Here is a 70,950-nt window from a genome sequence, read left to right on the forward strand (position 1 = left end):
GGCTATGCATAACCAAAATTGCTCCAAAAAAGTGTAGAATCGAAGCTTGATTGTACAGAACTAACTCATTGAAAAGTCAGCGCCTTAAAGTTTCACTTTTTTTCATTCCACAGATGCTATCTGACTTGCTGATGTTCTCCAGCATTTTCTGTTTTTTTTTAATTTCAGGTTTCCAGCATCTGCGTTTTTCCCCCAGTGTTTCAATGTTAGCATTGCAGAAGCGAGACTACTACAATCTGATATTTTCGGCTGTTCTTGTGCAGAACACATTTTATGCAGTGTTTTCCTGTGCAGTACAGAATTCTTGGGAAAGCTGGCGGGCCTTTTAGAGTAACGTTAAAAAAAAACTCATTGCATTGCCGCAATATAATTTATTGGCGCACTGTAAAACTACCAGCAAAACTGGGACAGACCATGCTGCCCGGTCTTCTGAACACGACTGCGTAAGAAGAGCTGTACATGTGCGAGCTTCATTTCCTGGACATGATAGAGCTGGATTAAGATTGTAGGCTGCGTATTTGCCAAGGTCAGACTCGATGGAAAAAAAAAGCCGTGAAGCTGATTGGGAATGAGTTGAGATGAAGAGACCAGCTGCAACGTGTTTCTTTTCGTATAGTCCGTCGCACAGAAACAAGTGGATCTTTATTTTTTTATAAATATACATCATCGGTGAGTCGCTTCTCTCAAATCTCTGCTGTGGTGGGGGAAGGGACTCAGATGCATTAGAACATCGAATGGTGATCTTGACTGCTGCACCAACCCGTTCCTCTGTGGACTGGATAAAAGGTTTGGATTTCCACTGCAAATTATTTTTTACTGCGCTCTTAATTCTTGCGTTTGCGGCTTCTTTGGATGATAAAAACAGGTATAAATCCTCCCTTTCCTTTCTCGTCGGCCTTTCCTTCGCGTTACGTTTGTTTTTTTTAAAAAAATGTAAAAGCTGGTTGTTGTTGTTCCTGGAAGCAAAAGACTACAACTCCCAGAAGGCACCGGCGCGGCAACGCATGCGCTCTGCGCCTTCTCCTGACGGTGACGTCTTTCTCCACAGGGTACACACTTGAAAGGTAAAAGGTCGTCGTTGGTCGCTCAAAGAAACCCCCATGATTCCTATATGCCCAGTTGTTTCTTTTACGTATGGTAAGTGAAATTGACAATTAAAAAAATAAACTTATTTAAAAAAAACTTTATAGAACAAAAAAATGGTTCTGGTTTCGGCTTGAGGAGAATATCAAAGCCTTGAATAAAGAGCGGCTGTTTTTTGTTGTTGCTGTTTGCTGAGGCTGGGCGATGTGATGTGTGGGCTCTGATGATGTTTTACTGGTCTCTCCCTTCTCCCTCTTGTTTGTTTGGGCGCTTCGCGTGGTGCTCAGTGCCTGGCCGGCTAGGCGAAGATGCCAAAATGGCTACCAGTAACTACTTTGGATTTGCCCATGGTGGTGCTGCGCAGTACAGGTACGTTATCGCATTCCGCGGCCTCTCGCACTTTCATTCAAATCAGCAGCCTCCCTTTCCTCCCCCCACCCACCGCTCCTTGCGATTCGCCAATCTTTTATTTATATAATTTCATTGCTGGGCGGCAGAAACCCCCACTTAAACACTGTATAATTCTCTCAAGAAACGACCGCATGGTCTCTCTTTGGTCAGAAGACTTGCTTTTCTTCCTTTGTTGTGCATAAATTAAAACTCCCCTTTCCATAGTCACAAAATGGCGACATGGTGTGCGGTTTCGAATAATGCGGTTGTTTTGAAGCTATTTATTTTGATTAAAATTAAACACAAATGCCCTGTCTTTTGAGTCTTATCAACCCGTGTATTCCAATTAGATTTTTGTTTTAAAGAAAATTCGCCTTGATTTATAACGGTAATTCGGTCCGTTGCATGAGGATCTTGTATCAGCAAACAGGTGCGACTAGGATCCGAGTTCGAGCCTTGGTGCAATATAGGATGCAGCGGCAGAAAGAGTTTTCATTGTCATGGGTTTGGGGGTGGGGAAGGGACGCAGCCCATGTTCAGCATTCCCCAGGTGCCATTGGCTAATTTGGTTATGCATTTAATAGTTCAATCTAATGTTTAATGTCGCATTTGGATCTTCTCCCAGTTCGAGTTTCACCAGAATTTTAACTGAACATGTTGTTGGCAGGCTTTTAAGTATTAATGTAGCATACTGCAATCTGATAGTGTCATAAATGGGAGTGCATTATTTATACCAAGTTTCCAGTACTTTAAATAAATTGCAATTCGCACATCTTCCCAGAAAAGAGTTAACACACAATGACAGGGGAAGGAAAATATGTTTGAAGTCAAGCCTGATGTCTCAGTTCAGAACCATGTCATTCACAGTACCAAATTCAGTAAAGCTCTCCTTTATTCCTACTGATCTGCTGTAGGATTTCTCCACTGGATGTTGCAACACTGCCTTTTGTCAGTAGGTGATTTGAATTTGTTATCATTGAAATGAGTTGGGAGGAAATAGCATCTGGGGAGTTTAGCCTCTCTAGAATTGGTATACCAAATTTGACCCTTATTCCCTACTGTTGGAAATATCATTAATTTGTCATTTCAATTCCTGAATGCTTTTAGAAATGGTTGATGCCAAAGGCACTCACATTTCATAATACTGTATATTAGTACAATTGCTACTTAAGTAAGCAACCTTGTACAACTCAAAAGTTAAATTGTTATGCATAAAAATTATTTGTTCTCATTACAGCAGCATCAAATTAGCAAATTTGATCACAACTGGTAAAGCAAATGATCCCAAATACCTTTATTTTTTCCACCCTCAGTATGTATCTTTAAATTTATGCAAGTCAAATAGTTCTGAAGTAGAAGGGTTTTTTTGGTCTGGAAATTAAGGTAGAGCTTTTGTGTGGTGTTGTGGAATTGAATGAATGGAAGGCGAAGAATGCAAGCCAAGGCTCCTATCAAGAGATGGTAGTGCAGAATGTGGGTGTGATTTGCCAATGTCTACTATCTATGTGAGAACAAAAATAACTTGGATTGACAGGAACAGTCTTGGGGATAAATGAGATGATGTTACCAGGGAACATCAGTACTGGTATTCTTATTTCAGTGGTTGATATAATTTGATGGGCAGTTGTATGTCTGTGAATGGGTCGATTGGCCCTTGAGTAAATTTGAATTATTTCTTAGGACGACCCGACTTCCAGGCAAAATGAGCATGTAGTGTGGTAAAGCATTCTTTGTGCTGGACTGCTTACGACACCTGGTTATGTTTTTTGCTACTTTTTTGATATTAAACCATTTGAACTCAAGCAACAGGCAAGTTTTTGAAAATTTGTGCAATATCTTCTATGAATGGGGAGAATTTTTAAAAAAATTCCTTTTGGGCAAAGCTTGTAAAAAGGATTGGTTAGATACAAATTTTCTAATTGGGGTACAAAGTACTCTTGGGAGAGTTTTGTTTGGAAGGGTGGTAGTTGTTTCCCTCCTGATGAGAATGACTCCTTGACCAGACCAGACCAGACCAGACCAGACCAGAAAGACACATTTTGTGAATGCAATGATGGAGCTTCTCATGATTCATAAAATTGGATCATGAATAATGTCATTCTGATCTGTTGATTTGAGCTTGTTCAATAAAGTCAGTTATACATAGAGGGAGTGAAGTCAAGGTTCACGAGATCGATTCCTGAGTTGGTGGGTTTATGATATGAGGAGAGATTGAGCAGACTGTGCCTGTACTTGAGGTGTGAAGTATTTAAGAAACAGACGAGGAGTTGAGCCTTTCATGCCTATTCTGCTATTCAGTAAAATTATGGCAAATCATTTACTTCAACATCACTTTTCTGCACTAACCCCATGTCCTTCGATTCCATTAAAATCCAAAAATCTTTTGCTCTTTCTTGAATATACTTAACAACTAACCTCCCAGAGTCCTCTTGGGCAAAGAATTATGAAGATTGAATACTCTTTTGTTGAAGAAATGTTTCCTCTTCTTTGTCCTTAATTTTCTGATCTTATTTCAGTTTTAGACACCCAAACTAGGGAAACGTTAATTCCAGTATCTGCTATCTCTTAGTGATTCTATGTCTTATCCTATTAAACCCTTTGGATATTTTGTGTCAATGAGGTCTTCAGTTCAGAAGAATGAGAAATGATCTCGATGCCAAGTACAAAATTCTCCAAGGTTTTTGACAATGTAGTTGCAGAGTTAATGTTTTCCCAGCTTGCAATATATAGAACAAGGCTCAAAGTAAAGGTCTCAAAGTAGACAGGTGAAGTTTCTTTACCAAGAGGGAAGTGAATTTTCGGAATTCTCTGCCCAAGAGGACTTGAGGTTAGTTGCTAGGGACAGGCAACCCCTGCATTACAGGGGTCGGTGGGGGGGGAGGGGAGAAGTGTTGAGTTCCTAGGAAACTGTCTGTATCACTATTCTCCATAATGCAAAGCTGCTTCATCTGCGCATGCATCAAGAAATGTGAGCTGGGGAAAAATATTTTATTTTTTCCACATTAATTCCATGAGAATGACTTTTATTCCATATCTCAAATTTTTGGGCAGTGATCGGCGGAGGCTGTGGGGAGACCTAATAGAGATTTATAAGATTATCAGAGACATTGAGTAGTCAGCCAATACTTTTTTTTACCAAGCTCAAAATGTCTAATACTAGAGGGCGTGCATTTAAGGTGAGGGGGGTAAGTTCAAAGGAGATGTGCGGGGCAGGTATTTTTACTCAGTGGTGGGTGCCTGGAATGCGCTGCCAGGGGTGGTGATAGGGGCAACTACAATAGAGGTGTTTAACAGGCTCTTAGATAGGCATATGAATGTGCAGAGAATGGAGTAATATGGACACTCTGTAGGCAGAAGGGACTAGTTTAATTAGGCACTTACTTGCTGGTTTAATTAATTTGGCACAGCATCATGGGCTGAAGGGTCTGTTCCTGTTCTGTGCTGTTCTATGTTCCATGGTTTATGAATTCTGTAAGGGTGAATTTCTGTTGCCTGAATGGCTGTTATGTGGGGGTCCCCTGTTTATTCAAGAAAGAGTGATTAAATTTTTTTTTGCTTGTTAAGGGATATGGAGTCAGTGCAGGAAAGTGGTGCTAAGGTGAAAGGTTAACCATGATCTTACCAAATGGTGGAGCAGCCACAAGAAGTCAAATGGCTTAGTATTTCCTGTATTCCTATGTAGCTTTTTAGTTTGGGAAGAATCATTGAATAGTTTTTAGTATCTGTTAAACTTTATAAAAAAAATTGTACGCTTCCTAGCTACAATTTCACACATTTCAAGAATGTTGTTGCACACTACACTCTGAATCCTAAAATAGATGACTATTCTAATGCTTTCATGACTGGCATCTCTCTTTGCATTCTCTAAACTAGAGCTCATCCAAACTGTGCTGCCTCTGTTCTAACCTGCATCAAGTTCTGTAGCTTGCTGACTTAGATTAGCTTCATTCTTTTTCTTGTTTCTAAATTTCTCCAGGACCTGATCCCCAGCCCCTTCTCTTCAATTTGATGTCATCAACCTCACTGATTTTTTTCATTGCTCAATAGTGGCCAAATCATATGGGTTTCTCTCCTGTAGATTTCTTTCATTTATAATGGTACTCTTGAAAATCCACCTTTTGCCAAACTTGTGTTTGGTAGCCATGACAATACTAGTTATATTTTGCTATATTCATGTGTGTATAAATGCAAATTTTAATCTTGAAATTGTTTGGTTTTGTGTGCTTAGAATTTAGAAGTCACTGAATCTTTTGGGCTTGGCAGCAAATTTAAGCCCCTAAATTCAAGAAAAGTTTGTGTCTGGGGAAAAATAACTAGCAGAAGTTTTTAATCTCAGCAGAATTGGCTTTTGATAAATAGGTTAAAACCAAATTTAAAATGTGGGGAAGCATGAAATAGGAATTTTAAAAAAGACTAAACATCAAACATAATTAAGTAAACAGAAAATGTAGTGGAAAGGTGGAAATAAGGAAGAGAGCATCCATGAGGAAATCCATGAAAAGGATAGCAGGTCGTGTAGAAGAAAACATGACAAACCATTTAAGAAAAAAATATTAGAGATAATGAAACTGCTCACAGATGGAGAAATTCTAATTGCAGACAATGATGGAAAACTATTCTTTTCACAAGTGGCAGTGACGATGAGGACGTTGGTGTTGAAGAGTTAGCAACAGAAATGGATTCTGTAAATTTTGAGCAGAGCTTGTTTGGTAATTCTCCAAACCCTGTTGAACGCAGAAAGGAAATACTGGTAATTTTCCAGTTCTAAAATAGGGTAAGTTGTTCTACAAGGCTGGAAAGTAGCTGGAGGCTCATCTTTGCCTAAGATGGAAGAGAAGGATTAACAATAACTTCATGAATTTCTTATCTTAAAATTAAAAATTATAGATTGGTACTAATTTATAAAGACAAATTTTGATTGATAAAATATAATAACTCTTAAAGTATTGAAAATAATCCAGTCATTATACATTTTCAGAAGGTATTTTAAAATTCATGCTTGGCACACATAACAGCATAAGCAAATTGTACAAGAAAGATAATTAAGGTAATTGAAGTGTAAATGGTGTTACTGAATTTGGATAATTGCAATTGGTGCTCTTCATGGTTTGCTTTTGGGTCTACTTTGATTCAATATATATGTAGTTGTTTAAACAGAAGAATTGAATCTTTTGGGCCCTACTACTAAGTTCAAGAATGGTCAATAATCAATTTTGGCACATCCATTTTCATGTTCACATTTTTTAAAATCCCAAAACAATGTTTATAGTTGTCATTTGTATTCTGATATGTTAGCAACAGGTGCTTGAGAGAACCAGATTTTCTTAGTTGAAGCACAGAGTGCCAAATAACACAAACAGCTCTTGTCATTTCTCCTCTTTCTCTGTATCTGATTAAAGGTAGTCAAGATATGGCTAATCTATGTTCTCATTTAGTTATTATAAATCAGGGCAGTAGTTGGAGTGTTTGGACAATATCGGCAAAACAATCTAGCCATGGGTCTTGTCATCTTTTAGTCCCTGCAGGAAATCCAATTTGGATATGATGTGCTCATTGTTAGAAGAATTTTTTTTTAATCATTGCTGAGGCTCACCGATGGAAAAATTACTCACTGACCAAAGAATCACTAGAATTGTTGTCCAGTCAAGTTGGCATCCAGGAGTTGAGTGGGAATTTTCATGAGGAACACCTAATGGTTGCTCACTAAACAGAAAGTAAGAGCTGGTTAGCAATAATTCGAAATAGATTTAGAAAAGATCAGGGCCAATGATCATTCATTTTTTTTCCAGTTAGACATTGGACTATCTAGTTTTCATACAGAAGATATACATGGTAGAAATGCACAGTGACTATGATACTCCATGAGTAAACCAGAAGCATGGATTAATATTCCAGAGAGATGAGTTTAAGATCAGGACCCAGTGTATTATGGTTAACTCTTTCCTTAGAAATGACCTTGCAAAACTTTCCATTCAAGGGGTATTAAGGATGGTCAATCAATTTTAACCTCCAACAGCACTCGAATTCCATGAATGAATTAAGGAATACAGAATCCTTAATTTAAGAAAAATGAATTGTCATGTTTGCTTTAATTAAAATTGCCAATAATCTCTCATGCTAAAGTCTGAATATTAAAATACAAAGGTCTGAATATTTTAAAAACTTAATCATAGTTGAGACTTGTTCACAGCTGAGGTAGCTAGCATTTTCCAGTAGTCATATTAAAGAAGCCTAATTTATAAACTGCAATCAATGTGCGCAGATAGGCCCAACTGATCCATGCCCCACATGAGCCTTCTCCCCCCCCCCCCCCCCCCCCACCCACTAATCTTATCAACATACCCTTCTATTCCTTTCTTTGTGCTTATTGGTATTATCCTTCAATATAGCTTTATTTTGCATCTCAGTTGTGGTTAGGTAACTATTCATTTCCACTTTATGGCAAAAGCACTTTTTGTTGTGGCTTATTGGATTTATTGGTGTTCACCTTAAAACCTTATTTTGGATTCCCCTATTAGTGGGAGTATCATTAAACAAAATTTGATATTGTGGCACAATGAGGTATTAGTGCAAAAGCTTGATCAGAACTAAGGTTTAAAATGCTTGAAGGAAGGAAAAGGTGAAGTTTAGTGAGAGATTCCAGAGCCAAAAGCTTAGTGGTGAAGCTGTTTTTATTTTTCAGAAGCAAAATTTCATCCTCCATAATATTTGCATTGCCTTGTACTTCAATAACTAAACCTTCAGGTATCTAACTTGATGGATTTTAAGATTTACCCAAATAAAGAATGTTAGCTGTTGTTAATGCTAGATTTCTTATAAAACTTAATGCCTGTAAATGCTTTTTGCACCTGTATGGAACAAGGTCACTTTCAGGTGGATGCTTTTATTATGAGTGGTGACTTTTACTTTTTTTCAGATCGGTTTTTATTTCTTGGATCTTCGCATAAGCATGCATTGTATAGTTGGAAGACAGTCAGGTTTCTGCCAGTATTTGTGTAGAATGCACAAAAGTAGCTCCAGACACTACATCTTAATATTTTGCCACTGCATTGGAACACATTTCCCACTATAGTTATTTCTTGGATTATTTTCAAACTGGCATAATAGGAGTCATTCTTGATTCCATGTAGCTTTCATCGGACCTAGTGAATGGATAATGGGTATCTTTTGGGCATTCGTTGTAGAAATACAACCTTCAAAGTTGCCTCTGTGCCTTTTCCTGACTGGTCACTCCCAAACTCTGCTCCATTTAAAAAGCATTGCATATTTGCACATTATGCGAGATCTTGTTTTAGGGTTATGCAAGAAATTAACTAAATTCTTTTTTCAAAAAAAACATACAGCAGCTTTAAGTGCATATTAGTTTACTGTTAAATACATATTTCCTTGTATTTTGATGTATAATTTTGTAATATTTTACAGATGTTACAAATCTTAATTTCAAGAAGGTTATGAAAGAATGCTTTTGAGCAGTTCTTATTGCAAAATCATGTGAAAACCATGGGTAATCAGCTTTATATATGCTTTATGAAAGGGAAATTGTGTTAAGCAAATTTGTTATAGTTCTTTTAAGGAGGTAGCCAACAAGATAGAGGAAAGGGAACCAGATGATAGAATACATTCAAATTTCTAAAAGCCGTTCCATAAGTTGCCACATGAAAGGTTACTGTATGGGATGAGGACTCGTGGGATTGAAGATAATGTTATGGCTGGAGGACTGATTGTTGGAAAGCAAAAGTTATGGATAAGTGGTCTATTTTTGAGTTGGCAAGCTGTAATGAGTGGGATGCTTCATGAATCAGTGTTGGATTTTCAATTATTTAGATTCTACAGCAAACTTTTAAAGGATGGATTAACACTAAAATTAGGTTGCCACTATTGCCACATTTTCAAAGATAAGCATGTTTACTCAGGACAGTTACAGCAACTCAAAAGCTTCTGTATTTTGGGACTTGGGAACACCAACAAATTTCTGTGGATCCCTATAGATTTTGCCAGTCTGGATATCTGAAGTATGATTGCTTCTTTGCAGAAGAACGGATAAATCGATAGAATATTATGGATAGGAAAGTTGGCAATGATGTTATGTCTTTAGTAGATTGACTTCATTCGTAGCACTACACATATTTGGGCAAACAGAGAGGTACTTAATTGCCCTCTTCCTATTAGCTTGTTCTTTAACTTCCATTATATTTGTTCATGGCAAAGTCATAAGAAGAAAAGTATTCTTCAGTCAGCTTTTCTATCCTAGAAGTACAAAGTAGGTTCTCATTGGCAAACCAGATCACTTGCCCAGCATATTGTTGCTGGAGTGAGGGGAACATGTTTGCAACATTAACTTGTAACTGTGGTTACAGGCAGAATTCCAACTAGCCGATTCAAATTATTTTGGCTAGCAGCTCTGTATCACATACAAGAGAACATGACGCAGTAACAGATTCTTCCTGTTCATTGTTTAATGATTATAAAGGTTCTTCCAGAATTTAACAATTAATCCTTTTAGAGCTTACAAGCTTCCTTTGCAGCATTCGAAGCATTTTTGACAAAAAAGCTATTTACATCTGAGCTCTTCATTCTTTGAGTTTTGTTTTAATTTTTTAATGGCAAAAGTATCATTAGTTCAGTACTGTCATGTGTCAAACTTTTTTGAATGCTAAGTACTGGAAGTTCATTTTATGGACTGTAGCAAACATGTCTTAAATTTTATCTTCCTTTCTTTATTTCTGCTTGTTTTCTTTTTGTGTGGGTATTTCTGGATTTCTACCATGAAGTTTGTTCTTAGAGATGTATGCGATATCATCTGAATATGCCTTTTTTTGACAGTACAAATTTTTTTCATTTATCTCTCCAAGTGTTTGCAGATCCTGAGGACCAAAATGGTGAATTTTGCTGTCTTGACATTTTACCCATTAAAGCCTGCTTTCTTGCCTCTGTGCCTGAAGCAGACAGTCCACTTTAATTCATACATCATATCAGATCTCTACAGTAAAATATGGTTAATTGAAAATGAAATAAATGAGCTGTTGCTGGAGAGATTTCATGGTTGTTTATATGTTAAATGTGTGGAAACAAAAATAATAGGGAGGAGGAAGAGGAATCATACATGGCAGCAAGGCTGCAGTTCCTTTAAAATTAAATTTGGGGTGATGTCAGAAAGTGCTTTACACAGGGTATTGAAGTCCTGGAGCACTCTTTCTAAGCTTGTGACAAAGAGAGGGTCCTAATCATCTGCTAATTCAGTCTCCAGCAGATAGTCTGCCAATAGAGTTAATTGTGAGCATTGATGTAAAGAGAAGGAAAACTCAACATTGTGCATGGGAAGACTGATTTCCCCATGTGTAGGTTGTGTGTGGTCACGGAAGGGCAGGCAGCTAGGGATATATTCTTGGGCAGATCTTGAGGAAAATCTTAAAACATTCAATTCATTCCAAACAGGATATTGTGTCCAATTTTGGACCACACTAAGAATGTGAAAGTTTTCGAGACCTACTAGTGATTCCAGGGATTAAATTTGCAATACAGAAGGCATATGAATGCAAATTGTTAATAGACTGGATGCATGTAGTTGGTAATGGATTGGAGAAGTTTGAATTCTCATTAAGTATAAAAAGCCAAGAAAATGTAATAATTGTATAAGATTACGAATAGTTCAGCTAGAGTGAATAAAGGGAATATCTTTCTAATGGCTGAAGAATTGATACCTAGAGGGCACAGCTTTTAGGTGATTGGCCAAAGAATCAAAGGTAACATAAGGAAAAGCTTTGTTATGCCATTAATTTTTATGGATTTAAAAGATTTCCAGAAGAAATGGAATAAATATTTTCAAGAAAAATTATAGTTTACCAGTAGGGAAGAAAGATAGTGAAACTAACTGTATCGTTAGACCATAGGATATAGGAGCGGAATTAGGCCATTTAGCCCATTGAGTCTGCTTCACCATTCAATCATGGCTGATTTTGTTTTAAACCCCATTCCCTCACCTCCCCATAACCCTTAACCTTCTTACCAATCAAGAGCCTATCAATCTCTGCCTTAAATACACCCAATGATTTGGCCTGCACAGGCCTCTGTGGCAATGACTTCCACAGATTCACCACCTTCTGCCTGAAGAAATTCCTCATCTGTTACAAAGGGATGTCTTAGACTCTCCTACTAATGGAAACATCCTCTCACATCCACTGTATCCAGGCCTTTCAGTATCCGGTAGGTTTCAATGAGATCACCCCCCCATCCTTCTGAACTCTATTGAGTACAGGCCCAGAGATATCAAACACTTCTCATATGTTAAGCCTTTCATTCCTGGGATCATTGTTATGAACCTCCTCTGGACCCTTTCCAGGGCCAACACATATTTCCTTAGATATGGGGCCGAAAATTGCTCACAATATTTCCAAATGCCGACTGTCCAACACCTTGTAAAGCCTCAGCAGTACACTCTTGCTTTTGTATCCTAGTCCTCTTGAAATGAATGCTAACATTGCACTTGTCGTTTTTTTTTACTGCCAACTCAACCTGCAAATTATTGGTATTGGTTTATTATTGTCACTTGTACTGAGGTACAGTAAAAAGCTTGTCTTACGAACCGATTGTACAGGTCAATTCATTACACGGTGCAGTTACATTGAGTCAGTACAGAGTGCATTGATGTAGTACAGGTAAAAACAACAGTACAGAGTAAAGTGTCACAGCTACAGAGAGAGTGCAGTGCGATAAGGTGCAAGGTCACGACAAGGTAGATTGTGAGGTCGTACTCCATCTCACTGTATAAGGGAACTGTTCAGTAGTTTTATCACAGTGGGGTAGAAGTTGTCCTTAAGCCTGGTGGTACGTGCCCTCAGGCACCTGTATCTTCTACCTGATGGAAGAGGAGAGAAGAGAGAATGTCCCGGGTGGGTGAGGACTTTGATTATGCTGGCTGCTTCACCAAGGCAGCAAGAGGTAAAGACAGAGCCCAAGGGGGGGAGGCTGGTGTCTATAATGTGCTGGGCTGTGTCTACAACTCTCTGCAGTTTCTTGCAGTCCTGGGCAGAGCAGTTGCTGTACCAAGCCGTGACACATCCTGATAGGATGCTTTCTATGGTGCATCAGTAAAAGTTGGTGAGAGTCAAAGGGGACGAACCAAATTTCTTTAGCCTCCTGAGGAAGTAGAGGTGCTGGTGAGCTTTCTTGGCCATGGTATCTACGTGATTTGACCAGGACAGGCTGTTGGTGATGTTCAGTCCCAGGAACTTGTAGCTTTCAACCCTCTCGACCTCAGCACCATTGATGTAGACAGGTGCATGTACACCACCCCCTTTCCTGAAGTCAATGACCAGCTCTTTAGCTTTGTTGACATTGAGGACAAAGTTGTTGTCATGATACCATTCCACTAAGCTCTCTATCTCCTTCCTTGAGGAGTCCCTGAACTAGTACTCCCAAATCCCTTTGCACCTCTGATTACTGAATTCTCTCCCCATTTAGATAATAGTCTGCACCTTTATTCCTCCTACTAAAGTCCATAACCCCACACTTCTCCACACTGTATTCCATCTGCCACTTCTTTGCCCACTCTCCCAACCTGTCCAAGTCCTTCTGCAGACTCCCTGCTTCTGCGACAATATCTGTTCCTCCATCTATCTTGGCATCATCTGCAAACTTGGCCACAATGCCTTTGGTTCCTTCATCCAGATCATTGATGTATAAAGTGAAAGTTGGCAGTCCCAACACCGATGCCTGCGTAGCTCCACTAGTCACCCCCAGCCATCCTGAAAAAGACTTCTCCATCCCCACTCTCTGACTTTTGCCAGTCAGCCAATCTTCTATCCATGCTAGTACCTTGCCTCTAATGCCATGGGCTCTTACCTTGTTTAGCAGCCTCATGTGTGGCACTTTGTCAAAGGCCTTTTGAAATTTTTTCTGTTATAATATTGTTGCTTAATTATTTTGATGCTATTCTAAGTGATAAACATGAGAGAAGTTAAAAAAAAATTGCTATGGCTATAATGGCTCCATTGGAATTGGTAGGAATAAAATTGCAAGGATGTTTCCCAGAAAGTGGGTAAGACACAGGATAGTCAATAGAATAAAAATGGAGAGAGGATGAGGGGGAATGAAGTTTCCTTGCCAAACCTACATAGGAAAGTGTAATTTTGGTGAAAAATTGGACTGGAAGGACATTGAGTGGTGAATTTTAAGGAAGACTATTGATTATGAGAGATGACAAGGTCTTGGAAAGGAATGATGAAAATGAGATACTTGATGGCTGAATTGAGGATTTTTGGTTTGAATCAGTGTTCAATAATTATAATTTTTTTGACGTGATGCTTGAAAAGAGACTTGCTGACAATGCCATAATAGAAGAGCAACATACTGCAGATGCCAATAATCTGAAATTAAAACAAGCTGGAAAGTCTTATCGGCACATGAGACATTTGTGGCAAGAGAATGGGCAATGTTTCAGGTTGATGACCTTTATTCAGAATGGACCTTCTCATGAAATGTTCAGTTTCTCTGTCCATAATTGCTGTCTGACCTGGTGGGAGAAATTAAGGGAACTTCAGAGCTTAAAGGGAAAAAATGACCTTTGTAGGCAAAAAGAGCTTTGAGAAAGCAGAGGGTATGACTGAGAAGCATGCTAAACCCTAGATTAGAATTGGGCAGATGGTTGGGGTGCGAGAAGAGATTTGGTATATAGGAAAGCAAAAAGCTGCAATGGTCTTCCTTTAAAATGTTTTCAAAAAAGCATGCCATCACACATTTTTGTGATTTCAACAACAATATCTGCATTTTTAAATGTAAGTTTTCTGATTTGGGGGTGGTGGCTTGGACTCAGCTGGTGCAGGCAAAGAATTGAGGGCAGTGTTATAATGTTCTCTCTATTAGAAATGCTGAGAGGCCTGGGGCCCAGCTTGCCATCATCCCTAGACTTTTTAAATTTAAAAAAAAGTTGATTTTATATTGAAGAAAAGGGTGGTCATTCTTTTTCTTTACAGTATATCTCTTACAAATGCTGAAGTTTTTCTCTTATGTTTCAGTGAAGTTCTATGTTCTATTAAGAGACTCTTAGATAGCCACATGAATGATAGCGAAATGGAGGGAAGGGTTAGATAGATGTTAGAGCAGGATAAAATGTCGGCACAACATCGTGAGCTGAAGGACCTGTACTGTGTTGTAATGTTCTATGTTCTATAGTATCCAGTATATGTGATGCAGAATTCTGCATGAACATGAATTGGAGGCCCTCTTTTTTTTCCTGAATTTGGGATCTGAAGGTTTAAATTTGAGGGTTTGCATCATCAGAAATGTTTTTATAAAAATCATGTATCTTTGATTTGTATGTGGATAATTCCCGTAGTGCAAATACTAGTCAGTTGTAGCTTTTTAGAGATATTAATACACAAATGAAAACACTATTGGAGAATTCGAAGTGTTTAACTACAAACTAACATAATGTTTTTAGTAAAGGGCAAAGTCGTATATTACTGAGTAATTCTCACTTGTTGCACTCAGTTGTTCATGTTCTCATCAAATGCTGAATGAATTAAAACTTGAACACTGGACTGTCTCAGTGATAAAAGCAAAATATAGCGGTTTGTATTACTTCCACATCTATCAGAAACTTTTTTCAATTATCAGTGTTGCACAGCTGGAGAAATAATATTGTTTTTAATGAGATTGATTTGGTTAAACATTAAAATTAGTTAAAATTGGGATTTGTGGTGCATAACCAGTTTCTTTCATTGACTATCCTTCTCAGCTGTGGCCTAGTGGGCAGCACTTGCCTCTTTATTGGGATTCCTATTTTAAAAGGAATTGAGCTGTGAAATCTACAATAAATTCAGTGCAGTAATGTGTGAGTGGAATGCTGTTGGAGGTGCTGTTTTTCTGATGGGGTATTAAACCAAGGCGTTCTAGCGGGTAGTGAAAAAGACATCTGGTATGCTTGCACCCATAGGTCTCTCTAAACATTAATGCTCCCTGCCATTTACTCTATTTGTCCTAATAGAATATGACCACTCAAAGTGCATTACCTTGTACTTGTCTGGATTAAATTCCATCTGCCACTGTTCTGCAAAGCTTTCCAGCAAATCTGTCCCGCCGTAGCTTTAAACAACAACCTTCTTTGTCATCTGCAAGTCTACCAGTATCACCTGCAAACTTACTAATCATACCCCTGACATTTTCATTCAAATATACACAAGGTACCAGCACAATTCCTGCGGTACATCACTTGTTACAGATTTGTCAGAAAAACACCCTTCCACCACTATCCTTCTGCTGTCCATCACCCAGCCAGTTTTGGATCCAGTTTGCCAACATGCATCAGATCCCCCATGCCTTAAGACTAGCTTACCAGGCAGGACCTAATCAAAAGCCTTGCTAAAGTCTACTGCCCTACCTTCATCAATCTCCTTGGTTACCTGCTCAAAAAAACTTCAGATCAGATGTGTGAGACATGATTTCCCCTGTATAAAATCATGCTGATTCTTCCTAATCAGTCCTTGGCTTTCCAAGTGGATATAAATCCTGTCCCTCGGAATCTTCTCCAACAACTTCCCTACCACTGATGTAAGGCTCACTGATCTGTAGTTTCCAGGTTTATCCTTGCTGCCACTTATGAACAAGGGGACACATTCACTATGCTCCACCATCTGCAAAAGTCTCCATCAGAGCCCCAGCAATCTCCTCCCTTGCTTCCCTTGGTATCATGGAGATTCATCCTCATTAATGAGATCCAGTAGTTCTAGTACCTGTTTTTTTTCCTCTACAGACGTGCTCCAGAATAGTATCGTACCCCTCCCTTAAATCTCTAGCCTCCATGGCCTTCTCCCTGGTGAATATTGATTTATTTAGGATCTTGCTCCTATCCTCTGGCTCCACGTATAGATTATCTCTCTGGTCTCAGGAGATCTATTTCTTCCTTATCTACCTTCTTGTTTCTCATATACTTATGAAAAGTTTTGGAATTCTCCTTAATCCAACTTGCCGAGGTTAGTTCCTGTTTGCCCTCCTAATTTCTTCCTTGTTTTCTACTATATATCCTTAAAAACTTCAAATGACTCGTTTGATAACAATTTCCTATATCTGACATGTGCTTCCTTTTCCCCTGATCAAAACTTCAATATCCTTATGTTAACCAGGCTTCCCTAAATCTACCATCTTTGCCTCTTGCCCTTCCAGGGACATGCTGATTCTGAATTCTTACTATCTTGCTTAAAAATGCCTCCCACTTCTCACCACTTATCAGATATTGTTCTCCACCCTGCTCCCAGCAGCTGCACCCAATCCTACCTCTCCCAGGTCCTGAATTAGACTATCAAAATCTGCCTCCCACCCCCCTCCCAGTTTAGGGCCCTAACTTGAGGACCAAACTTGCCTTTTTCCATGACTACTTTGAACTACGGTCACTGTTCCCAAAGGGTTCCTCCACAGGAACTCCAACAATCATTTGCCCAAGCTTACTTCCTAAGATGAGGTCAAGCACAGCCCCCTCCCTAGTAGGCACCCCCACATACTGCTTCAGAAAAGCCTTTTGGATATGTTTTACAAATTCCTTCCCAACTAAGCCCCTTGCACTAAGGCAATCCCAGACAATATTGGGAAAGATAAAAATCCCCTACTACTACAACCCTGTTGCTTTTAACCCTCTGTGTTCTGCCTACATATCTATTCTAATTCTTGCTTACTATTGGGAGGCCTATAGTATAAAGTGATCACCCATTTCTTATTCCTAAATTCTCACCATATAGACTTACTGGCCAATGCCTTTAAGATATCCTGCCAAGTATTGCCATTATGCTCTTCCTGATTAGCAATACAGCACCTTTTTTTTTGTACCCTTTTCTCTGGCACATCAAACTTCTGCACCAGAACATTGAGCTGCCAGTCCTGCCTTTCCCTCTGCCATGCTTCTGTGACTGCAACGATATCATAATCCCATGTGCTGATTAATGCTCTCAGCTTATCTGTTTTACCTATGAGGCTCCTTGCATTGAAGTAAATGCAGTCTACCAGACCCCTTGTGCTTCCTTTCTTCTCTCTGCTTACTCTTTCTACTTGAGTTGCCTGCTCTATTTTCTATATATGAGTTGGCCTCTCTACTTTGGTGCATTGGAGGCTGAGGGGAGACCTGACAGAAGTATTTTAAATTATGAGAGACATGGGTAGGGCAGATGGTCAGTGTCATTTTCCCAAGGTGGAATGTCAAATACTAGCAGTCATAGATTTCAAGTGGGAGGGGGTAAGTTTAAAGGAGATTTGCTTGGCAAATTTTTTTTAGAGTGGTAGGTGCCTGGAATGTGCTGCCAGGCGAGGTGGTGGAAGCAGATACAATAGCAATGTTTAAGGCATCTAGACAGCCACGTGAATAGGCAAGTAATGGAGGGATATTGCCTATGTGTAGGCAGATGGGATAAGTTTAAGTTGGCATTGTGGTTGGCACAGACATCATGGGCCGAAAGGCCTGTTGCTGTGCCATTTCTATGTTTCTGTGTTCTGATTTGTGTCCCACTCTCCTGTTTCACTAATTTAAACCCATCCAAGAAGCAGTAGCAAACCCTTCTGCAAGGATATCAATCCCCTTCCAGTTCAGTGCAATCTATCCTTGAACAGATTGTCCCTGGCCCAGAGATCACACTACTCTTTAAAAAATTTGAAGCCCTCACCAACTCTAGCCACTCATTCATCTGTCTTGCCTTCCTATTTCTATACTTGCACATGGCACAGGGAGCAATCCCAAGATTACAACCCTGGAGGGTTTATCCTGCTTTTCAATTTCCTACTACTTCCCTAAATTCCCTTTCCAGGACCCCATCTCTCTCCTTGCCTATGTTGTTAGTACCAATCTGGACTATGACCTCTGGCTGCTCACCTGCCCCTTTCAGAATGTTCACAAGACAAGACAAAGGAGCAGAAGTAGGCCATTTGGCCCATCGAGTCTGCTCTGCTACCTCACCATGAGCTAAACTAGTCCCATCTAGCCCCAATTCCTGGCCTTTTCCCTATATCCCTTGATACCTTGACCAATCAGATACCTATCCATCTCCTCCTTAAACACCCCCAATGATCGGGCCGCCACAGCTGTCTGGGGCAACAAATTCCATAAATCCACGACCCTCTGGCTAAAGGAATTTCTTCTCACTTCTGTTCTATACCTGCTCCGAGATATCCTTGACTCCAGCACCAGGGAGGCAACACTCCAGTCTTGCTCTCAGCCACAGAAATGCCTGTACCACTAACTATCGAGTCCCCTATCACTACTGCTAGTCTACACTTTGTCCTTCCCTGCTGTACCGTGGAGCCAGTCATGGTTTCACCGATTTGGTGGCTGCTGCTGCTGCTTTCCTGTGAGAGGCCATTAACTCCGCCCACCCCTCCTCCCCCAATAATATCCAAAGCAGTATCCCTGTTAGAGAGGGAAATAGTCATGGGGTACTCCTGGACTGCCTGTGGTGGTCACCCATCTCGTCTTTGGCTGAACCTGCAGTGTGACCACTTCCCTCTGCCTTCTGTACGCTCCTCAGTGAGATCAACTGCTGAGCCATGCAGTTTGAGAGGAGCTACAAGTGGACACTTTGCTGCAAACATAGTCATCAGAGACATTAGACTTCACCATGATCCTCCACATTTCACAGGAGGAGCATACCACTCTGTTAACTCTCTCGTAGTGAGGTTAAAAAGAAAAGGAAAGACCTTGCCTTATTTTATTGATGCATCCTTATCTCACCAAAGCCTCCCTGGTCAAAGCCTCTGCACTTCAATCTTGTGCTCAGCACTTTGACCTCAAAATGGCTGCTCCTGCTGGAGCCTGGCTCTTTTTTAATTTTATATATATGTATATGCTGTCCTTTGACATTAGGCCTGCCAGTCGGAAAAAAATCACTTTGCCTTATCTTGCACTGCCTTTTTAAACTCCCACCCCAAACTCGACATTATCACAGTCATACAGCACAGAAACAGGCCCTTCAGCCCAGCTGTTCCATGCCAACCAACGTTCCCATTTTAAGCTAGTTCCATTTGCCCATGTTTGGCCCATATCCCTCTAAATCCATGTACCTGTCTAAGTACTTTTTAAATGTTGTTAATGTGCCTGCCTCAACCACTTTCTCTGGCAGGTCATTCCACATATTGATCACTCTCTGAGTAAAAAAAATTGCCCCTCGGGTTCCTAATGAATCTCCCCTCTCACCTGAAACCTATGCCCCAAAGTTCCCCAACTCTGGGGGGGAAAAGACTGTGTGCACATTCACCCTATCTATGCTCCTCATGTCTATAAGATCACCACTCATCCACAGTGAAAAATGTCCCAACCTGCTGAACCTCTCTCCATAACTCAGTCCCTTGAGTCTCAGCAACGTCCTTGTAAATCTCCTCTGCACTCTTTCCAGCTTAATGGCATCTTTCCTATAGGTGACCAGAACTGAACACAATATTTCAAATGCAGCCTTGTCAACATCTTGCACAACTGCAATATTGTATACCCAACTTGGATACTCAATGTGCTGTGCCCTCAATATGTTTGCATTTGACGCAATATTTATCCTTTAATCATCATCATAAAGATGTCATTTTCAGATTACTGTATCTGAATTGCCTGATGCTTTTCTTTAATTACAAAATGATCACTTTGAAATTATTCTATTGTAAAGCGGTTTTTAGTGTTGTGAAAGGTGCAACATCACTGGTATGCAAGAGTAGATGTTTAGTATGCTGGACAAAATTCTGATATAATTGGAAAGGGGTCCCAAATATTCTCAGGATCATGTATAGTTCATGAGGGAGTAACCTGGAAGGAATCCAGGTAGCAAACAAATCTCTCTCAAAGTTTCTTGTATGAAGATCTGGGTTAAATAACTAACATCTGGTATATAGCATTTTAATGTTTAAAAACATCGTGGTGGCTGGCGGGTTTTGTACACTTGTGTGAAAGCACATGTCTGTCATGCAGTTAATTTGGAAACTGATACATGACACATTAGGTATTGGAAAATGTTACTTGGTCTGGTGTGAATACATTGGCTTTTATACATTTCAGGGTTTGATACCCATGAAGACTAGGTTGAGTAGAAATGAGCAATACTGCTGAAGTTTTGCAAAAGAAACATTGGGTTCTTCTGCTTTGAATTATGATGGTCTGTATTGCAATCAAGGAAATGTTGACAATATGTTCTCATATTCTGTGCTGAGTTGTGTTGTTCATAGTTATGTTGTGTAGTATTCCTGCCTGCCAAATTTTAATTCCTTGTCAAATTGTGGTCTTGCTTATCTCCTGCAACCCCTACCAACGAATCCCAGTGAAACTATCACATAGAATGCAGAGTCGGAATAAATGGACAAAGATTGCAGATGTGTGAAATACAGCACGAATACTAATAGGCAGGTGCAGCAAGTGGTTAGGAAAGCAAATAGCATATTGGCCTTAATTGCAGGAGTGTTGGAGTTTAGTAAGAGGGAGCTATTGTTACAATTGTAAAATGGCACTGTGAGGTTACACCAGGAGTACTGTGCACAATTTTGCTCCCTTTATTTAAGAAAGGAAATAACGACAACAGAAGCAGTCAAAGAGATTTGTTAGCTAATTCCTGGGTTGGGAGGGTTGTCCTATCGTGAACGGATAAAGAAATTACATTTATATTTGATGTTTAGAAAAATGGGGGATGATCTTGTTGCATGACAAGGTAAATCGATGTTTGGGAGAATGTTGGATGAGGAGATATGGTTACAAGATTTAGGGGGTGGGGAAAGGTCATTTAAAACTGAATCCATAGGAACTATTCGCAGAGGATGGTGATTTTTCTCTCTCTCTCATTCTGTACCTGGAGGGTTGTGGAGGTGAGGTCATTGTGGGTATTTAAAGAGAAGTAGATAGATTAATTTTGGAATTGAGGCACATGAGGAATTGGCACAGAAGAGGAGCTGAGGCCTGGGGCAGATTGGCCATAATCATATTGAATGGTTACAGTGCAGAGTGGTGTACTCCTGCTTTTATGTTCTTATGTAATTAGAAAAATTAATAACTATGCATGTTTAACCATTTACCCATAGAAATAGAATTTTTCCCTTGTGCTTCCCTGATCACAGGGTTTGTGCCAGCATTTGCACAATCTGCTGAATCTGTTATTTTCTGCCAGAACTTTGCACAATTACCCAATCTCCATCTTGGCTCAAAGTGATAGTCAGAAAGCTGTTTAGAGCTGTAGCACATTTAGTCCGTTCTACTCCATCATTTCTTGGTACATTCTCTGCCCTGCCCTACCCTGTGTGGTTACAGAGTTAAGATCAAAGGTGAAAACCACTCATGAACCCCTAGAAATGGCAAAATTCTACTTAGTCATAGAGCAATACAACACAGATATAGGCCCTTCGGCCCAACAAGTCCATGCTGACCATGTTGTCCGCCTAGCTAGTTCCAATTTCCTGCATTCAGCCCATGTCCCTCTAGGCCCCTCCCCTCCATGTACCTATCCAAGTGCTTTTAAATGATACCATTGTACCTGCCTCAACAACTTCCTCTGGCAGCTTGTTCCAAAGACTCACCATCCTCTGTGTGGAAAAAGTTGCTCCTCAGGTCCCTTTTAAATCTTTCCCCTCTCACTCTAAATCTATGGCCCATAGTTTTGGACTACCTTACCTTGGGGAAAAGACTATTACCATCCACCTTATCTATGCCTCTCATAATTTTAAACACTCCTATAAGGTCTCCCCTCATTCTCGTACCTGATTGGAAGAAGTATTTCAGTTTTTCATGTTAAAAATCCAAGTAGCATTTTGGATTGGAACAGCTAAAGCAAAATACTTGAACTAATAAATTTAAGATTGACATCCTAAGAAACAAGATAACATTCCTGTATCTAATGTCTCCTTTCAATCTCTACTGCATTTTCTAAAATGTAACTATTGTAACTTGTTCTGAATGTGATATCACATCTGTTTTAGGTTTTGTATTACTAAACACTAAACATTTTGTCCTTTTGACTAGCCAACAGCCGGCCACTGGCATCGCATACTCTCATCCGACCACAGCTGGCAGCTACACAGTCCACCAGGCACCAGTAGCTGCTCATGCTGTGACAGCAGCCTATGCTCCTGCAGCTGCTGCTACAGCAGCCAGACCAATTCCTGCTGCAGCTGCAGCAGCTGCTGCCACAGCAGCCTATGGAGGATACCAAGCCACACATACCGCAGCAGACTATGGATATACACAGCGGCAACAAGAAGCCCCTCCACCACCACCACCAGTCACCTCGCAAAATTATCAGGTATGGACTAGAACAGTAATTTATTTGATATTTAGGCACATCATTGCTTATAACTGTATTTATTAATTCTAGAGAAGTGTTTTTTTTTCCCCCAAGCCCCAGAGGAGGAAAAAAGATAGATAATGTAATGTAAGAGAAATGGTTATAGGCAATCAGCACAGTGCTTTTTTTAAATTAACATTTTTTAAAAAAAAGCTTGAGTGTTCGTGTAAATCAAAACAGTTCATCAATGCTTTGCATTGTTAGAATTGTAAAATGGATATCAAATTTCTTCGGTAAGGTTATATAAAATGTCTGTATCATGGTGGGAGATTGGAGGTTTAGGAGGAATATAACAGAAGCTTTATAATTTCAAAGAGATACAGAGAAATAATTTCTGCAAGGTTGACATGTAACAAGGAGACTCATTCTTCAGGAGGCTGAACAATGAAGTGAATAGAATTGCATTGGTTTTGAGGCCAAGGCAGTACCATATTAGAATAGAATTGGATGGATATTTCAAAATGGGGAGGAGTGTAAAAGTATTTAAGTGTGAACATTCACTTCCACCACCATCACCACCAATCTGCAGTGTGTACTTCCTACAAAATCTTTGCTCGGTTTGTCAATAATACACATGTCCCAAAGAATTAAATGGAAAGAATTCCACACATAGAATTAGTGAATTTAAGTTGAGCCAAATTGCTTTGTAATTTTTAATGATTCTAATACTCTGGATTATTTCTAGGGTCATTGTTGATTAAATTAGATTTGCGTTCTGGGTCATAACTGTCTTGTTCAAAACTATCTAGTATCTATTCATTTTTATGCATAGTACTCAAGATGGATACTGGTCTGGGTTCATATACTATTTTAGGTCTAAATTTCTTTTACAAGTTTATTTTAGAAGCTAGAGCCTATCTTAAAGTTTCAACTGAACCTTTCCATTTCAGGACACCTATACATACGTGCGCTCTACAGCACCAGCAATAGCCTATGACAGCAAACAATATTATCAACAGCCTGGTGCTGCAGCTCAGCCACAACCAACTGCCGCAGAAGCCTACTATCAAGCTGGTGAGTCTACAACTGTGTTAAGGAATTAGGAATGAATTGAGCGTTTCTTAACGGGATATAATGGAAAGGGGAAGAGTATTATTGGCTGCAAGTTCAGTATAGGATATGTGGAATGGTGGCTTGGTTCTTGCTGCTCTACTTATCCTCGTTTCCTCTCCCACCCCAAATTAAGACTTTGTGCGATAGTTGCTGACTGCAAAATATGGTGCAGGGCTTACTGCAGTGAGTTTGGGTGATATATACGGTATATTGCTGATACCTTCAGCTGGGAAAGCAGAAGTACCCATTTGCTAATCTATGAAAAGATCACCAGAGGTATAAATGTGAATTTAAGATGATGTGTTAGAGCAAAACCTTAAAAGCAGTGGGTCCTCTGAACTGTGCTGAGCAACGTACTACTTTGAAGTAGATGAATGGTAGATTGGGCTTTGTGCATACGTAATAGTTTGAAGGAACTTTGACAAAAAGTATTGTTTTGTATCAATTCCTAAGAGTTAAGTTTTTGTTCCAGCTGCCAAGGCAGGATATAGTCAAGCTGCGACACAGTATACACAAGCTCAACAGACTCGACAGGTGACAGCTATCAAGCCAGCTACACCAAACCCAACTACTACCTTTACCGTTTATCCTGTTTCCACAACTGTGCAGCCAGCAGCTGCAGCAGCTGCCACCGTGGTTCCGTCCTATACTCAAAGTGGTACATATAGCTCAACTGCTGTGACGTACACTGGTAAGAAGTAAAGTAGAAATTATAAGAGGTATGGATTCAAAGATACAATACCAAATGTAAAGAAATAATGCATACTAAATTTGGAATGAATATGCAGTAAGTGGTCCAACCATGTCTAAGAGAAATTAAATGGCACCAGATTTTCAAAATAGTGGATAGGAAGCAAAAGGTCAAAAACAAATTGGAATACGAGGGTATAATTGCAAGAGTTGGAAAGTGTATAAAAGGAAGAGATTAGCTAAAATAAACATGAAAGCTATAGAGGGGAGACATTGTAATAGGGAATAAGGAACTGGAAACTTTAGCAATGTTTATAATGCAGAGTAAAAGAAAGAAAGTACTTGCAGGTGCTGGAAATCTGCAGTAAAACAATTCAGGACACACTCAGTAGGTTTGGCAGCATTTGTGGACTGAGAAACCTTTACTGTTTTAGACGCTTCATTAGAATACACTGACTGGTCTCGGACCTGAAAGGTTGACTGTTTCTTTCTATAGATGCTGCCTGACCCACTGAATATTTCCAGCATTTTTATTTATAGACTTGTACAACATGAAAAAATGGGCCCTCTGGCCTGCACATCAAGCATCCATCTATACTAATTCCTTCTTACTAGCATTTGGACTGCAGCCTTGGCAATTCAAGTGTTCATCTACTGTAGGGTGTCTTTGTTTTGGTAGAATACACAAATAGTACCAAATCTTGGGTCGTGAGAATGAGGGAATTAAAGAAATGTGTACTGTAAAAGTTGGTAGGACTAAAAGCTAACCATTCTACTGAACCTGTGTGTCAATGAAGCTGTTGTACAGTTAGTGGATGAATTGATGTTTGAAGTTCAAAAAGCCTGTTATTCAAGAAAGAAGAGGAAGAGAAAATTGTTGATAACTGGCCAGTTATCCTGACGTTGGTAATGAACTGAATGCTGTAATTTTGTTTTAGGAATCTGGTAACTGGGTACTTGGAGAATGAAATGATAGTGTAAAGTCTGTGTGGATTTACAAAAGATAAATGGTATTTTGAAAATCAGTCATTGTATTAGTTTTTAATGAGGATGTAACCATAAAGAGAAATTATTGGTTGTGTTTTGAATTAAAAAAAATACTTGGGTGCCACAGAAATAGTTGTCCTTGTTTGTGGAATTAGGTACAATATTAATTGAGGATTCAGTAACAGACAGAAAATAGATAAAACAACAGTTTGAGGTTGGCAGATTGGATGTTAGTTTGGTACAGTAATGATCAGTGGTTGATCCTCAGCTGCTTATTATCTGTGAATGATTTGGATGTAACTGGATCCAATTTGGGTGATTCAAAGATGGGTGAGAAAAAATTGAGGACACAGGATGCAAGTGAGTGAATAAAAACATTGAACTTGGAATTTACTGTGGGGGAAAAATGTTGTTACCCATTTTGGCAAGAAAAAAGAAAAACTTTAAGTGATTAGTGACTAGAAGTGTCCCTTTAAGAGACTGTGGTGTTCATGAGTCAAGTGATGACATGTTACCACACTGATGAAAGGTTATTAGCCAGAAATAATAACTTCGTTTCATCCCAACTTGCTGTATGTTTCTGACACTTTGTTTAATTTCAGATTTATGGCATCTGCAGTATTTTTGCTTTTGGTGTATTTTAATACAAGGAGAGCATAAATAAAGAAGTCGACTGTATTTGGATCTTGGTGAGACCAAAACTGGACTACTGCATACAGTTTTTATTTCTTTGCAGAAGGAAGGATATACTTGGAGGAAATACAGCAAAGGTTCACTAGTTTAATTTTAGGGGTGGAGATATTTGATGCGAAGGGTGGGGGCATTGTGCAGGTAGAGAGAGAAAGGAATGTCATTTTCAAAGAACTACTAGTAGATCAGGTCTATATTTGCTTGAGTTCAGAAGAACAAGAGGTAACCTCTTTGAAATGTAGGAAAGTTTTCCAGGGCTTGAAGGCTTATGGAGGGTAAATGCAGTTTTTATCAGTCTCAGAATAGGGACCAGCCATTCAGAACAGAAGGAATTTCTTCACCCAGAGAATGTCTTTGGAATTCTCTACCCAAGAGGGCTCTCAGAGCTTGGGTATATTTATGACAGACATTGACATCCTTTTAAGGTGTTTTTGGGTATGCAACAATGTTGTGCTGACCTGCTTCTACTGATGTTACACCAAGATTCCCAAGCAAAAGAATTGGCTTCCACCAGCAGCTACAGGTAATGAGCCCTCCAATTTTAAGAGGTGCAGGCATGACATTAATCAACACTAGCTGGCTTCAACCAAATGCAGTTGGTCACTAAACTGAACCTTATGGTATGCACTAGAGCACTGTACAGCATGGTTAAAGCTGTGAATACTGTGATAACGATAATATAGGTGAATTAATTTTGTGTGGTCCTACTCCAAGTCTACAGAGCACAGGGCAATCACACATAGCATTCCTACAATGCTGACCCAGCACTCTACTTTCTAGCAGTAAGAAGTTTAGCCCAGCAGGTATCTTCTGAAGAGTGTTGTTTTCTCTCTTTGTCTGTACATGACCTGTTCCCAGGCTCATAGTGGAAATCTGAACCACTTGTTGGGGTCTACAGGATAGTCTGGAGAGCATTTGGAATTTGCACTTCATGACCTTTTGCAAAATTTGATCTCCTCAACTGAATACACTGGTCTCCTGCAGCAGCTTGGTTGACTTTGGGACCATAGTGATGTGACAGACCTGGTGTCATAGTGGATTGTGCCATCTCTATTTTGTAAACAAAGTAACATTTTTGACTCATGGGCTTGCATCTTTTGGAAATGTGAATCATTAGTTTGCATCTAGATAAAAATTAATGGTTTATTATGTAATAGATTGAAACAACAGGTTTTATTTTTGAAGTGGTTTGTTTAATATACAGATTTTGACATTACTTTGTTAATTTGTGGTGTATTCTGGAGATGTCTTCTCACTGCTGACTTGGAGGAAAGGTACATGGCAACTCAAGCCTTTTGGGTTTGTTTTTTTTTAAATGGTTTCTTTTACGTTGGGAATCAAATTTCAAGCTTTTTTGAATCAAATAGTGTGAAATCAAGTTTGCGTACAGAATTTGAGGTGAATTATTTCCCATGGCCTATTTTGTATTTTCAGACACACAGATCTATAAATGCTTGCTCTAATACCTCTTGATCGAATTGAACGATAATATCCTCCATTATAATATGAAATTCATGACAAGGATTAGATAAAGATTCTTTATTAGTCACATGTACATTGAAACACACAGTGAAATGCATCTTTTGCGTAGAATGTTCTGGGGGCAGCCTGCAAGGGTCGCCATGCTTCCGGCACCAATATAGCATGCCCACAACTTCCTAACCCGTATGTCTGGAATGTGGGAGGAAACCAGAGCACCTGGAGGAAACCCACGCAGACACACGGAGAACGTACAAACTCCTTACAGACAGCAGCAGGAATTGAACCCGGGTCGCTGGCGCTGTAATGGTGTTCCGCTAACCACTACACTACAGTGCCTGCACTTCTTCAAGCTGCACTACCGTACAGCTTGAAGAAAAAGTCAGTGAGTCATCAGTTAATTCTAATGACTTCAGCCACGAAGAACATGTGATGTGGCAGTTATGTACACTGTGCCTAAGTGTTTGTGCTGAATTATTTTTGAATTAATGGGTAGCTATTTATGATCATCAATGCAATTATTTAATTTCTCCCAAATGAAGGGGAAAGAAGGTAGCTCCTTCTTTAATGGGCCAGAGAATTGAATCAAGAATTCTGGTACTCTGTGTGATGCTTTTCTGGCTTCAAGATGAGCACCCTACAGATATTAAGAAATGCTTTAACACTATATCAGGGTTTATGGGTTTTCATATGTTTATATCTTTCTCTCAAAACTGAAATACTCCTGTGTTTGAAAGCTTGAAGTTCTGCGAGGGAATGATAATTGGGTTATGGTTTTTTGTATATGTAAAAAAAAAATAATTTTTATGTTATAGGAGCGACATATGCTGGATATGAAGCTGCGGTGTATTCTGCTGCATCTTCCTATTACCAACAGCAGCAGCAACAACAACAGCAACAACAGAAACAAGCTGCAGCTTGGGCTGGGAGCACTTTCACTAAGAAAGTTCCTTTCCAGAATAAGCAGAAACCAAAGCAGCCACCTAAGCAACCTCAGATCCATTACTGTGATGTTTGTAAGATCAGTTGTGCTGGGCCACAGGTAAGGCTGTATTGGATTCTAAATGTGTCAGTGTTAGATTCATAAGGATATCTTTTGATTTATGGTTCACAGTTGAAGATTATTTTCTGATTTTTTTTACTCGCACTCACTCACTCAAATATCCAATTAATTTCCAACATGAATTGGTCTTTGCAATCTTTCTGAAGCAGGATTTCTTTTTTTTTTGTTGCTTATAAAGCTTGACTGTTTAGAAATTGGTCTGTGTGAAATGCAACAGGTGAGCTGGAAGAAATTTTAGACTTGTAATAGAGGAATGGCATTATTTCAGCATAATTGATAGCTTTCTGGTGATGGTACTCCCAAAATGCTATTGGATAGGAAGTAAGGGATTTTGACCCAGTGACAATGAAGGAACAGTTAAGATAGTGAGTGAGTGGATGAAGCAGTCTGGGGCTGGTGGTATTCCTATGCACCAGTTGCCCTTCTTCCAGATTGTAGAGGTTGTGGGTTTGGGAGGTACTTTTGAAGCAGCCTTGGTGAGTGACAGTCATGCACTTTATAGTACACGTTGCAGTCATAGGTGGAGGGAGTGAATGTAATGGTGGGAGAAACTCTGCTGATCAAGTGGGTTGGTTTGGCTTTTGGCTGCTTGAGTGTTGTTGGAGTTGCACTCTTCCAGCCAAATGACTCTTGATTTGTAGAGAATGTAAAAGCTTTGGCAATAGGGAGCTGAGTTGCTTGCCACAGAATAATCTGTCTTTGACCTGCTGCTGAAGCCACATGTATCTGGTTATTCCAGTTAAATTTCTGGTAGATAGCAACTCCTTGGGGTGTTCCTGTGGAGATCTTGTGGTGGTAATGTTTATTGAGAGTAGGTAGTTAAACAATGGCAGGAAATGATCATTATCTAGTACTTGCATGAGTTGAATGTTGCTGCCACCTAACAGCCCCACCTGAATGAAATTGAGTATAGTATGATCATTAGTGTACACCCCACTTTGACCTTGTTATAGATGGAAGATCATTAATTAAACACTGAAGATGGTTGGGCCCAGAACATTGCCCTTAGGAATTACTGTGGCAATGTCCTGGGTTTGGGGTGAAGAACTTTAAGCCACAGCACTCTTTGCAAGGTATCACTTCAGATGGTGGACTTTTTTTCCCCTTTTTATTCTCTTGACGTCAATTTTATTAAGATTTCTTGATGTTACATTCTGTTAAATGTGCGATGATGTCAAGGGCAACCAATCATCCTTCATCTTTGGAATTCAGCTCTTTTTTATTCCAAGTTTGGGCTGAAGCTGTAACTAGGGTGTGGAGCAGAGTGGACCTGGCACAGCCCAAACTGAATATTTCTGAGCAAATTTTGATGAATGAGGGCATTTGATACTTATGTCAATGACACCTATCACTTTTATTGAAAGTGAACTACTGGGCAGTGGTTCATTCTTGTTTCTGTTGGATTTATTTTTAGGCACAGGACGTGCTCAGCAGTTTTACATATGGTTGGGTAGATGGCCACTTTTGTAACTGCACTGGAACAGCTTGACTTGAAGTGCAGCTGGTTCAGGAAGGCACGTCTTCAGCACCACAACATGTTGTTTGTTTCCATAGCCTTTCCACATTCCAAGCTTTAAGCAGTTTCTATAATCCCCCTTCTCTTTTTCCACACACACACATGCACACACACACACGGCTGTTGCTGGCATGACCAATATTTATAGCCCATCCCTGATTGTCCTTGAGAATGTGGTAGCAAACTGCTCCTGCATTGCTGTTGGGTAGGGTGTTCCAGGATTTAGACCTAATGATGGAGTAGTGATATATTTCCAAGTTGGGATGTGCCTGCTGCTGCTTGTCCTCTTTGGTGGTATACGTTATGGGATTGGGAGATGATGTTGGAGCAACCTGAGCGAGGAACTGCAATGTGTTCAGTACATGATGCACGCTGCAGCCACCTTGTGCTGTATGTGGAGGGAACGAATGCTTGGGATGGTGTAAGGGTTGCCATTCAAACAGGCAGCTCTGTCATGGATGGCTTCAAGTTCTTGAGAGCTGACAAAGCTGCACTCTTCCAGGCAACTGGAGAGTATACCATCATGCTCCTAACTTAGACTTTGTAGCTGGTGGAAAGATATGTTACTTGCCACTTATCAGCCTACGCTCAAGTGTTGTTTGGGCCCTGCTGCATGCTAGTTCATTTGCTGAGGAGTTGTGAATGAAATTGAATGTTGTGCAATCATAAGACCATAAGAAATGGGAACAGGAGAAGGCCATTCAGCTCCTTGAGCCAGCAATGCCATTCGGTAGGACATGGCTGATCAAGTCCATTTTCCTGCCCTTTTCTCATAACCCAAGATTCCCTTACTGATTAGAAATCTGTCCATCTTGGCCTTAAATATACACAAGGTTCTTCCCCCACAAAACTCTGTAGAAAAGAGTTCCAAAGACTTGTAGCTCTTTGAGAGAAGAAATCTTAAATGGGTGTCCCCCTATCTTGAAACCATGCACTCTGGTTGTACACTGTCTCATGAGAGAAAATATCCTTTCTAGCACCTCATTAACTGTTCTCTCTACTTCTGACCTTGTGATGGAAGGAAGGTCCTTGATGAAGTAGCTGAAGAAGGTTGGGTTCACCTCACTGCCTTCTGGGGTTCTTGCAGTGATGTCTTGAGGCAAGACTCATTGACCTCCAACAACTGCTGCCATCTTCTTTTGTACAAAGTGTGATACCATTCAAGATGGAATGTTTTCTCTTTGTTGGCCATGGCCTTCTGTTTTGCCAAGATTCCTTGATATTACACTCTATTGAATACTGCCTTTGCATGATAGAGAGTCTCTCACTTAACCTCTGAAGATTGTAGGTTGTGTTGGTGTAGATTTCTGCTGTTGATAATACACGGTCCCTCGTGGATGCCTGGTTTTGAGCTACAGATCTATTCTAAGTATCCCAACTATAGTGATGCCACAAAAACTTGATGAAGGTTCTTCTCAGTATGAAGATGAAACTTCTTCACCTCCATAAGGACTATGCAGTAGTCACTTCTACTTGGTCTATAATGGACTGAGGCTTCTGTCACAGGTAGATTGCTAATAATAAGATGAAGCAGGTGATCTCTTGTGTTAGTTCACTCACTTTCTGTTGCAGACCCAGTCTGGCAATTGGGTCCTTCAGGACTCTGCCATCCCAGCAGTGTTGGTGCCACCAAACCAATGTTGGTGATAGACATTGAAGTCCCCAACCTAGAGTGCCTTCTGTGCCCTTGCTACTGTCAGTTCTCTTTCCAAATATAGAGAAATACTAATTCATTAGTTGAGGGGGTGGGGAAGGTGGCAGTTGGTACAGTGACTTGGCCGTTTGGATTCAGAATTGGCTTGCTCATAGAAGATAGGGTAGTGGTCAATGGGACTTATTCTGGCTGGAGGTTCATGACTAGTGGTGTTCTGTAGAGATTTGTACTGGGATCTCTGCTGTTTGTGATATGTATAAATGACTTGGATGAAAACATGGATGGGTGGGTTAGTAAGTTTGCTGATGACACAAAGATTGGTGGCATTGTGGATAGTGTAGAAAGTTGCCAAAGGATACAGCAGGATATAGATTAGTTGCAGATATGGGTAGAGAAATGGCAGGTGGATTTTAATCCAGGCAAGTGCAAGGTGTTGCACTTGGAGATAAAACAAAGGGAAAGTACACAGTTAATGGCAGGACCTTTAACAGCGTTGATGTACAGAGGGATCTTGGGATCCAAGTCCATAGCTCCCTGAAAATGTCTGCACGAGTTGATAGGGTGATAAAGGTGTATGGCATGCTTGCTTTTATTAGTCAAGGCATTGAGTTCAAGAGACAGCAGTTGCAGCTTTGTAAAACTCTGGTTAGGCTGCATCTACAGTTTTGTATTCAATTTTGGCTGCCCCATTATAGAAAAGAAGTGGAGGCTTTGGAGAGGGTGCAGAAGAAGTTTACCAGGATGCTGCCTGGACTAGGGGGCATGTGCCATAAGGAGAGGTTGGACAAACTATGGTTGTTTTCTCTGGAGCGGCAGAGGCTGAGGGATGACCTGATTAGAATTTTACAACATTATGAGAAGCATACAGCTGGTATCTCTTTCCCAGGGTTGAAATACTAATATCTAACACTAGAGGACATGCATTTAAGGTTATTGGTTGGGGGGGGTGGGTGTGGGGGGCCAGAGAGATCAAAGGAGATGTGCTGGGCAAGTTTCTTTTTCCACAGAATAATGGTTGCCTGCAATGTGCCAGGGTGGTGGTGGAGGAGACAGATATGATAGAGGTATTAAAGAGACTCATGAATATGCAGAGAATGGAGGGATATTGATCATGTACAGGCAGAAGGGATTTGGTGTCATTAGCTTAATGAGTTCAACACAACATCATGGGCCAAAGGGCCTGTTCCTGTGCTGTACTGTTCTATGAAATACACAAGCCAAATGAAGAGGTTTAGGCAGGTTTTAAAGATTGGAAATGAAAAGAGGAAAGGGTTGTTTCTTTTGATTATTTGGAAATTGTGCACCAGTTATCAGAGCATAGTGCTTTGTCACAGAGTGGTTGAGGCAGGAATAATTTTATGGAAGAAGGTTAAATTAGATAAATATTTGTTTTAGAAGAAAGAGGGAAGGTTGTGGAATTGTCATTTGTTTTGAATCAGCAAAGACCCAGAGCAGCCAGTCATTTGCCATCTGTGCTGTAAATTTGTTCCTCTTTTGAATGCAGTAATTTACGGTTTACTTTCACCAGCCTTAAATTGGAAAAGTTATTTGTTGCTTAACATTCAGGAAGAAAACCAAACTTTCTACTTCCTCAGACTTACAGGGAACATTTGGAAGGACAAAAACATAAGAAAAAGGAAGCTGCTCTGAAAACTACTAATCAAAGCAGCAATGCTGGAACAGCTCGAAGCATTCAAAATCAACTGCGTTGTGAACTCTGTGATGTCTCTTGCACTGGAGCTGATGCATATGCTGCTCATATTCGTGGAGCAAAGCATCAGAAGGTAAATTATCATTTGCATTTCTATAACCAAGAACCTTTTAATTTTTTAATACAAATTAAGTGAGTTAAAAACAAAACATTAATTATATCTGTGATAATTTAGCACATGAAGAATGCCCCTTCAAGATGTTTAATAATAAGTGAACAGGGCAGAGATAATCATATCCCTAGCCTGAAAGTTTATATTCCAATTTTTGGGTCCTTGATTGTTGATCCTTTTTGCAGTCGTGTTCTATGAATGGCGGTTATCACTCATGTATGACAGTATGGGAAATCAATTGGATTCAAAAGGATTGCAAGTTTACCTGTGCTTTCTTTAAAGATTAGAGTCACTGCAATGAAAAGACTGTGTGCAACTTGGGGCTTTGAGATTTTCTGACCAAGGACTGGGTAATTCTGGATCTGGACCCCTGCTCACAGTCCACATGACTGCTCCATTTTTCTGAATATGAAGTATGAATGGATTAACCCTACACACCTGACAGGCACTTGCCAAGTTGGTGCTGATTCAGTACTTGGATTTCCATTAGGCACTGCATCCTGAGTGACCCTCTCGCTACTCCACACCTCCTCGCCTACCTGAACATGGTGTTTTGACAGCTTTATAATATGTTAAAAAAAAGGGTTTTAACAGTTGTCTAAGATGTGTAAAATCTCTTAAAATTATTTTGAAAATTAACAAATCATTAAACATTGAAATAATTAGACACAGTCTTCCATGCCAGTCCACCCTGGAATAAACCTGATGCTTGGTTGCAAAGTGGATCTGAAAACCCCCTTTCAAGGAATCTCTAATTTGTGATTTTTTTTTTTCTGTTTGACTCTATCATCTGAAAAGTTGTTTTTTTTTTCCATATGTTCACTGGTAATGCCCAGGCTGTTTATCTGACATTTAATACTGATTTTCTCCAGATTAATGTTAGGAAGATCTAGCCATATTGCCTTTGGTCCCTGCCAAGTTTCCATTTCCTTCGTGGTAGTTGTCTGTGAAGCAGAATCAGATTGCATTCTTACTTGACCCCAAGATGAGCTTCTGACTGCATACGCCCCAATACCAAGCCTAATTATTTCCTCCTGCATAACATCGCTTGACTTCTATATTACTGAAGCCCTCTTTTATTACTTTGTTTGGCTTGCCTTGACTGTTCAAGTGCATGCCTGCCATCTTCCAGTTTTGCAAATTTAAGTTCATCCCAAATTCTCAAGTCCATGTTTGAACTTGCATCAGGCATCATTTGTCTACCTCCTGCTCAGTGACCTACATTGACTGTTTGTTAATAAGAGCCAAATTTTAAAACTCATTCTTTTTGATCCTTCCATGACCTTGATGCTTGCTATCTCAGTAACCTCTTCCAAGTCTACAATCCTTGAAGGTACGTGCACTCTTCACTTCTCGACTCTTGCACATCCATTTATTCATCTCTCTGGTAGCTGCCTGAGGCGAGCCTAAACTTAGTGTTCTTATTTGAGGTCTTAAGTGAGTCTTTTTCCACATATCCAGGTCAGTTGCTAGGCAAAAATATCTTGGGTGTATGCCACAAATAATGGCTTTAATTTTCTCAATACCATTCTGCCATTGGCTATTTCAGCTGCCAGGTCAACCTTTGGAATTTCCTATCTGCAGTTCTGCCTCTTCTCCTTTTGAGATATTTCTTAAAAACATCTTCGTCTGTGACCAAATTTTGATTAACTGTCATAATAGCTTGTTTCTTGGCTTAGTGTCAGATTTTGATAATGTTTCTGTGAAATGTAGTTTAATGTACAATACAAATTTGTATAAAAGTTGCTTTAATGCCAATTGGCCCACTGCATTCATAAACATTGCTTTGTTAATAGCAATGCATATTTATATATGAGGCTCTTTGGCTAATGAATGGCTGTCCTACTTGATGTGTTTTATCCCTAGCCTGTGGAGCAAAAGCAGGCTAAATGTTCTAGTTTGACCTATAATGGCATAATTTTTACTAGAATATTTCCTGTAATGTCTTGCAAGTTTGATTGAAAAATCCACACAGTATGTTTATCAAAAGTTTGCTAAAGCAATTTTTTTATGATCTTGCATGCATGATGATTAGTGTCCCCTTTATGAGTATGCGGTGCAATACTTGGTTCATTTCACTCCTCCATTACACCACATGTGAAAATTATAACTAGTTCTTTTGCTATATTCTTAAAAAATCTCTGTTAAAACAGAGCCAAGAGAAAAGGAGTTCTGACGTGTAACCCAAATAGGCTAAAGACAAGAGACTGCATATGCTGGAATCTGGGGCAACAAACCTGTCCTGATGCAGGGTTTCAATGTGAAGCATTGCCAATTCCTTCCCCCATCGCCTCCCCCCGGCCCCCCCCCCCCCCCCCCACAGATGCTGCTCGGCCCACTGAGTTCCTCCAGCATATTGTTGCTCAAGAAATGGGCTGGGATTGAACAGATAACAACAACTCGGGAGGGATGTGGATTAGGTTTTAGTTTCTTGAACACTTCAACTTGATGCCAACAACATGCTGGTGTTGTGAACTTTGACTTTTTTTAAAAAAAATAGTTCATAAACCAAATTTAAGAAAATAGTTTCTTGTAGTTAACTCAATTTAAAAATTCCTACATCTCAGTTTGTTAAATTATTATAATGCCAAATTAATCACCATTCTTTTTCTGTTTAAATATCATGTAGGTGGTCAAGTTGCATACTAAGCTTGGCAAGCCCATTCCATCAACAGAGCCTAGCATGGTCAGCCAGACAACAACTACAACTACAGCTGGGACCTCTGTCAAGCCAGCTACTCCAAATCCACCCACAGGATCCAGCAGTGGAATGGCTGCTGCAACTCCCACTGTTTCCACTGTTGTAAAGACTAATCCGGTTGCTGCTGTATCTGTCAATAATGTGGCTAATAAGCTACTTGCTGCAAAAAAAGCACCAACCCCAAAGATTACTTTCATAGGCAAGTACTCAAATTTATTAAGTTCTTTGTCCATTTTATTTTCAATCAACAAGCTGACTCTGCTGCAACTGCAGTTCCTATTTGCTAACTTGTTGAATACCACCAAGAGGTGATAATTGAAGAGTATCTGATTACCCTATTTGCCACATTTGAGATTGAAAAATGGAGGGAAGAGCTGGAATAATAATTGTCATTACTGTTTGGCAATCATATTATAGTAAAATATAGAAACTCTTAAATGACGTACAAAATGACATAACTGTGACTTCATGTGAATAGATTTAAAATGAAGTCATAGTGATCAAACACTTGCGGCATTGATGTTAACAGCTGTTAAATTTTAAGTATCATGCATTCAGATGAATCCTAGGTGTAATGTAAATAAATTAGCTGTTGTTCATTTTTTTAAAAGAAAAGTTAAACAAATATTTCTTGACTGTTTGAAGTATTGAATTGTTCCCTAGGTGGTAACAAGTTGCAGACTGCAGGAACTATAATTGAGGAAGCCAAAACACCTGAAGTTAAGTTGGCAACACCACCTGTTCAAGAGACCAAATCAGAGGCAGTGGTGGAGCCAATAACAGCACTTGCTGCATTGCAGAGTGATGTTCAGCCTGTTGGTCATGATTATGTGGAAGAGGTAATTGTAGAGTGATCTGCCTATTAATGATGTTGTTTCCCTCTTGATTACTATAGCACTTACAGTTAAAAGAATAATAGCTGCTTTTATAAAAAGGAGGAAAAATCAGGATCCTATCAATTTTATGCAGAAAAATGAAACACTTGTACTGTAGTATTAAAATATTAATGAGGGAATATCTAAAACTCTATTGAAAGTTAATTTGCCAATTATTTGTACAAATAGTTTATCTACTGAGTAGATAAATAGTGAGTAGGTTTTGAAGAACAGACTGCAAAATTAGCTAATCGTAAGTGAGATCAGAATAATCAATGTATTCATTTCCTGCCCAGATGCACAACTTGTCCTTTGTCTGAAAGTATAGAATCAAATGTAAAAGGCTTTCACTCTAGTCCCTGCCACCTTTAGCCTGTCAATTCTTACTGTCAAAACTCCTACCATAATGCTGTGTTCATAATGCGAAAGAGCTGGCACATGCCCTTTAATATTGGGTTCATATCTGGGTCCTGGATTTGAGTGCACATTCTAAGCTGACACTTGACCACTACATTCAGATATGCCACTTTTGAATGTGACTTAAATATGAGTCCTTATTCAGATGAATATTACTGAGTCCTTGGTATTTTCAAAAGACAAGGAGTTGTTCCAGATTTCTAACTTCCATTCATTCTGTAACCAAGATTAACCAGTCATTGTTTTCTTTGGTTTTTTTGGAACCTCATGATACTGTCACTTCTACTTTTCTTATCCTTATGTTCTCTTGGTTTTACTTTTAAGTAGAAATCAAAGGATATGTGGTATCTATGGAATTGTATTGCAGGAATATTTTAACACATCTGACCTGGACAGAAGGTGATGCAAAATTTGTGAGGGGATGTTATTTCCTTTATTAAAAAAAACTCCAAAAGTGACCCAATTTTGGCTCCTTTTTTTTAAACTGTTTTAGAAACTAGCCAAACTGAATTTCTAAAACCTAAGGTATAAATTGCAAGCTGTTTTAATTTTGAACTTGGAAGGTGAACCCAAAATTATTTTTTTCAAAAGTTGAATTGAACGGAGATCTGATCTTTTGCTGAAGCCTTTGATCTTCTGGCTTTAAAAATGTTGTCTTAAAAATGAAAAAAATCATTTTAGTGCCATGTCTGTAATGGATTAAAAACATTCTGTGAGATTCCTTTATATTCTCCCTTTATGATGATGCATAAAGATGCGTTCTTGCTCCAGGGGAGTAACTGTTGCAAGCTGAGGTGGATTGTTGGCAAATAATGTGTATGAATGTGATTTATTGAATCAAAACCTATGCCTATGTCGAAATATTTAGGTTCAAGTTGTAGAAATTTATGGTGCAGGTTTTTCATTTTATCCATTGCCAGCCAAAAAACAAATGTTCCCGATCAGTAGCTTTGTCGGTCATGGCTCTGCAAGTGCTCATCCAAATACTTTTTAAAACACGGTGAAGCTTCCTGTCTCCATCACCTATTCAGTCAGAGCTTTGGACTGTATTATTTGGGTGACGAACATTTTTATTTCTCGGGATTCCCTTCCAAGATAGGAAAATTAGCTTATCTATATTCTGAATCCATTGGAATACCAGTAAATATTCTTGTGTGCCTGGTAATTGTTTTCTTGGTATGGTTTGTGCCCTGATCATCCAAGTATTGCTGGAGCATTTAGACATGATGGGCAGTAGTGTGCAGAAATCTTGACTTTCCTCTAATTACATAATAGCTTACAAGGAAAAAATTAATTCTTCATTTTTTTCATGAATTAATTTTCAAAATTTTCCTTCCCTTGTAAGGTTCGAAATGATGAAGGCAAAGTGATTCGCTTCCATTGTAAGTTATGTGAGTGTAGTTTCAATGACCCAAATGCAAAGGAAATGCATTTGAAAGGAAGAAGACACAGGCTGCAGTATAAGGTGAGTTTTGCATCAATAAAAATGATTAGCTGACAAGATATTTCACGAAGGGTCTGAAATATTTATCCTTTCCTCATTCAAGAAAAAAGTAAATCCTGAATTGCAAGTTGAAGTAAAGCCAAGCATTAGAGCAAGAAAAATTCAAGAAGAAAAAATGAGAAAACAAATGCAGAAAGAAGAATATTGGAGACGGAGGGAGGAAGAAGAGCGCTGGAGAATGGAAATGAGGTAATCAAAAAAAAATCTTGATCTTATTCAAAGATGCATCTTCATAATCCAGAATCTTGACATTTGTATGTCAAAGTTATGAGGATTTTTACGTAATCTCCCACTCCTACTGCAATTTTATTTTTTCCTTTCAGTTTGGTATTTTCTGTCCATCTATCCCTTTTCCTGTCACTTCCACAAGCAAGTGTACCTGCTTTCTCTTTCCCTGACTCCCACATGAAGAGGCACGTCTGCAAAATGGGTGAATGTATACAAATTTTAAAAAAATATCCACATCAGGAATGATCATCAAATTGCTAGATTGTCCTAAAAACCATCTGTGGTTCGGTAATGTTATTCTGGACAGGAAATCTGTTATCCTTTCCCAGACTAGCCAGTATGATGCCAGGTGCAGTGATGACCCTGATTCTTATTAACTTTCCCAATAAATCCTGGTCGTGACAATGACGTCCACAATTGTGAATGAATAATTTAAAAAAAAATTTTTTTCCTATCACATGTATGAACTTTTTATTGCATACTGTTTAAGAGATCCTCAAGTGAAATTAGTTTATTTGAGATGGTTAGATCAAGAGGTGAGAAACATTGACAGTAATTTTTGAAATGAGTGATGAAAGTGCAAGGTTTCTGTGTTATTCAGGCGCTATGAAGAGGACATTTACTGGAGGAGGATGGAAGAAGAGCACCATTACTGGGATGACCGCCGCAGAATGGCTGACGGATATCCACCAGGGCTACTTGGTGTTCGACCTGGAATGATGCAGCCCCAGGGGCCACTGGTATATTTTTAATGGCTTAATCTTCATTTGATAAACAAGTCTGAGTAGGAAAAATACTTCTGGACATGTTAACAAGTTTGAAATGGGCCATCCCTACTACTAAATCTTGCAAATTTCTAACTGAGTTGAAGAAAGCTTTACAGATTTGGCCTTTCATTTTGTGTAACAGTTGTAAGAGTAAGACTTGTATTAATCTTGGATAAAGAGATTCTCATTTGCATACTTCAGAAGGAGTAAATAAATTTATGGCAAATAAAATCTGGCTGCAAATAGCTTTCCTTCCAGCTTTATTGTAGAATAATTTGCTGAATTGGCAAAGGAAATGCATAATTTTGGTGTCAACTATACATCTGTGCTTAGCCTCCTAGGCGTCCAGACTCATCAGATGATCGCTATGTTATGACAAAACACGCTGCTATCTACCCAACTGAAGAGGAGCTGCAGGCTGTCCAGAAGATCGTTTCACATACTGAGCGTGCTCTTAAACTTGTGTCTGACTGCATAACAGAGCAAGATAAACCAAAGAACAAAGAGGATGATAAGAAAGATATAGCAAAAGATAGGTATGGCATCTTATGCTACTAGTTTCTGATGTGTGCATTTCTATGACAATTTTCTGACCAGTTAAATTATTTATATAGAATATATTCATCGAAAGCCATTAGAGCAGATGTAATGTTTTCAAATTAAGGAGTGCGTTCAAAGAATATTTTGCTCTAAGCTTTATTTTGAATTATTAACTTTTTATATTAAGTGTGAAGTTTTAGTGTATCAAAGCAATGTTTAGGGAATATTTCACTGTGTAATGGATTGTGGTGGAATTTCCTTTGCCTTATTACGTTAGAAAATACTTTTTATAATTACTTGACATGAAACTATAATGCAATTTCTGTTTGAGTCATAGAGCAATACAGCACTGGTACAGGCCCTTTGGCCCAACCAGTCCATGCCAACCACAGTGCCTGCCCCGCTAGTTCCAATTTCCTGTGTTCTGCCCGTATCCCTCTCAGTCCTGCCCCTCCATGTACCTATCCAAGTGCTTCTTAAAGGATACTATTGTACCTATCTCAACCACTTCCTCTGGCAGCTCATTCCACGTACTCACCACCCCCTGCATGAAAAAGCTGCCCCTCAAGTCCTTTTTAAATCTTTCTGCTCTCACCCTAAACCTATGCCCCCTAGTTCTGGACTACCCTACCCTGGGGAAAAGACTGTTACCATCCACCTTATCTATCTATGCCTGTCCTGATATTAAACATTCCCATAAGGTCGGCCCTCATTCTCCTATGTTCCAAGTAATAAAGACCTAGCCTGGCCAACCTCTCCCTATACTCGGGCCCTTTAGTCCTGGCGATATCCTTGTAAATCTTTTCTGAACACTTTCCAGTTTAACCATGTCTTTCTATAACAGGTGATCAAAACTGTACTCCAAGTGCAGCTTCACCAAATAAGGAATAAAGCTTGCAGTTTCATCATAAAATCTGCATTGTTTATTTATTAGCAGGATTTGCTTGAAAAGCTGGCAATTAATTGCTGCAGGGAGACTTTCATGGGGAACAACTAAGTGGAAGCAATAAATTATATTGCCTGCTGGAAAACCTATCATTTAGCAATTAACTTTTCTGCTAATTGACCATTGACTTTGAAGTGCAATGACTTCTATTTTTTTTCTTCTGCCCACATTTGCTACAGAAGAGATGATAGCCAGAGAGCTTTGAAGGGTGTCATGCGAGTTGGTGTACTTGCTAAAGGGTTGCTGTTACGTGGGGACAAAAACGTGAACCTTGTACTGCTCTGCGCCGAGAAACCGACTGGAGCACTGCTGAATCGCATTGCAGATAACTTGCCAAAACAGCTTGCGGTATGGTATTTTTAGTCCTAAAATTATTCTGATTTCTATTGCTTTATTTAAAAAAAAATTAGCATAACTTTGTTAACTATTTCAATGTTTTCGCTTTTGGCAATCAACTTACAAACAGTGATGTGAACCACAATAAATGAAACTGAGTAGTAATGCAGAGAGGTTAATTTTTTTGCAGATGAGGTATGCAAAGGGCTAATTTTCAACTCTATTTAGGAAGTGTCACTCTGAGAGAAGTTGATTAGCTCTTTTTGTTTTTTTTCTTAAATAAGGGACTCCTTAAAATTTCAAATGCTGCAAATATGATTTTAAAAATTCCTGGGAATACTAAATCCCTTGGCATCTGTAAAGAAAAAAAATTACCTAACATTGTTAAAAAATGTGATGGCTGTATTTTCTAGCATTTTTCTGTTCTTGTTTTGAAGAATGTAATGCTTCCCAGTATGTTTGTGTAACATTCTTTTTCTTAAAAAAAACATTAATGATAGGTCACTACTCCTGAGAAGTATGAAGTGAAGTGCTGCATTCCTGACTCAGCCATAATTATTACATCAAATATGGAACCAAAAATGCAAGTCACCATCACACTTACATCACCGGTCATTAGAGAGGAGAACATGGGAATTGGAGGTTGGAAGTCTAAGATTCTTGTCTGCTTTTCTCTTCTGTTAATTTCCTGCTATCATATGCCAATGGGCCCTAGGAGTTAATCTATGACACTTTTCCGTACGTAAGAGATTTGAAAGAAAGTGAAGTTCAAAGCATGTTAGTGTCTGTAGAATGTGGTCACCTGTGTGGTAGCAAAGGAAAGTGTTGTAGAACTTGCTATTCTGAGGTCCCTTGGTATTCAACGTATAGCTCCCCTGAGTGCAAGTTGAACCTGTATTCTTGAGAATATTTTTGTATTGTAATTTATAAGTCTGCTGGTGTTTATATTTTTACATATTGTTTATCTTCAAGGAAATGCTTATGGCAGAACAGGGCTCTTAAATTCAGACATCATTTGAAAATTCTGCGATCTTTATAACATTTATTATCCGAAAAAAATTGATACCAAGATCTGGATAATTGGTAAATTCTCTTGGATTGCCCTATTGTTTTGAGTTGCATGCAATAAACTCTAAGGCAAAATGTATTTTTTAAAAATTGCAGAAGCTTTTAATAGGAGTGGATGCAGTACATTAAATATAAGTAATTTGGAGAAAAGTCCGTTAAAATCCAGACAACCAAGTCTACGTTATTTGACTAAGAGCACTTTTAGGCAAATTAATAGTGACATTTTTTTCTTACTAATTTCTAATTTGGGGAATGGCACAACATTCATCTTTTTATTGAATTTTAGAGCCCTGGTGATGTAAAATACTGGATTTCATTTGGGTTTTTGGAATCTCCTTGGGGGATTTACTAAACAACTAATGAAGGCTTTGTGAGAGGAATCTCTGATGGATGAGGGACTGGGTATAATGAAAAAATCCTCTTAATTGTTAGATTGCACCCGTTTACTGAGTCTGCGTGTTTTGCTCCTGTTGACTCTGCAATAACTTGTGTTGGGATGTAGATTTCCTGCAAGATGGTTGTTTTTATCTATCCATAGCTCATGGATTCAGTCCAAAGCCTTCTAGCATCAACAGCAAGAGTCGAATCCTCTCAGGGGCTGCTGACACGTCATCGGAAGGATTTTTGACCAAGGTTTTTGTAAGAGCTTAGCCACACCTGCCACACAGTTGTTGGATGGACTGGGGCCACTCCAGCCTTGCTTATATATTAAATGTATCCAGAGATCGAACAATGCCACTTAATGTTGATATCAGATATTTCTGTTTACTTAAAGATGAAATAAATTGCTTTCATAATGCTGCCTTCTGCAAAATTAGATTTAATTGAAGTTCTAATTTAAGAATTCAATTTCAATCCATTGTATACTTGCCAACTAAAAGCATCCAAATTTAGCTTTAGGGTTATTTTGTTTACAAGCAAATCCCTGGTATGTTATGCCAGGATATTGCATACTGCCAGATATGTGGTATCGGTCTATCTCTTAAATATTTCTTGCAGAATTCCATTTCCTTTCTTGCTTTCTTTGACTTGGTTTAATGGCGCTGACATAAAAGTAAAATTTTTTCTATGAAACTTTAGCAGGGCCACAAAAATTCATTTGTTTTTAATGGTCCAGTAATCAGGAGTTCTTCTCTGTGGTAAAACTTCAATTCTGCCGTTTTCAAATACTTGATTGTAACATCTGTAACTGAGAATACCATTCTTCTTGCCCAAGAAAATGGCAGTGAACTGAATTGAACATAACACAAGTTTGCCCCTAAAAAATAGTTTAGGAGCACATGTATAACAAGGTCGAGTTCATCTCAAGCTAGTATAATAGCCCTCCAAGCTTGAAGGGTCCATAATTACTGAAAAGTTTTCTTTTTTTAAAAAAAACTGCAGATGCTGCAAATTTGATATAAAAACAAAAAAAACTCAGCAAGTCAGGCAGCACTGGTGGAGGGAAACAGGATTAATATATTGGGTCAATGACCCTTCATCTGTAATTATTGTTGCAGATCTTCTTTAATCCACTAAAAATTGACATTTTTGCTTAAACTATTTGCCTATTAGTGAATTTAATGCAATGTGTCCTTTCTGTAATGAAAGCTTATAAAAGTTAATTCTAACAACCCAAGTATGGCATTACTAAATTGTATTTTGGAAATTAGTACCTTTTTTTTTAAGTAACGCATATTTAAGTGTGATAAACGTTTTTTTTATCCAAATTGGTTAAAAGTCAACCAGACTTACTGATGTTGTTGGCTCTAGGTACACTTAATTAGAATTTAGTTTTCCTGACACTTGTAGTGTAAGGAAATGGTATAATTTTCAAAGCTGCAAAACATAAAGTTAAATTATTTTTTTGAATCAGAGGCCATAAGTCCTAAAGATAATTGGCTTGAAAACCTAATGTTGGTCTGGTAGTTCTCTTGCTCTACTAGTATTTACACAACATTCCTTAGAGGGAAACCTCAGCGTAATCTACAGTATTGATTGTACTCATATCTTGACCAGGTATATTTTTTTAATAAAATGCTAGAAATGCTCAATCTGGTCAAGTATCACTTGGGGGGGGGGGGGGGGGGGGGGGGAGGAGGAGAAGAGAAACAGTTCACATTGTTGGCCCATGAACTTCTCATTAAATCCTCCAAGATTAAACAGATTTTATTTTTCACTTTTCAAATACAATGTATTTTGGAGTAATTTCAGCGAGTATTTTTACAAAGTGTAAATGTGTGGGAAGGGATAAGGTTGACAAAACTTTTTTTTTCCTTTGATTTTTGCTTTGTGCATCCTGTAGTTATTGGGTACTTTTAAATAGTTCACCAAAGATAATAGTTTGCCAAATTCAGCATTGTAACATGGTAATTGACAATGAACAGAAGTCCAATTTAGGTCGAACATTTCTGTAGTGTACCTTGAAAAGTGATTTCTTCCCAACAAAGCCATAAAGATGAAATATAATGAACTAGCTAAAATGTGCACCTTGTCAATTGACCAATTCTAGTTTACAAGATTCTTTAATTGTTAATTTTCTACATGGATTTCTGGAGGCCCTTCTATTACATGTTCTGAATTGGCTGGTGAAGTGTGGCTACTAGTCCTCCGTGTACTTCTAGGGAAAGCTAATATTTGGAGCAGTGTCATTCCTTTTGTGTACACTGGACATTCTTGAATGTGTCATTATTCATCATGTTACTTGAGAAATCAAAAGCTCAAGTACAGTGATATGTTTAATTGGAAGTTATTGGATATTTCAAAAAAGGTTATTGATAATTCCCTTGTGTATTGTCAACTTTTAGTAGAATGTGTGGCAGTATGGCTATGTTTCTGAAATGTCATGCCTACCTGGTCAAACACCCATTCCTCACTGCACTTTGCCAATTCGATCCATTTTAGATGTAACCTCGGTTATGGTGAAAGACCCACCGGACGTCTTGGACAGGCAAAAATGCCTTGACGCTCTGGCTGCTCTCCGCCACGCTAAGTGGTTCCAGGTTCGGAACATCATTTTACTTACTTACTTGTAGCCTTATGAGAGATGATTGAGTTTATGACTTTTCCATGAAAATGAGCTGTTACATTAGTAAACCTAATATTCCCAAGGCTGCCTACGTTGATCGTGCCTTTGCCTAGGAAAGTGACCAGGAAAAATACTTTATTTTTTCCATTGTTTAAAACTTTAAATTCTGCATTAACAATTTTTTTCTGGTCATTGACTGTAGCATGAGGCATCCTTGTGTCGCTTTTTGTAATGTTTGCACATCGGTATTGTGTTGTAAATGTTCCATAAGGCTGCAGTTTAACTAGCTTTTAAAAGGGTGTTTGTAATGCTTTATGCTCAGCTTTCATAAACTTTTTCTTCACCTGCTTCATTTATAATTTAAGATTTAAAGTTTATGTTGGAGCGGGAGACAGAAGTTGCTCTAACTTACTGCGACTTTGCAGTGTGGCAAACGTGCAGTAAGAAAAGGCAGTCTACTCTGTGTTCCGTGATTTATATTTTCCTTTTAACATGTGTAATTATGTACTTTCCATGGATAAAACTTGTATTCTTTTAAAAATGCCATAAAGGAAGAACGTGGGGGAGAGGAAGTTCTCAAGAGGCCAGGAAGATGAGCTAGGCCAGCTTCTTCCTGTTTCTGCTGTGCACTTTGACCCCCATTTCTTCCACAGAAGAATTCTGCTGTGGACAGTAGGCTCATGAGTAAAGTGCTGGATATTTTTTCTTTGAATCCATCATCTTTACAAGCTTTTGTTTCAAAACAGCAGCGTTTTTCCCCCATTTCTTAGTTTCTAGCCTTGAGACTTGCTGACATCCATGTGATTTAGATTTTTGTTTCTGCTTTAGGCTAGGGCCAATGGTTTGCAGTCTTGTGTGATTATTATTCGCATCCTACGTGATCTCTGCCAACGGGTACCAACCTGGGGAGTTTTGCCAAGCTGGGTGAGTGTACCTTCTATTTAATTGTAGAAGTTATTTAAGACTTGGTTTGACTTCGTCAGTGTACAGAGGAATGTTCTAATTGCACAGAATTGCATTTTTCTATGATAAATGTTGGCTGCAAAATAGTTGTCAAGAAGTAGTATAACTACATTTGTTACTGTTATCCTAATACAATAACATTTTTATAATATTGAAGATTTATGCTCCAGAGATATCTATGTTAGTCCAGTGCACTACAATGGCTTCTACCAAATAGTCTGGGAAAATCTTCCAGATATGTCCTGTCTACAAAAAGCAGGACAAATTCCAGTCTGACTAATTACTATCTCATCAGCCTGCTCAGCAGCAGAGAGAGGAAGGTGTCCTTGGCATTATGATCAGGTGGCAATTTCCACCTCTCTGATGCTTGGCCTAGGTTTTCACCAGGATCTCATCACAACTTTGTTTCAAACATGGATCCAAGAGCTGAATTCCAGCAGTGGGGTCAGAATGACTGCCTTGATATCAAGGCAGTACTTGACTGGTTGTGGCATCGTAGAGCCCTCAGAAGATAGCAAAGGGAAAAACACTCCAGTGCTTGAGGTCAAACCCCGCAAATCTCAGGATGCTTGCTGGTGACTATCTTCAATTCCATTTGCCACTTAGAAAGTGAAGTGTGTTTGAATGCTGTAACATAAGCTAATAAGTGCCAAGGATGACCAGATGCAAGAAGAGGGAATCTAACAACCCATTCTTGACATTTAACTCCATTATCATGTTAGATCCTGACCATGACCATTCTGGAGTCACCACTGACCAGGAAATGAACTAGATGAGCAACTGAAATAATGTGGCTGCAAGAACAGGTCAAGGTTTAGTGTTTCTGGAGTGAGTAACTAACCAAGAGTTCCCAAAGACTCTCAGCTCTCTGAGACATGAAAAGTACCGTGATGTAATATTCTATGCTTGCATCACCAACTCCACTCAACTCTGCACATCCAGGGCAAAGCAGCCTGCTTGACTAGTACCTTAAATGGTCAATCTCTCGACCATTTGGTTCAAAGTGCATTGCAGTTGCCCTCCTAGGTTACTCCAGCAACACATGCCAAACCCACGACTTCTATCACCAAAAAAGGCAAGGGTAGAAGTAACATAAGAATACCACCCTTTCTGCTTCCCTTGTAAATATTTCACCATTTTAACTTGGAAATACATTATCAGTCTTTCATCATTACTATGCCCAAAATATCAGAACCCCTTATCCAGCACTACCTTTGGAGTAACTTCACAAGAAGGTCTTCACTCATTCATGGAGGCAACTCGCCACTTCCACCTTCTGAAAGGCAATTAGGGTCAGGCAATTAATGTTGCTCACCCAGTGATGCCCACTTTCTTCACTTAACTTCATTAAATACTTCTGCAACTAGCCTTTTTCCAAAAATGACAATAGGATATATAAAGAGCTGTTTATTGTAACCATTCTAATTCTGAGCACACCCTGGTTTAAACTTGCTCTTATTTAGCTATAGCCAGAATTAGTTTTGTTCAAGATCACTGCAACAAACTCTATACTTTTTATATATTTAAAAAAAATCCTGCTTTCAGCTTGCTGAGGAAAGATATTTGCGCAAAGGATACCAACAATACTTTAAATCTACTTTCCTAGCATCTAATTTAAGCTTGGAGCCTGTAACTGGGTCACCTAATTTCAAGTAGATCCTGAAAAGGTGGAACTTGGAGACTGTTTGTTTCTCTGTCCCTTTAAATGTAGAATGTTGTGAGGTTATTCTGAATGGAATGCAACTTTGAATTTGGAAGGATCTGCCAATTGTTCCATCAGTGATGTTGAAACTTCTAACCATACCACCTCAGGTCAATTTCTCTCCTCGTTCATCAATCACCTTGTCTCTGTCACTTCCACTCGATGTGACTTTCTGTACTAATCCCAGAATATCTATTATTATACATGTATATTCCCTTAAAGATTCTGATTATTTCTTTTGGATTCCTTCAGCTTTGCCCTATCCTCTTGAGAAATTTTCTTCAAATGTTTCAACCTGTTTTCTCCAATCTCCTAATTTTCCTTTTGTTATTTGAAGCTTCTCCTTCAGATTTTGTCACCAATAGAACTTCCTCTCTACCTTGCAGAGGCTAGGCGACAACTCTTGGACATCTCGTCATGCATGGCCCCATCAACTCTGATCAGGCCATTGTCTCCCATGCCATCATAGATCTCATCACTTCAGGAGATCTCCCCTTGCAGCCTCTGACCTGATAGTTCCCCAACCCTGGTAGGCCCATTGTTTCTGCCTGCTCTTGCTCACTGAACTTAACTCCTCATACCTCGACTCTATCCTGTCCTCCCACCCCCTTGTCCAGTTCCTTCCCACTTATAACTGGGACCCCTCACATGCTCTCCACCATTTGAGCAATTTCCAATTCCCTGGCCACCACCATCTCATCTTTACTATGGATGGCCCGTCTCTGTTCATTTCCATTGCCCATCAAGAAGGTCTCTGTTTCTTTCTAGAATGTGGATCCAACCAGTTCACCACATGCTAACAGCCTAGCAGAATGTCGTTCTTGCCCTGAACAACTTTTTATTCCTCCCACTTTCAACAAATCAGAGGTGTAGCCATGGGCCCCAGCTACACCTCCCTTTTCATTGGCTATATGGAGCAGTCTTTGTTCCAAACCTGCTTTGGCACCACTCCCAACTCTTTCTCCACTATATCAACAATTGCATTGGCACTGCCTCCAGCACCTGTGAGGAACTTGTCAATTTCATCAACTTCACTACTAAGATAAGATATTTCTATTAGTCACATGTACATCAAAACACAGTGAAATGCATCTTTTGCGTAGAATGTTCTGGGGGCAGAACACAAGTGTCACCACGCTTCTGGCGCCAACATAACATGCCCACAACTTCCTGACCCGTACGTCTTTGGAATGTGGGAGGAAACCGGAGCATTTGGAGGAAACCCATGCAGACACGGGGAGAATGTACAAACTCCTTACAGACAGTGGCCGGAATTAAACCCAGGTTGCTAACCGCTGCACTACTGTGCCTGCCTGGTGCCTAACTTCCACTCTGCCCTTATATTTACTTAGACCATTTCCAACACCTCTATACAGAACAGTGCAGCACTGGACAGGCCATTCAGCCCATGATTTTGTGCTGATCTTGATGCAGATTTGTACTAAATGTCCTCCTGCTTATCATCCATATCCCTCCATTCCTTTTATATTCATGTGTCTGTCTAAAAGCCTCTTAAACTCCACCAAATGGCCTGATTCCACTACTACCCCTGGTAACCCATTCCAGGCACCTACCACTGTGCATTTTTTTTTAAAAAAACACTTGCCCCTCATGTTGCCTTTATTCTGCCCCCCTCCCAACCTTAAAAGGGCACCCTCTAATGTTTTGACATTTCTACCCTAGGGAACAGATTCTGACTGTCTACCTTATCTATGCCTCATAATTCTTAAAACCACTATCAGTCTACCCTCAGCCTCTAACACTCCAAGGTGAACAACCCAAGTTTTTCCAACCTGTCCTTGTATATCCTTCATATGCCTTCTTTACCACCTCATCCACTTGCATAGCCACTTTTAGTGAACTACGGACCTGGATCCCAAGGTCTTTCTGTACCTCACTGTTGTTAAGGAATCTACCATTAACTGTACACTTTCTCCTTTCATTTGACCTCCCAAAGTGCAAACCTCACACTTGCCCAGATTATACTCCCATCTGTAACTGATCTATATTCCACTGTATTCTTTGATAGTCCTTTACACTGTCCACAACTCCACCAATCTAGGTGTCATCTGCAAACTTGCTAATCCACCTATCTACATTTTCATCCAAATCATTGATATACATCACAAACAGCAGAGGTCCCAGCACCGATCCTTGTGGAACACCACTGGTTATGGACCTCCAGCCAGAATAACAGCCTTCCACCCCTACTGTCTTCTATGGGCAAACCAGTTCCGAATCCAAATTTGCAATTTACCCTGGATCCCATGCATCATCTTCTGAATCAACATACCATGAGGAATCTTGTCAAAAGCCTTATTAAAGTCCATGTAGATAACGTCCACTGCCTTGCTCTCACCAAACTCCTTTGTCACCACCTCAAACAAAAAACCTCAAATTTGTAAGACGTGACATGACCTGCCCTGCGAAAAGCCTTGCTGACTGTCCCTAAGCAGGCCATGCCTTTCCAAATGTGCGCAAATCCTATCCCTCAGAATCCTCTCCAATAGCTTCCCTAACACTGATGTAAGGCTCACTGTCTATAACTACCTGGATTATCCCTCTATCCCTTCTTGAACAAAGGTACAACATTTGCTACTCAGTCCTCCGAGATGTCACCTGTAGCTAGTGAGCACACAAAGATCCTTGTCAAAGCCCCAGCAATCTCCTCTTGATGTCTCGGTCTCCATCTCGGGAGACACGCTGTCCACTGACATTTACTGCAAATCCTTCGACTTCGACTCCGACTCCCACAGCTACCTAGATTACACCACCTCCCACCCTGTCTCTTGTAAGGATGCCATTCCTTTCTCTGTCTCTGCCGCGTCTATTCTCGAGGTGAGGCCTTCCACTCCAGGACATCTGAGATGTTCTTTTTAAGGAAATTGTGTTTCACCCCCACCCCCACAGTGGCTGATGGAGCCGTCACCAGCATCTGCTGTACTTCCCATACTTCTCACACCCAGCCTGCCCTTGGACAGAATAGGGATAGAGTTTCCTTGGTCCGTGCCTTTCACCCCAGCAGCCTATGGATCCAACACATTCTTCTATGTTTCTGCTAGCTACAATGTGATCTCACCACCAGCCACATCTTTCCCTCCCCAGTCCTTGCTGCTTTCTGCAGGGATCACTCTCTCTGTGACTCCCTGGTTCGCCCATCCCTCCCCCACCTCAGGCACTTCACCTGCAACTGTAAGAGGTGTAATAACCATCCCTACACCACCTCCCTGACCACTATCCAAGGACCCAAACAGCCCTTCCAGATGAGACAGATTTACGTGTACCTCCAAACTTCTTTATTGCATTTGGTGCTATCAATGTGGCCTCCTCTACATCTGTGAGACCAGGTGCAGATTGGGTGACTGCTTTGCCAAGCACCTGCGCTCCATTCACCACGGCCATCCGTAGCTCCCGGTTGCCAGCCATCTTAATTCCCCTCCCCATTCCCACACCAACCTGATGAAAAACACTATGATGCTGGGGGACCTCAGCAGGCCAGGCAGCATCTGTGGAGAAAAGCACAAATGCAGCCTGGCCTGCTTGAGTTCCTCCAGCATCATAGTGTTTTTCATCTAGATTCTCCCACACAAACCTGTTTGATATTGGCTGCCTCCACTGCCAGGGTGAAGCGAAACATAAACTAGAGGAACAGTACCTCGTATTCCACTTGATCACCCTGTTTCTTTTTCCCTCCTCTTCCTACTCCATCTACCCACACACTCCCCACAGTTCTTATCTGCCCACCCCACCTCCCTTATTTTGTTCTATGCTCCATCTTCCTTCCCTATCAGATTCCATCATCTGCAGCCTTTTGCCTCCACCTATCACCTCCCAGTGTCTGTCCCTACTTCCACTCTTTCCTCCTGCCTATCACCTCCCTCTCACCTGGAGCCACCTATCACTTGCCAGCTCTTGCTCCACCCCTCCCCTCACTTCTTTATACTGGCTATTTCCTCTGCTCTTTCAGTCAGGGTGAAGGGTCTCGATCTGAAACGTCAACTATCCATTTCCCTCCGAAGATGCTGCCTGACCCACTGAGTTCTTCCAGCAGTTTGTTTTTCACTCCCGATTCCCGTATCTGCAGTCTCGTCTCTCTTTCCTTGCAAATTACTGTCGTGGTCATGCTTTGAATCATTTTTGATAACATCTTTGTGCTTTTCTTATTCTCTTTTTCAAGCTCTTCTGTTCCTTTTCTCCATCTCCACCTCCTTCTGAGAGAGATTCTTTTTAGTAACCAATATGAATTCATTAATTGTTTTGAAATGCTCTCTATTAACCTTAGTGTAATTTACTTTAGGCCATGGAGTTGCTGGTGGAAAAAGTAATCAGTAGTGCTTCTGGACCACTTAGTCCGGGTGATGCCATGAGGAGAGTTTTTGAATGTGTTTCATCTGGAATACTCTTACCAGGTGAGTTCTGTGTGTGGTCCTCTTTTAAGCCTCAAATGTTGGGTATCATTATTTGATCTAAAGAAAAACATTTGTTGTTTTTTTTAATCTGAGCCAGCTCATAATTTCACCAATCTACTTCCCTGTCCGTATCATATACCCATTCAATCTTATTCTGGAAATGTTTACCATTTTAAAAGTTGCGGTAACCTTGGCTACTTTGTGCATTGTGAAATTGCAGGATGCCTTCTGAATGTAAATTAGTATCAGGTTTTTCAACATGTCACCAGTTGCTGCAGTACATATTTTCCCAAAAGTCTTGCATTAGTGATTGGAAAAAAATGTTTTGGTTGAATGATTCCTTGCAATATAGCTTTAAATTAATGTTGATATTTTATTCTCACCCCATTGATCACCCTAAACATTCACTTCTTTTACCACCATTGCTGCGGCTTCACTGTGTGCCATCTGAAAGATGCACTGCAACAAGTCAATAGGCTGCTGTGATAAAACCTAATTCCTCTACTATCAGAGAAAAGAGGCACATGTTTGTGTGAACAGCAACAGTTTTGCGTTCCCTCCAAGCCCCACACCACCCTGACTTTTGTATTGCCAAACTTTCGTACTCTGGGACAGGATCTTGGAGTTTCCTACTTCACAGCATTGGAGGAGGAAATTTGCTTCTAAGACTGCTGTAGTTTGTTGAGAGTAAAAAGGGTTGGGCAATGCTTGTCATTTATTTGTGATGCCCACAGCTGATACCTTTTTTTTAAACAAAACATATTGCCTGATTATGGTAGTTGATCTTTTATCCATCAGTCAACAACAGATCAGGACACAATCAAGGGAAAGAGTCTCTGCATTTTTTTAAAAATAATTTTTTCACTGATCGTGGACATCAGTGACAAGGTTGGAATTTATTATCCATCTCTAACTGCCCCCAAGAGGCTTGCTTGGACAGCTATGTTCAACTATATTAGTGCATCAGTAGTTGATGTCGGCCAGGCCAGACTAGTTGAAGATCACAGATTTCCTTCCCTGAAGGTTATTTGTAAAACAAATTTGGTTTTTAACAACAGCTTGCAGTTTGATGGTCACATTACAGTTTACTCCAAAGTTATTTATTTTAAATTCCCCAGATACTAGGGAATCAGTAGACTAATTAGTTTAATCATGATGCTCTAGTACCTCCTAGTCTGCAACCTTGGGCCATAGGTTTTAAAAGTTACCTATTTGTTTCAAAGTGTGCTACACTTTCATGTTGTTCATTTCATATATTCTTGTGTCTAAGGAAACCATTCGGCTCATTGAATCTATGCCTGGTCTGAGCATTCCCATCAGTACCATTCTCCCATTTATTTCCCTGCAATCAATGTACCCCCCCCCCCCCCCCCAGTTAACCTACAATCATGTCTTTGGGATGTGGGAAGGAACTGGAATGCTTGGAGGAGAATGTGCAAACTTCTCACAGTACCCAAAGTCAGGATTGAATCTAAGCCATTAGAGCTGAGGGGCAGCACCTCTAACTGCTGGGCACTATGCCACTTGTGTATTCGATAACCTGAAATTAATATTTTTGGGCTTGGCAGAAAAAAGATTTTCCAGAAAGAAACCTGTCTAATCGGTGCCATCTACTTCCACTGGCTCCCATGTAGGTTTTTCCACTATTTCAGCATTGATGTAAACGTTGGGAAATGTGACTTCTCAATGCACAAGCAAGCAATTATTCAGGAGTAAGTGGAAACGAGTAGCTGATGACACTGGATTGTCACTCGTACATGAAATTGGTGTGAGTTTTACACCATCTGCTGTAGTTTTGTTTGCTAAGCAGGGAAACAAGATCATGGTACCTTGCATTTTAGCCTAACTATGCTTGCTTAACAATGAGCTAGGCTTGATTCAGCTTTGGTTATTCTATAAAATGAAGAAACTGCAAATGATATTTAAGAATAAATCCTAAATGCTATGAAGTAGCCAGTTTTCTTACCTTGGTGTTTTTAGGTGGTCCTGGCCTATATGACCCTTGTGAAAAGAACCCTAGTGATACATTGAATTCAGTTACTGGACAGCAGCGGGAAGATATAACAGCTAGTGCACAGGTATGATTCTCATAATCAGAAAAGGCCAGTTATATTGTCTGTTATTTTTTTAAAAATATATTGTAGTTGTTATTGTGGTCTGTTCCTGATGGTACATATCTGGAATAAACTATGTTCTGAATTGTTATAGTTAAGTGCTGAGGCTAATTACTTCCACGATATCGTATATAGTGCCTCATTTGGTATTGTGCTATTCTTTCCCTTTTGTCGGCTCTATTTGGGACTATATGCTAGTCATCCACATGGGGAATATCATAAGTCCATTTGCCTTTATGACACCATGTGATCTCATTATCTAAATGCATTTGCATGTTTTCCTTTAGTGTGCCCAATTCATCCTTAATTAGCTGCACACCAAGAGCAGCTTTTCTATTTCTGTTAATTTATCCTAACAATTGAAATATGGTTAAGTAGATTTTTTGTAATGCTTTTTAATTTGTTTACAATCGTAACTATTTCATTATTTCACTACTGATACTAAGTTGGTGAGGGAGGTTTTTAGCATTTGGAGTTGGTTAATAGATGCTGTTTTGAAGTCTCTGGATTCAAATGTTGCTATTACTAGTCATATTTTAACATATTTGACTTTTTTTTAAAAGTGACTAGCTTTTGTAGTTGTATCGTGCATTTTTACAAAGAGAGAATCATGTGCTTTCTATTTGTTCAGATTGTGGAAATTAAGTGGACATAATTTGATGGTCTGAAGTTGTAATTGAAACAGAACGAAAATCTCAAGTGTTTCCTTTGATAATTTGTTAAATTGATTGTGCAACCAAGGAGTACATTTCATTGATTTCCTTCTGTCTACACAAGTTGACCCTGCCCCACCCCTTCATTCTGTCAGAACCACGTGTTCCTGCCCTTTCAGTAAATCTGCTCCAAGGCTGGGAACTAAAGCAACCAGGAAAACAGGAACACCCATGCACATCTGACTGAAAAGGCCCTCTCGTATCTGAGGAGATGAAATTTTATGTAGGTTCTAGTCATGCGTCTTTTCCAAACAGCAAACAAATGCAGTATTGCCTGTCATGGGTGAGACAAGACTAGTACATGGTCTTGGTGCAACTCCAAGGGGAGGTGAACTTTGGTGCCAGCCTGAAAGCAGCGTAGGATATAACAATGATTAAGGAATTCTTTTTTTGCAGTACTGCAGAAGTGATGCAGATGGTGGAGAGGGGTCCTCTTCCTAGTGAGCAGCAGGAAGTTATCCGACAAAAGTTTGGTATAATTTGGATCAGGAGAATGTATGATCGGAATCATGGGAATGAACAACTTTTATCTGTGTACCAAGTTTCCTTTGCCTCAACCTCCTCCCTACTTTTCTTCCTGAGGGAGTGGCAGGTTGGAGTTGTGGGCCCCATCTATGTAGGCTCAGTGCTCCAGTGTGCAGGTAGCATTAGCAGACTGTCAGAACAGGAAATGTATATTGGTTCAAGGATGGCTTCTAGGTGAGAATCAAGGAACTTGTTTGTTCGATCATGGATCAGAGGTAAGAAATTACTTGACAGACACCTGGAATAAAAGTTTGGGACTGAAGTCTTTACCTTGCCTGGCATATATGTGACTCCAAACCCCACATTCTGTGTTTCATGACTTTTACCCCTTATTTCCTTTGGTTTGTTATTAACTTCTCTGAGGAAACTTGAACTACCTTTCTACATTATAGGCACGATAAAAATGGAATGTTGAATTCTATCTTGTACACATCTTTTAGAATGGGTATATAATTTCTGTTTAGAGGAAGCCAGCTACAAATTGTTGGGATTTTTTGTTCCATTCTACAGTTTGCTCTGAGATTAGTAGCATTCCGTCAGATTCACAAAGTCTTGGGAATGGATCCATTACCTCAGATGAATCCACGTTTCAGTGTTCGTAATCGAAAGAGGAGGAGGGACAACAGTGATGGGACGGATGGACTGGAAGCAGAGGGAAAGAAGGATAAAAAAGATTTTGACAGTGGAGAATTTTAAATCATTTTGCAGAATGTCCAAGGTTGTTAATACAATATTGACTATCTATGGACTTAAAAAAAAAAGGTCTGATTTGTAAGTGTTTCAATATTATTTTAAATATGTTAAATGTAAATAAGGTACTCACACTCTACACTCGAGTGGCATGTTGTCTAAGCATATTTAAACAAACCAATTGTTAATGGTCCCATTTGTGACACTTATACAGAACTACTAAATTACATAAATTTTCTTTCTATTGTTTTACTATTAGTGCTAAACCTGTTTTATAATTTGAAGAGATGCTTATGTAAATTAGTTTTGCTTCCTTCAACATTCATCTGTTTAGAATGATAAAAGCAGGGTGGAGGGTCATGTAGATTCCACAAATACAGGTGAAAGTATTTCTAAGGACTTGCAATGTAATACTGGAACTTGAATTCAACTAAACACATGCTTTTTGCAGAACCTGTGACTTGTCTGTTAAGTATAAAAGATAAATGTGAATAAGAATTTGAATTTCTTCAGTTTATCTAAAGTTCTTAGCTGTGCATCAGCGAAAAAAAAGCAGTTCTATGTTGGGCTTGCCAGCAGTTTTAATGCAGTGCTTTTACATTCATTCCTAGTACATCAGCTTGCATGACTGATCTATACCCTTGGAAGTTTGTGTTGTAGAAATGCTTTTTATGAAGCTAACAGTTTTCATGTTTTTCTTTTGTTTTGTTTTGTTTTCAATGGAAAAGTTATGTAGTTTGTTTTATATGGTTCAAATATGTAGTAATAAGCTTGTATGCAATTACCATGTTGAACATTTCTGTTGTAATTGAGGTTGGATTGTACCCCTTGTGTATACTTTGTCAATTCTTACTCAACAATAAAACTTAAAGCAACACCAACATTATCCTCAAGTTTTTGTTGGATTTTGCATGATCCGGCACTACTGCTACTAACTATGTGAAATGTTTTTGTGTAGTGGTGTTTTTTGGCGGGGGCGGGGTGGGGGAGAGGAGTCCAGAGGTTATCACAAAAATTAGACATGTATTATATGTTGTACTATACATTTTTCAGTGGATCATCCTTGGTTTAAAGAAGGGTGGGTGATTGGGTCACACAAATACAGCAGCCAATCAGGGGTAACTAATTAGATGAGGCAGTGGTAACTAATTAGATGAGGCGGTGGTTAAACTACCAAACTAGTAACCCAAAGGTGTATATTTAGAATCCAGAGACCAGAGTTCAAATTCCACCATTGCAATAATAACATTTAAATTCAATTAATAACTTGGAATTTTAAAAAAGCAGCTGACCATGGAACTATTGGATTATCATCCAACATTAATGTCATCTTTACCCAGTGTCACCTGATTGTTGTGGGTCTGGAGTCACAATGCAATTGATTCTTAAATGTTGTCTGGAATAGTCTAGTAAGCCACTCTGTTCAGAGCAATTGGGGATGGACAATAAATGCTGCTCACACCTCAAAACATAACTAATTATGAGCAGTTACCAACACAAAACAATAACATAGCAGACAAATAGTTCTCACTGTACAAAGATTTATAGTTTTTTCTCTCGCCATGCAAACTGCTGTCAAAAATCAAAATAAGCACTGTATTTGTGATTTTTACTGCATTACTATCGATGTTTATTTTGGGAGAGAGTGCAGAGGGCATTGACCAGAATGTTAACTGAATTGAAGGACTTCAGTTATGGGGAGAAACTGAATAGGCTGGATTTGTTTTCCCTAGAGCAAAGGGCATTGAGGGGTAACCATTAGGTTAGAATGATGGTCAGGATCTTTTCCCCATAATTGGGGTATCAAACAAGACAGCTTAGTTTTAAGGTGAGGGAGGAGTTTTTGAGGGGATCTGAGGAGGAAGTTTTTAAACAGTGTTTGATATCTGGAATTTGCTGCTGGAGGTGGCGGAGTCAGATACAATTACAACAGTTAAGACATTTGGACAGGCAAAGTATAGAAGGATACAGACCTAATGTGGGCAAATGGGATTAATGTAAATAGGCAGAAAGATCGGCGTGGACTTGGTGGTTAGAGTCTCTTTCTGTGCTGTACAACACTATGAAAAGTTCAAAATTGTGGCTCCAATCAAACATTAGAGCAACTTGATCTGGCTTCTCTTGGCTCTTGTTAATGTTAATTTATAAATGATTGTCATTTCATAATTTCTAATGTTCAAATTGCTGATTTTTGTTATTTTGTGAACATAGTACATATGTATACATTGGCAGGAATCATTAATTTCATTAAAATATATGCTGAACAACCTTGTAACATTTGGCCATTAAATGTTTGACTATTGAAGGCATAATTACACCTTCCTTAAATTTCACCAGATAGCATAAGGAGGAAAACATTTTGTTGCACCTAAGGTGGGTGAGAACAGAGAATCGCAGTGGATGACTTCAGTCATCCAAATGTGCAAGTTGAGGAGCCCAAGTTTTTAAGTTGGATTCTACTTGGCTGTCAATCCCATAATTACCCCTGATGTGCACCCTTTCAAATATTCTTCTTTTTCGCGTATCACCTAACTTTCCTCTGTTTGTAAATGCTGATTAATCTTGTGACTTCCTATCCTGCTGTTGATCAATTTGAAACGGTATTTTACTGCTTGGGATGCTGTCTCATCTGAACATTTCCAACACTTGCTTTTGTATTTCATGTTTCAGCATCCACAGAAGTCTGATTTGTGATGTTTGTAAATATAACTTGGTTTCCCTGATGTGCTCAATAACAGTCAACCTTTTATTAACCTGATATAAACAACCCCAAAATTGTGAGAAATGAATGACCTTTGGAAGAGAGCACCACAGGTTGTTTTAGGTTCGAAATCATCCAAAATTCAAAAAACCATAGGTTACGTATCACTTTGAAAGCAGTAAGTTCAAATAACTTGGAGATGGTTTAAAACTTTGGGGGCTGGATTCGCTGCCTCAGTAAACCTTGAGGCTTCAAGGTAAATATCTTGAATTAGTAAGTTAAGTAGAAAATCCAAGAAATCAAGTGGATAAATGACCTACAAATCCTGCAGAGACACATGAAGGTGTTCATGATGGACACTGAATTAAACCTGGTTACTAGCAATTGTATCTTTTGAATACATGCAAATGCTTAAAGATAGGGATGTATAGAGAAACATGCTGTTGCTCTTGGGGGCAATAATGAAATGGAATTTTATTAGACCAGCTGGCCACAAAGTAGTAATTTTAGAGGGTACAGATGTGAGTTTGTGGTTTTACACTTGCCATGAACAAATTTTAACATTTGAACATGAATCTGGTGATTTTTTTTTCTTGGCTAGTAAATCGAAACAGCTATGATAAATTATCTGGCCATTAATTAGATTAGCTTTTTATGATCTTTGATCATATTTTAGGCATGCTTAAATTGTGAAAGGTGCTAAATGTTTGTTTGTTCCTGGAAAGCTGTTGTGTTGTTATACAGCTTCCTGGATCAGTAATATCCTTTTTGCAGAGAAGGTGCAATCTTTAGCCAGTCTGGTCTACGTGTAATTCCAGTATCAGTATTTGGTATCTCCTGATATCCTGTTGGCTGACTACTCGGCTGTAAGTGGTTAACAAGGCAGCAGCAATTCAGAGATGTCTTGTGAGGGTACTTGGGCTATCCATCCAGTCTTCACAGTAAATGAAAATCAAACTTTAGATGCTGGACATTGGAAATAAAAACCATGCTGCAAACACTCAGTAGCCCAGGCAGCGTTTGTGAGAAGAGAAATGGCATCAACATTTCAGCTGTAAGACCACTTCCCAGTTCTGACAAGAGTTTTGGACCTGAAACATTAACTCTGATGCTGTTTGATCTGTTCAGTGTTACTAGCATTTTAGAGTCTGAGTCATACATATTGGAAACGGGTGCTTTGGCCCAACTGGTCCATGCTGACCAAGATTCCCATCTTAGCAAGTCCCATTTTCCTGTATTTGGCCCATATCCCTCTAAACCTTTCTATGTACCTGTCCAAGTGTCTTTTAAATGTTGTTAGTGTACCTGCCTCAACCACTTCCTTTGGTAGCTCATTCCATGTACAGATCACCCTCTGGGTCAAAAAGTTGCCCCTCAGATTCTTGTTAAATCTCCCCCCTCTCACCTATGCTCTCTAGTTTGTGATTCCCCAACCTTGGGAAAAAGACTTGTGCATTCACCCTATTTACGCCCCTCATGATTTTATACACCTCTCTAATATCACCCCTCATTCTGTGCTCCAACGAATAATGTCCCAGCCTGCTCAACCTCTCTCCATAACTCTGTCCCTTAAATCCCAGCAACATTCTCATAAATCTTTGGGAAGAGAGGAATTAGAAACATAGAAAAACTACAGCACAATTCAGGCCCTTCGGCCCACAAAGCTGTGCCGAACATGTCCCTACCCTAGAAATTACTAGGTTTACCCATAGCCTTCTATTTTACTCAGCTCCATGTACCTATCTAACAGTCTCTTGAAAGACCCTATCGTATCCACCTCCACCACTGTTTCCAGCAGCCCATTCCACGCACTCACTGCTCTCTGAGTAAAAAAAACTTACCCCTGACATTTCCTCTATATCTACTCCCCAGCACCTTAAACCTATGTCCTCTTGTGGCCACCAATTCAGCCCTGGGGAAAAGCCTCTGACTATCTACCCTATCAATACACCTCTATCAGGTCCCCCCCCCCCCCCCATCCTCCATCTCTCCAAGGAGAAAAGGGCAAGTTCCCTCAACCTGCTTTCATAAGGTATGCTCTGTGTTCCAGGCAGCATCCTTGTAAATCGACTCTGCACCCTCTCTATGGCTTCCACATCTTTCCTGTAGTGAGGCGACCAGAACCGAGCACAATACTCCAAGTGGGGTCTGACCAGGGACCTATATAGCTGCAACAATACCTCTTGGCTCCTAAATTCAATTCCCCGATTGATGAAGGACAATACGCCATATGTCTTCTTAACCACAGAGTCAACCTGCACAGCCGCTTTGAGCGTCCTGTGGACTCGGACCCCAAGGTCGCTCTGATCCTCCACACTGCCAAGAGTCCTACCATTAATACTATATTCCGCCAATATATTTGACCTACCAAAATGAACCACTTCACACTTGTCTGGGTTGAACTGCATCTGCCACTTCTCAGCCCAACTCTGCATCCTATCTATGTCCCTCTGTAACCTCTGACAGCCCTCCAAGCTATCCACAACACCCCCAACCTTTGTGTCATCCACAAACTTACCCACCCCTCCACTTCCTCATCCAGGTCATTAATAAAAATCACAAAGAGTAAGGGTCCCAGTACAGATCCCTGAGGTACACCACTGGTCACCGACCTCCACTCAGAATATGACCCTTCAACAACCACTCTTTGCCTTCTGTGGGCCAGCCAGTTCTGGATCCCATGTCTCCTCACCTTCTCCATAAGCCTCGCATGGGGTACCTTATCAAACGCCTTGCTGAAATCCATATACACTACATCTACTACTCTCCCTTCATTGATGCGCTTAGTCACATCCTCAAAAAATTCAATCAGGCTCGTAAGGCAGAACCTGCCCTTGACAAAGCCATGCTGACTATTCCTAACCATATTATACCTCTCCAAATGTTCATTTCAGGATCTCAGGATCCTGCCTCTCAGGATCTTCTCCATCAGCTTACCAACCACTGAGGTAAGACTCATTGGCCTATAATTTCCTGCGCTATCCCTACTCCCCTTCTTGAATAAGGGAACAACATCCGCAACCCTCCAATCTTCCGGAACCTCTCCCGTCTCCATCGACGACGCAAAGATCATCGTCAGAGGCTCCGCAATCTCCTCCCTCACCTCCCACAGCAACCTGGGGTACATCTCATCCAGTCCCGGCGACTTATCTAACTTGATGCTTTCCAAAAGTTTCGGCACCATCTCTTTTCTAATATCTACATGCTCAAGCTTTTCAGGCCACTGCAAGTCCCCATTACAATCCCCCAGATCTTTTCCATGGTGAATACTGACGTATTCATTAAGTATCTCCGCTATTTCTTCCAGATCCATACACACTTTCCCACTGCTGCACTTGATAGGCCCTATCCTTTTGCATCTCATCCTCTTACTCTTCACATACTTGTAGAAAGCCTTGGGGTGTTCCTTAATCCTGCCCGCCAAGGCCTTCTCATGTCCCCTTCTGGCTCTCCTAATCTCTTTCTTAAGTTCCTCCCTTTTAGCCTTGTACTCCTCCAGATCTCTTAACGTTACCTAGCTCTCTGTACCTTTTGTATGCTTTTCCTTTTGACTAGATTTATTATAGCCTTCGTACACCACGGTTCCTGTATCCTATCATGACTCCCCTGTCTCATCGGAACATGTCTATGCAGAGCTCCACACAAATACCCCCTGAATATTTGCCACATATCTTCTGTACTTTTCCCAGAGAACATCTGTTCCCAATTTAATCTTCCAATTTCCTGCCTGAGAGCCTCATAATTCCCTTTACTCCAAGTAAACACCTTTCTAGTCTGTCTGTTCCTATCCCTCTCCAGTGCTAACGTAAAGGAGATAGAATTATGATCACTATCACCAAAATGTTCACCCACTGAGAGATCTGACACCTGACCAGGTGCATTTCCCAATATCAAATCAAGCACAGCCTCTCCTCTTGTAGGCCTATCTACATACTATGTCAAGAACCCTTCCTGAACACACCTAACAAACTCCACCCCATCTAAACCCCTCACTGTCTGGAGATGCCAATCGATGTTTGGGAAATTAAAATCCCCCATCACAACAACTCTGTTATTCTCACACCTTTCTAGGATCTGCTTCCCTATCTGCTCCTTAATAACCCTGTCACTATTGGGCAGCCTATAAAAAACAACCAGCAAAGTTATCGACCCCTTCCTGTTCCTAACCTCCACCCACAGAGACTCCGTAGACAATCCCTCCACAACGTCCACCTTTTCTGCAGCCGTGACACTATCTCTGATCAACAGTGCCACTCCCCCACCTCTTTTGCCTCCCTCCCTGTCCTTCCTGAAACATCTAAAACCCGGCACTTGAATCAACCATTCCAGCCCCGGAGCCATCCAAGTCTCCGTAATGGCCACCACATCATAGCTCCAAGTATCAATCCAAGCCCTAAGCTCATCTGCCTCGTTCACAACACTCCTTGAGTTACAATAGACTTAGCCTATACAGTAGCCTTAGCAAACCTCCCTGCCAGTATGTTGGTCCCCCGGGATTCAAGTGCAACCCGTCCTCTTTGAACAGGTCACACCTGCCCCAAAAGAGGCCCCAATGATCCAGAAAACTGAATCCCTGCTCCTTACTCCAATCCCTCAACCACACATTTAACCTCCTCCTCATTCTGTTCCTATACCCACTGTCGGGTATGACAGTGATGTTGACATTGTTTTCTTTCTCGTTGTCTGCCTCCACCTCTCATTCACCTGCCACTGTCTCCCAATTCCGCCCCTGCACCCCACCTGTAACTGGCACAACCTGCTTGTCATCTTACACCCCTCCTCAGTCCACCAATCGCCTTGGACTCCTTTCTCACTGCTTCCCTTCTCTTTATACTGGCCATCTCACCTCTCCACTCTTGGTCCTGATGCAGGGTTTTGACCTGAAACGTTGACGATTCCTGTCCTCTCACGGATGCTGCTCAACCTGCTGAGTTCCTCCAGCAGATTGTTTGTTGCTCCCGATTCCAGCATCTGCAGTCTCTTGTTTCTCCTTGTAAATCTCCTTCATACTCTGACCCATGATGTCTGTGCTGACCATAAACGTCAAGTTAAGTTGCATTCTTGCCGGCACATGGTCTATATCCCTCAATTCCCTCCTGTTCATGTGTCTAAATGCCTCATATATTGCTATTATTTCTGCTTCCACCACTCTTTCCCTGGCAGTGTATTCCAGGCACCTACTGCTCTCTGTGTAAAAGAAACCCTTAAATGTTAACCACCACCCCCCCCCCCCCACACACATTAAACATATCCCCTGTAGTGTTTGAAATTTCCACCCTGGGAAAAAGTCTATCGACCCGGTCAATGCTTCTCTCAATTTTATGTATTTCTATCAGGTCACCCCTCAGCTTCTGATGCTCCAGTGAAAGTAATCCAAGTTTGTCCAACCTCTCTTTATAGCTGTTACTCTCTAATCCAGGCTACATCCTGGTGAATCTCTTCTGCTTCCACATCCTTCTTGCAGTGTGGCGACTGGAACTGCACACGATATTCAAAATGTGGCCTATCTAAAATTTTATCCAGCTGCAACATAACTTCCCAACTTCTATACTCAACACCCTGACTGATGAAGGCAAGCATGACATACAGTATGCTGCCTTTACCACCTTATATACTTGTCTTGCCACTTTCAGGGAGCTATGGACTTGCACTTGTATCATTAAGAGGTCAAAAGTTTAGAATCATACCAATAGAATCATAGACAATTAGAATATAAAAAAAAGAAACACTATTTGGAGCCTTTGGTGTATGCTGGCCACATGTTAAAGTGATCCAGTACAGTTGCCAAGTGTCACTGTCTGCTGTTTTGCATGCAGCCTCGTATCTTTATTTGTAAACATATACTATTTGCATAAAAAACTGCAGTGGTCTTGGCCTCAGCTGCCATCTGGCAAAATGTTGCATGCTTCAACAACCATGTGATAATTAATGTCTTAATAGCTCACATTTTGTTGGCCTTAAGACATTTTTGTCAATTTTGCAAAGCAAATTCCATTACTAGAACAGGCAACAGTACTCGTACAGGGGAAATCACTCAGCTGCTGTGTTATATTTTTAAACCAATGCTGTTGCAAGATTTATATAGATATCTAAAACTAGTGTATGACTTCATAATTGGCTAAAGAAAATCAAAGCTATTTTTGTATCCTTATTGGAACGTCAATGTTTCCAGACAAAACTGTTTTGAGCATAGCTGGTCCTTATGTCCTTATTGTCTTGATACCACACCACTATCATCATTCCAGGAAAGTAGATCAGCCAACTGATATTTAACGCCAACATTGGCTGAATAAATTCATAGGTAATGGTTACAAAATGAGGACAGTCATGCTGGACTTTTTGATGCTACAGTTCCTTGATTATGATGATACGAGTTAAATTTACTGTTATCTCAAATTGGGATTTGGATTAATTTTCTAATATTTTTGTTATTGTATCTTAAATGTTCTTTGTGATCACTTGATTTTAGCAATTGCTCGCTGTTTGTACTGCTGTATTTTTTGTTAAGTATTTTTGTATTCTACATAAAATATATATTAAGGAATGCAATATTTCATATAATCTGAAACTTTTTTCAGATTAACTGGTCTGTTAACAAAATCTGTTTTTAAAAAAGAGCCCTTAAAAAATCATTGATGGAATTGCAGAAGAATTAAGTTTTAAAATAGGCCCTTGAATTTTGTTATGTCTTCTAGTGCATCATAAGCTTCGGACCTTCTTTATTGTAGTTTCCTATTCCATTATAAGAACACTTGCAGCTAGATCCAGGATGTACTGATGATGCATAAGCTCCACCTGAAAGATCAGCATTTAATGTCAGTTATACAGCACTGAAACAGGCCCTTCAGCCCTACTTGTCCACACCTTCCTGAGCTAGTCCCATTTGCCTACATTTGGTGCATATCCCTTAAACCTTTTCTATCTATGTACCTGTCTAAATGTCCTTTGAATGTTGTAATTGTACCTGCCTCTACAGCTTCCTCTGACAGCTCGTTCCTTATACCCATCACCCTCTGTCTGAAAAGGTTACCCCTCAGGTCCCTTTTAAATATTTCCCATCACACTTTAAATCTATCTTCTCTAGTTTTAGACTTGCCTACCCTTGGGGAAAAAGATTGTGACCATTCTATCCCCCCCATGATTTTATAAAGCTATAAGGCTACCCTTCAACCTCCTATGTTCCAGGGGAAAAAGTTCCAGCTTATCCAGCCTCTCCTTATAACTTGAGCCCTCCAGCCTTGGCAAAATTATTGTGAATCTTTTCTGCACCATATCTAGTTTAATTACATCCTTCCCATGGTGTTGTGATCAGAACTACACATAATACTTGAAGTGTGGTCTCACCAGTGACTTGTTCAGTTGTAGCATGACATCCCAACTCCTGTATTCAATGCCCTGACTGATAAAGGCAAACACCACCTTCAGCACCCTGTCTCCCTTTGTCTCCATTTTCAGGGAACTATGTACCTGTACCTCTAGATTTCTCTGTTCTACTACAATTGCCAAGGTTCTACCATTTATTGTGCAAGTCTTGCCCTGGTTTAGCTTACCGAGGTGCCACACTTCACACTTGTCTGAGTTAAATTTCACCTACCATTCTTTGGCCCACTTCCACATTTGATCTAGATCCCATCATAATCTGAGATAACCTTCTTCACTGTCCACTATACCACTAATTTTGGCGTCATCAGCAAACCTACTAACCATGCCAACTACATTCTCATCCAAATCATTAATATAGATGACAAACAACAACGGACCCAGTGCCGATCCCTGCAGCACACCACTGGTCACAGGCCTCCAATCTGAAAAACAACCTTCCACCAAGCCAATTTGGTATTTCATTGGCTAGCTCCCACTGGATCACATGCGATCTAACCTTCCAGACCAGTCTATCACACAAGCCTTGTCAGAGGACCTGCTGTGGTCCATGTAGACAACATCTACCACCCTCTCCTCTTTAATCTTTTTCAAATTTGTGAGACACAATCTTCCACACATAAAGCCATGCTGACTATTCCGAATCAATCCTTGCCTTTCCAAATGCTGGCAGATTCTGTCCCTCAGAATCCCCTTCAGTAATTTTCCCACAACTTATGTTAGGCTCCTTGTCCTTGCAGACCTTTTTAAATAAAGACAGAAAATTTGCCACCCTCCAGTCTTCCAGTACCTCATCCATAGCTAAAGTTGATGCAAGTATCTCTGCCAGGGTCCTGCAATTTCTTCCCTAGCTTCCCACAATGTCCTAGGATACACTTGATCTGGCTCTGGGAATTTATCCACCTTAATATGCTTTCAGACTGCCAGCATCTCTTTTGTAATGTGGATATGGAGTACATGGTTCACTGAGAATGGAGTCACAGATAGACAGGGTGGTGAAAAAGGCTTTTGGCACCCTGGCCTTCATAAGTCAGGGCATTGAGTATAAAAGTTGGGAGGTAATGGTGCGGTTGTACAGGACGCTGGTGAGGTCACATTTGGAGTATTGTGTTCCGTTTTGGTCGCCCTGCTGTAGGAAAGATGTTATTAAACTGTAAAAGAGTGCAGAAAAGATTTACCAGGATGCTGCCGGGACTTGAGGGACTGACTTATCGGGAGAGGTTGGACAGGCTAGGACTTTATTCTTTAGCATGTAGGGGACTAAGAGATGATCTTACAGAGGCATATGGAATCATGAGGGGCATAGATAGAGTGAATGCACTTGGTCTTTTTCCCAGAGTTGGAGAATCAAGATCTAGAGGGTTATAGGTTTAATGTGAGAGGGGAAAATTTAAGAGGAGATGCAACTGTTTTACACAAAAGGTGGTATCTATGTGGAATGAGCTGCCAGAGGAAGTGGTTGAGGTAGGTACAATAACAACTTCTAAAAGACAGTTGGACAGGTACATGGATTGGAAAAGTTTAGGAGGTTATGGGCCAAATGCTGGCCTAGCTTGGATGGGACATCTTGGTCAGCATGGACCAATTGGGCCAAAGGGCCTGTTTCAGTGATGTATAACTCTGTGATGCTATGACTCTGCAGGATACAAGGAAATAAGGAGTGGGGGTGGGGGGGGGGGAAGGGAACTGATGGAATTGCTCTGTTGGGAATCAGCATGGACGTGATGGGACACATGGTAGCCCTCCAGTTTCATAATAAATAAGTCAGTGGAACCTTATCAAAGGTCTTCTGAAAACTAGATCCACTTGTTATCCCTTATTCCAACAGTTACAGCTCCTAAAAAACTCCAGTGGGTGTGACAAATATGATTTGATTTTCATAAATCCACTTTGTCTTTGCCAACGGCAAAAAAACAAGCTGCTGGAGGAACTCAGCGGGTCGAGCAGCGTCTGTGGGGGCAAAGGGATGGTCGATGTTTTGAGTCAAGACCCTGCATCAGGACTGAGAGTGTAAAGGGGAGATAGCCAGTATAAAGAGGTGAGAGGGAGGGGTGAGGCAGGAGCTGGCAAGGATCTTGGTGAGGAGGGGTTGACGAGCAGGTGGGGGAGGGAAGGGTGGAGATAGTGACAGAAGCTGGGAGGTGATAAATGGAGATGACCAAGGGCTGCAGATTATGGAATCTGATAAGAAAGGTGTTGAGTGGAACCAGATAAGGGAGGAATGGTGGGCAGATGGGAACAGTAGGGGGAGGGACAACATGGGTGATCGCCAGAAGGAACCAGGTGGGGGATGGGAAAGAAACTGGGTAACAGGGGGCTGGTCTGGATTTTGGAAAGAGGTGTGTGAGAGGACCTGGCGAGTGTGAGAGAGAAAAGAATAGAGGGGCTGGGGGTGGGGTGGGGGTTACCTGCAATTGAAGGCGAAGCTGGGATTGGTGCAGAGTGAGTGGAGAGCTGCGTGTTTGGGAGGAGTGAGGTTGGAGTGGGTGAGGGGAGTGGGGAAGTCAGGGCAGTTGATGTCACATTGGCAATTGGAAATGAAAAGGTTGAGAGGTGGTAAAAGGCAAGAACGAGTGTCCAAGAGGAAAAGGTGTGTTGGAGATGGGAAAAATGACAACCGGGGTCATCTGGCTTTGCCAAATTCTGTCAATATTTTCTGCACCTTGTTATGCACATAATTTATAATAGATAATATCTTCCTTACAATTGACGTGAGGCCAATTGATCTGCATTCAGTTTTTTTCTCTCCCTCCATTTTTTAATTAGTGATGTTACATCCAATCTGCAGGAAACATTCCATGAACTATACAATTTTGGACGATGACAACTGATGCAGAGAACTAATGGATTACATTTGAGGGGTTGGTATGAGGCAAATTTGCAGTGGTGCCCCAGTAAAGTTGGACAGAAGATTTTCAAGATGCTTCCTGCTAGTCATGGGAACAGGAGTCAACTACTTAACCTCCTGTGTCTCTTTTACCATTTGAGCTTATGGCTGACCTGTAACCCAATTCCATTTGTATCCAACTTTGTCCCATATCCCTTAACTCCTTTGGTTAATGGAAATCGATTAATTTCTGATTTACAACTAACTATGGACCTAGGATCCATTGCTAGTTGCAAAAGAGTTTCAAGATCATTCTTGTAAGGGCATTCACCATTACATTAATAACTTAAAATGTTTGGAGGTAAATTAAGAAGCCATTTTGAGTATTTGATGCAGAAAAGGGCTGAGATTTTGTGAGTGGAAAATCAGAGGAACTTGATTTCTGCTGTTAACAGTTTTTCCTCAGGCATCCTCTGCTTTTGAAGCTAACCACAAATGCCCTAGTCCTCGATGTATGTGCATATTTCAAAATTGAGGCCAATGATGTACGAGTTCCAGATTTTAGTGTTAGCCAGTCAAATAATTAATGTAAATTATATAACCTTTAAATTTAGTTCAATCTTTGTCAATCTTATTAGGTATGCATGGAACCATTTCAGGCTAGATCCAAATTTACAGCAACAATGCAATAGGGGATTCAATAGTAAGGGGGGGGCAGACAGGAGATTATGTGGACGTGAAAGAGGCTCCCAGATGGTATGTTGCCTCCCTGGTGCCAAGGTCAGGGATGTCTCTGATCAGGTCCACAGCATTCTGAAGGGGGAGGGCAGA

The 70,950-nt window shown here is 40.1% G+C and overlaps 1 protein-coding gene and 1 non-coding gene across 7 annotated transcripts; both read left to right on the forward strand.

Moving 5' to 3' along the window:
- The first annotated feature begins 237 nt into the window (after positions 1-237).
- zfr (zinc finger RNA binding protein) lies at positions 238-59,496 on the forward strand. Of its 6 annotated transcripts, none has more exons than XM_052038977.1 (21): positions 239-786; positions 1,049-1,137; positions 1,371-1,452; positions 22,430-22,709; positions 23,642-23,765; positions 24,277-24,495; positions 28,466-28,692; positions 33,479-33,667; positions 36,336-36,606; positions 37,071-37,246; positions 39,045-39,164; positions 39,247-39,392; positions 40,033-40,171; positions 40,532-40,734; positions 41,867-42,032; positions 42,521-42,662; positions 45,972-46,069; positions 46,924-47,019; positions 53,058-53,169; positions 55,150-55,247; positions 57,032-59,496. In XM_052038977.1, exons 2-21 carry the CDS (start codon positions 1,101-1,103, stop codon positions 57,215-57,217), a joined length of 3,111 nt encoding a protein of 1,036 aa, XP_051894937.1. In that variant the 5' UTR covers positions 239-786; positions 1,049-1,100; the 3' UTR covers positions 57,218-59,496. The 6 variants fall into 6 exon arrangements, 5 of the variants coding, with proteins under 5 accessions (XP_051894937.1, XP_051894924.1, XP_051894930.1 ...); XM_052038964.1 differs by having other exon boundaries at positions 240-786; positions 41,864-42,032; XM_052038970.1 differs by having other exon boundaries at positions 240-669; positions 41,864-42,032.
- LOC127567591 (small nucleolar RNA SNORA66) lies at positions 9,746-9,891 on the forward strand. Its single transcript, XR_007955929.1, has one exon. It is a non-coding gene; the product is annotated as a small nucleolar RNA SNORA66 (small nucleolar RNA).
- Positions 59,497-70,950: the final 11,454 nt, after the last annotated feature.

This window comes from Pristis pectinata, chromosome 2, assembly GCF_009764475.1.
Source record: "Pristis pectinata isolate sPriPec2 chromosome 2, sPriPec2.1.pri, whole genome shotgun sequence".
NCBI lineage: Eukaryota > Metazoa > Chordata > Chondrichthyes > Rhinopristiformes > Pristidae > Pristis > Pristis pectinata.

Bases quoted from the DNA above. Each gene is read 5' to 3' on its own strand.
- zfr (XM_052038964.1), top strand. From the start codon at position 1,101: ATGATTCCTATATGCCCAGTTGTTTCTTTTACGTATG. The intron at 1,453-22,429 runs GTACGTTATCGC...CCTTTTGACTAG, and splicing joins GGTGGTGCTGCGCAGTACAG to CCAACAGCCGGCCACTGGCA. The intron at 24,496-28,465 runs GTAAGAAGTAAA...TTTATGTTATAG, and splicing joins AACTGCTGTGACGTACACTG to GAGCGACATATGCTGGATAT.